We start from the raw sequence: 71092 nt of genomic DNA on the forward strand, positions 1-71092 counted from the left end.
CGACAACAAACAGTGAGGGAGGGATCCTCTAGGAACACTTACAATTGCTAGATTTCCCCCAAAACCAGTTCACGTGAATGCAGTTTTTTGTTTTGTTTTTCGAGGTCATAGAGTCACCCAGTTCAATACAGAAGTGAACAGCAGGAGATTTAGATATGAAATCTTTTAACCACAAACACGATTCTGATGATCCGCCATTCATTGGAACCGTCTCATTTTATTCATCCTTCTCTCCCAGCAGGGGGGCTGGGAGCAGCTCCTGTATGCTGACATACACAGATAGACTCAGCAAGGAAAGACATCCTTGTCAAATGATTGCATGTTCAGAAATGTTAAAATGAAAAAAAATAAATAAAGAAAATTCCCAGCAGCATCCATCGTTTGAATCGTCCGTACAGCTTTAATTGTATCACTGACCCTCTTGAAGGAGAAAAGTAAAACAATCACAATAATCAAATTGTCAACAGGTCAAAAGGGCCCAGCCTCACATTTAAACCAGGTTTGTTTTAACCATCCATCCAGTGAAAACTGAAACTAATCTCAGCTGTGCGAAAGCAGAGTGAACCCTGGACAGGTCGACCGTCTCTCACGCAAACACACACAACCTGGATAAGATTGACCTCCTCTATGAGGTGAGAGAGTTAAATGCTGCACCGCTGTGTGGCCCACATTGCACCGTTGGCTCATCGCATGCATGCCGAAGCAGGGATTCCTCTGCAGCTCGGCTTGGAGACAACTGAAGAACTCCGAAAGAATTACAGTGTCTAAAATCTTGTCCTCTCATGCTCTCAGTTTCCTGGATTGACTGGAGGCTGTTTGTCGTCTCTGAGCTGGAGTCCTTCATGTTTCCTGTCCTTTGCTGGCAGTAAAAAGAGACGTCTGTTTGTACCTGGCAGCTGGTAGTTGGTTTTTCTTTTTTTTTTTTCCTGCAGTGCACCTGCTCAGTTCATGAATGAATAAACTGTGTTGGAAGCAGAGATAAAACATCTTTCAGTTTGTTCAGTCTGCTGATCCTGGTTACGTTTCAAAACGGCCAATAAGTTTAAGCTCAATAGTGATAGAAACAAAAACAAAAAAAAAAAGAAGAAGATGCAGGGCACATAAACAGGACATCATCCTCTTCATCAGAGGATAAAAATAGCTCACTGAAAGTGTAGCTTCTATTTTCTGCGTTACTGTCTCAGTGGTGTCCTGCTGTATTGCAGTCACGAGGAAATAAGACTCTTATCTGAAGATTTTGTTGATACTGAAGCACACTTTAACCCAGATTAAGGATTTCTGTAATCTCAGCACAGTGGTTTCAGATTACACTTTATTCATTTACTGTCTGTGCAGTGCTTAGTTCACCAGCGCAAGAATTAGGTGAAAATGAGGAACTACAATTAGTACAAAGCTCATATTTAGCATTTCATTTGGCAATGTTTTTTTTTCTTTCTATGATCAATGCCAACAAAGCACTTTAAATTGCACGAGTCAACCCTTTTACTGGAAATGACTTCCCCCCTACCCCCCAAAAAAAAAAAAAAAAAAAAAATCAATTAGGCGCATTAGGATTTCAGCTCTGCTCTCATGCGAGGCTATGGCTGCTGTAAAAGACAGTTATTGAACACACACACACACGCACACACAGAGGTCTTCTTTCGTTTACGCCAACATCCAGTGTGTGAAACAATCTTTTCTTGGAAATCCTCGAGGTTTGACACCGAGCACCAAGGATTAATGCAACAATCATCGAAGCAATTTATCACTTGCACAGCACCGACGTCTTCTAAGAATAACACTTTGCAGGGGGAAAATAGAAAGAGGGATTGAAGGGGCAGACATGACAACTCTCTGTGGCGGTCAAATGATCTGAAAATAACTTGCTTCAACGCCGCTGCCTCCCACTTCACCCTCCACGTCTCACGATGCGTTATAGTTGAAAGAGTACAGAACACGATTTGTTAGTGCATGTTCATATTTGTGCAGACTTGTGTGATTAGATTGTGAAATAGATTTGGCATACTTGGATCTAAGCATCCTTAGAAGATACTGTCTTTTAAATTTGTCCAGAACACGTCTTTTTACTTGCCCTTAGTACAGTTTTGTCACTGAGCTTGAGGGTCAAAGGGTGCATCTACTGCCAGAGGGAGCGGCCATTTCCCCACATGACATCATGAAGGGAAAATGTGTGAATCGCCCGTATGAACACATGTCGACTAAAAAGTGAAGCAAGCCAGTGAGCGAGATGACAGACTTTCTTCACCTCTGGGGTTTCATACGCTGGTTACAGGGACAGAATATTGTTCATTCTTAATATGTGACCTTTAAAACGCTTAATGGATTTTTTTAAATTCCTGACATTTTATCTTTGTCTTATGGTTTGTTTGTTTGAAATTATATATATATATATATATATATAAAATAATCAGTTCCTAGACAGTCATGTTTGGAATCACCAAGCAATACTACAGCACACCTCAATGCAGGCTGTAAAGCTGAGGAGACACAGACCAGACAAACAAGAGATCCATCTGAGGTGAAGGTGAAGACGAGTCCGTATGAACACGCACAAGCCTCGCATACAAAACACATCACACAAGCACAACTTGTACAGCTCAAATCTCATCTCTCTCACACACACACACACACACACACACACACACACACACACACACACACACACACACACACACACACACACACACACACACACACACAGGAAACACTGCACACTCGATCGACTTTGGCTCAACAACAGGCTGCTCGACGTGGCGGCTCCCGGCGACGCCACAGAAAGAAATGAGAAACCAGTCAGGCTTTATTCTGTAATTAATGAGTTCAAATATTTATTTTTAGAAACTGGAAAAATAAAAACAAACCCACCAACATAGTTTTAGTATATCATACAGAGACGTATTTCAATGTTGCTATGTGAGTATTTGTTTCTCTTTGACTACAGTGTGAGGCAGTTTGAAAGGCTGGCTGAGCTGGTAGGACTACAGACACAAACCCGAGAGAGAGAGCGAAAGAGAGAGAGAGAGAGAGAGAGAGAGAGAGAGCGCTTAATCAAGAGTAACCGGGCAGAAGTCAAACCAAACATCACTCAAGGTGTGTTTATCTCATCTCATCTCTCAAGACACTTGAAATATCATAACGTGATTGAATGTTTCCTTCTCAAAATAGTTGTTTTTTTTCCTTCCTAATTTCTAATGAAACCAGTTTGCCCACATGTGGAAGAAGTGATAGACCACAGCTAAAATCATTAAACACAAAGACGTCCAGTCAGATAATACTTGCTCGTTTGCTTTAACTTGGCCGAAGCAGCAGATAGGCAGTGTGTGTGTGTGCGTGTGTGTGTGTGTGTGTGTGTGTGGGATATCTCCCTGGTTTGAATCCTTTTCCTCCAACTTGTCGGCAAGTACTATTTGACCAGCGTCTGATACAAACTACCCAGTGTCACAACTTTTTAGAGATACACAGCTGAAGCAGAGCATCAAAACTAAGTGTGTTAAGACACAGAGACAGAGAGCGATAGAGACCATCATCAAACACAAAGAAGGTAAGAAGTTTTTTCTTTTTAAAACGGGTGCCTTGCTTGTCTCACTGTTCCCACAAAAGGCATTATTGAGTCTTCTCACCGAGTCCACCGGCAACAGGCCGAACGTGGAAAGTCATCCGTTAAATAGCATCCTCTTACAAAACGACTTCTATTAGTTATGTGCACCATTTCGTAATCTCAATTCAATTAAACTGAATCTGTACTTGTAGAGATGCTAAATGAGATGTGTCCGAGATTAAAAAGAAAAGCAACAAGAATATTTCCGTTGACAAAAAGAAAGGCTTGTAGTTTATATACACAGCGACTTGGTCCTGAGGAAGCCAATGAGAAACACTGTGCAGAGAGTCCAGCGCGGCGCCGTTGGTGAGCGACGAGTCAACCCCAAGTTGGCGGGCGATGAAAGCTCTGTGCAGCAGAACCGCCACAGTGGATCTCACAAACCCAAAACACTCACGGCTGCATCTCATCAAATCTGAATACCATCGAAAAGTTCTTTAATTCAAATTGTGAAACTTCCATGGATATTTTGATTTAACTGCATTTTTAAAAGAAAAATCTCTGAATATTCTCTAGAGGCCGAAATTACAAATTAAAAAAAATTCTTTTTGTTTTTTTTAACTTTTTGATGATATTCAAATTTGTTGCCATTCCGCTGCAAACTTTTCTTCATCTGCACGTTTATCCGACAGATAAATCCATGCAGGTGGTGAAAACGTCTTTCCCTTTTCAGTGATCCAGCTAACCAAGTCATGTACGTGTCCATGGTCTCATGGACGCTTGCTCTCCAGAGGACACACTGCTAACAGGTTAAAAAAAAAAAAAAAAAAAAAAAATATATATATATATATATATACGGTATATATATATATAAAAAAAAAAAAAAATCATATGGATCCTTTTGCCGCCGACTCAGGAATCCAAACAAATACAACAACGAAGGCTCTTTGACTTCATTTAACAGCTTTGTCAGACCGGAAATTAAAAAGTCAGATTTGTATTAATGATCATAAAAAGTAGCACAATGTGTTGTAGCTCATCTCTAAATATAAAAAAAAACAAAAAAACATGAACTAACTGAGGGTTGCATCTTGTTGCCCTCATTTCCTAATTGGCTTAAAAAAAAAAAAAAAAAAAAAGGAAATCTTAAAAATGAATCCCTTCTTATTTGTGGATTCAAAAATATAACCCAGCTCGTTGAGGTTTCCCACAATGCAGCAGCGACTTTTCCCGTTTCTGAATCCTGTTTTGGGGTCAATTTAGGAGTTTTTTTTTTTTTTTGCTAAATAAAACACACACCAAAAATAAAAAAAAAACAAACAAAAAAAAACATGTGAAGGGATGCTTAAGTTAACAGTCACGGTCGTTACAATGGTGAGGAGGTGAAAGGCAGAAAGTCCAGAGGGCCGGCCGGCGACGCGGCGTGGACTCAGTACGGTGAAAACTCACAGTGAGAAAAGAATAGGAAGAAACTAAGGTGACAACAGAGCAGCTCGCCACGTTACACAAAAACACTTGTTTCTACGAGGGAGGATGAGTGTTGTTTACATTGGGGGGCGGGGGGGCGGGGAGGGGGGGCGGTGCAGCGTCACCGAGGTCCTCGCTGAGTTTGGCCCTTGTGCAGTGCATCCTGGGATGTCTTGAGCAGGCCTTGTGCTTGCGGTGTTGGTACGAACCGGGGAGAGGAAACACAATAAATATCGGGTAGAACAGACAGACTTCAGCGCTTGTTTTCATTGATGTTGTCGCGGAAGAGGATTAGGAGAGGTGTGAGGCATGAGGCGCGAGATGCCCCCCCCTCCAAGCCCCTCCATGTTGGTTCCTCGTGCCGATGCCCCGATGTCAATGACCGCCTGCCCTTGATGGAAGCTTCTGAACTCGGGTGGAGAAGCGGGTTTAGAAAAGAAGCACCTTTTCATTTGGCTTAGATAACAAACGTATAAACAAAAAAAATAAAATAAAATAAAAGGAGGGGGGAAAAAAGAGACTGAGAAGTGAGTCTATAAATAGAAACGAGGCAGACAGAAGCTGGTCGAGGCGACGGAGGTCTCACCCGGTGCCTGAGGAGGAGAAACAATTCAGCCACTTCGTCTCAGATTAGTAAAGCTGCATTCAGAATAACGAGGAGATCGTTTGTCCTCACCCTCATCTTCCTCGCCCCAGCCTTCCGCTACGCCGGCCAGCTCGTAATGCTTCTTCCTCAGCTCGCCCAGTCGCTCTCGTTCCTTCTGCAGACGAGTCTCCAGCTCCAGAACCAGGACCTGGGGGGGACAAGTGGACACATTCAGGGGACCAGCGCACATCTGCACCGGCACCGTGGTCGTCACCACGTCTGCTGAATTAACGATTCTTGCTTTGGGTTTGATTTTCTTCAGTATTTCTTGTGGTTTCGTGGTTTGTTTTATTCTAAAAATGTCAAACAAACTGAAGCTTATTTGATTTGCCTTCAAAACACATGGAGCGATTCTTCAATGGGAGCCCTGTGCGTGTTGACAACAATGAGGCGTGTGTGTGTGTATGTGTGTGGGGCCATCCGGGCCTCTTTGTGTTTTTCCTCCACGGTGGGTGAGGCGAGGTCACAACACACAGCCAGGAGTTCACACAAGTCTGAAATTTGGCTTAAAAAAACAACAAAAAACAATGTACCTTCAGAGAAACAAACAACAGACAACTGAACCATTCATTCCTGCAAGGCGCTTGTCATCTTAAGGCTCCAAAGGGAGGAGGGACTATTTTCCCACAAAATCCCAATGAAAGGCACCTTTTGAAAACCCTTATTGAATTAAAGCAGTTACCATTTGATGTAAAGACAGAGAACTAGTCTTCAGGACTAACAAATCACGGTTTCTGAAGAGGAAAGCTGCTGCTTACCTGAGCGTCCATCTCCTGCCGTTTGATCTGTGTGAGGGTCATGCTGGAGAAGTCCATCGTGTCTGGCAGCGCCATGAAAACACAAAACAATCAAATCAGACTGCGAGGTCAGAACTTTTACAACATTGCTGGAAATTAATTTGAGGAATCTGAAATCTAACCTCCTTAAAAAAAAAAAAAAAAACTAAACACTAAGTCAGAAGTTTATGAGCTCCCAGAAGGTAAAATAAAATCACCTGACTCAGCAGGATTGTGTATCGATTCAAAAAAAAGAAACTTGATCGTTTTGTGGAAGTTCAAATAAAAGTCAAAAGATTTGGTTGGCCTCGGTAAGAACAGGATTTGCACATATGGAGAAAATGTTCCATCAATAACAAATAGCAAGAATGTACTTCTTGTTGCAATATGAACGCTCCGAACTTTGGGTTTTTTGTGCGATGATGAAGACTCACAAAGTGAGTAAGGCTGAAGTGTAAGTTTCTCACAAATGTCACTGACAGAGCAAAACCAAAGCGGTTGTATTGATGCATCGTGTCCTAGTGGGTCAAAGAAAACTTCTCATTGGTCCCTTGCAGGTCTGTCAGACATGGTGACATAACGCTCTCACTCTCACCCTTCTCTTCGATCTGGGACTTCCCAGACTTGGTGGAGGCCACGACGGCGGCGGTGGCCTGCGTGACACCGCGGGACGCCTGCTGCAGGCGCTGCAGGTTTGTGCTGTCTTTGTCTGCTTTTACCTGCAAAGAGGAAAACGGATGGGAGCGCTGCTCGCTACGTCTCCTCCTCCAGTGTGCTGTGCGCCCCTCCGCTCACCTTGGACGCCGCCACGAGCTGCGCCGTGCTGGCGGCGATTTCATGTGAACACACCATGAGCTCCTCAAACTTCCCTTTGCCCTGCACCACCAGGTCGGCCGCGTCCCTGCAGCAGCAACACAAAGCAGAACAAACTGGAGAGTCACTTTGTGAAGAAAGACAGAAAAAAGAAAAAGGCAGAAGTGAGAAGATTTATGGCTCGCCCCACATGGCTAAAGATTTACTGCGCTGTTTGCTCCTTTATTTATTTCCCAGTAAAGGTCACCCCTTTGGTTCTTTGGGACGTTTAGGATGCGCAGAGTAAACACAGCTGCCGACCCTCAGCTTTATGGACACGAGCCCTTTTAGAGAGCCACTCTGGAGGGGACACACACTTACACCATCACCGTGGCTCCCCATCCCACCGCTTTGGAGGCAGAGATCAGGCCCTCGGTCCAGCGGGAGTTCTTGGCGTAAAATTCCTTCATGGAGGCCGCCCCCTGGTGGGCAGAAGACCAAACATCACCGCACGTTTCATAAGGCACTTTGGAAACTTCCCAATATAGTCATAAAGGTTATCAGCTGATGGCTATTTTGGTTTCTTATTTATAAATTCCTTCCTCGTCCACTTGAGTCCAAACAGATAAGAATTGAGACTTTTCCGGAACTTCTCAGGCTTGTCACTTTGTAAGTAACCGTTGATCATCAGCTTCCTCGTCGTTAACGACTTACCCTGCCACTTTCCACAATGTCCCTTTGCAAGTCTTTGGAAGACAAAACAAGCAACTTGATGGCCTGCATCAGGTCTGTGCAGGAGCCCAGAATCCTGCAGGGGGCGACAGAGCAGAGGACACAGACATGAGAAACTGCACCGAATTCAACAGGAAGCAGAGCGTCAAACCGAGAGGCACTCCAAACACTGTCTATAGCATGGAAACAACATTGTAAGCTGCAAGTCTCTGGATTAAAGATAATTATTGTGAACGCAAAATGCAACTGTGGCTTGGTGCAAAGCAAAAATCCTCAGACCAAGAATGTCACTGAGATGTACAGTAACAGTTAGTGACCCAACATACAAAAACCCACTTAAGGTTGTTTTCTAGAGCGACTTGAAATAACAGAACAGTGAGGAAACTAACTGGAGAAGTGTGCGTACACTAAATACTACTATGTGACAAGCTAATTTCAGCCTTCACTGTCTGCAGAGGCTTCACGGCTGATTTACCTGCGACTGTCTGACACTCCTCTGAAATCACCATGAGGCTGAAGGCCTCACCTTGTTGAGAAGCTTCTCCAGTTATGTTTTTGCACTTCATTGGTACTAAACTTTCTCACACAGCTATCTGGAGGGAGGGCGGGCTTGTTTACGGATGAATTAGTTCCTCAATGTTTGATAAAGGAGAACTGAAAGCAAATGTACCTCAATAGAGGCGACAGCTGCTGTTCCTAGTTATGGTTTCTTCTTATATATTATTACAGCTCACTGCAATGGGGAGGAGAGAAGCTGTGCTCCAGCAAAAGAGAGGAGAGGAAGTGACATCCTGTTTGGGAGGTTTAACTCAAATCTCGCTCGCAGACTCTTCCAGTGTATAAAAGCTCAGATTCCGCTCATCTTTCCTAAACCGATTCAAACCGGGTCCTAATCGAGGGCTTTACCTCTCGTTGACCTCCATCTTGACTCCCGTATCAATGGCACGAGACTTGTTGAGCATTTCCTGTCAAGACAAGGGAAAAGGGCATACCATTGCGGATAACGCTGCTGTGAGGTGAAACAGAGGAGAAAAGTTTTGGAGGACACTGATGAACGTGCACGCTCCGTCTGGGGGCGGGGCTTAAACACACGCGGACACACTTCTTCACCTCAATCCTGGCCGCCGCCGACTCAACGGCAGCGGAAGTGGCGGCCATTTCCTGCTCCACCAGGTCGCCCAGCTCGCCCTGCTGCAGCTCCAGACCCCGAGGACGCAGTTTCTGAACCCAGGAAACACGGAGGGTTTCAAATCGGTGAACAGACGAAACAAAACGCAGGAAAAAACAATACAAAAAAACAAAAAATTCAGCTTTTGTTCTCGCCGCCGTCCTCCACAGAGTCGGGACACAGACATGGTTACAGGTGAAGTACGGACCTCTGCGGTGGCCCGGACGGCCTCCAGCGCCGCCTTCAGTCTGCTGTGGTCTGCCGCGGGAAGGCCGTCTTTCTGCTTCATCTGTCCCAGCAGAGCCAGAGCCTCGGCCCCACACGTCTTCACACTCTCTGACAGGGCTGACAAGAACACAGCGGGGGCGAGTGGTCAGCTACACAACAGGCATCAAAAAAAGCAGACACCCCAAAAACACAAATGCAGATTTCCTGCGCAGAAGAGGTTCCTGTTGAAAATTATCATTTTGATGGACGGTATGGAAAATAGATATGTCCATTGTAAATATACATTTCAATGCCTATTGTACCTACTGATTTTTATTACTCTTGTTGTGTAGTTGCTTTTTAAGTTCCGTTATATACAGAGTAATGCTGACATACTATGTCACATTATATTGACTGGCGCATTAACTTTTTCCTTAAATTCCATCCAAAAGTCAAACATCCCTCAGTTTTTGTGAGTAGCGTTTGCGCAAACACCTGATTGGTGAACAAGTGGTGTAGCCAATTCTTGTTGCAGTAATAAATCTGCCCACCAGAGCTCCATTATCATTGGGCATGTTGAGACTTGGCATTTCCCAAGACGGAAAAACATTATTTCAGTGTGACGTCCGCAGTCTTTTTTTCCTCTCTGTGCCCATTTTGGAAAGATATTCTGCAGTGAAGACCAAGTTCTGTTTGCAATATCAACACTCATATAGGCATTAACCGGCCTGACAACAGCCTTGTGCAGAGAACCGCTTCATAACAGAGGGATTATCATACATCCCAGTCAATTACAGTCTGCACAGCTTCCAACATTGCCCAACCTGACGGAGAGCTCCTCGCAGACATGTTGGGACACGGCGATGTCTGAGGACGACGACTCGCCCACCGATTAATGTCAGGGGAGAAAGAGAGACTGCAATCTATTCATCACTTGTTCTGCCTGCGTCTCACACACACACACACACACACACACACACTCACCGTCGGCTTGCTCCACAGGCACCATGTGGGAGGTGGCACTCCCCTGAACGATGGTGTCGCCCACCAGGTGGCCACACTGGGTCACCACTCGTACGAGCTCAGACACGCCTACGCAGCATAAAGCAACACAAATCAAAACAATCCTTCCTACATGGAATGTACGATGTCGCACTTCAAGAGACATGCGCAGAATAAAATGAAGACTGTGGAAAATAGGAACAGGGTGTCGGCGCCCATCAGCGTCGCTGCCTGCGGTCACATGTTCATTTGGGTAAAGTCTAAGTTTGGGTCTGTTTAATGTGCTCATTCACCATCAATATGCTTGAGGAAGATTATTCATCCATGTCGGCACAAGCATCTTCATGGGGGTTTTGACAAAAAGCTACTTCAATTAAATGAAATTTATTTTCCAGAGTTACTCATATTTTATAACTCAGATATGCAACATCCACAAAAAACACGTGAATGTTTGTTTTCCGATAAAAAAAAACTTTAAACAAAGTATGATTACACAACACATTATTTGTATATTCTCCTAAATTCACATGCATGTCATATTTTGAATGCTTTAATAAGGGCAAAACAAAACTTTCAAGAAAAGCAACTAACAGACACACAAGCATTGTATTGGAATATTCTAAATAGTTTGGCTGATTCAGAAGATGCGAAATGGAGGAATACTGTATCAAAAAGTACATTTCTGTGATCAAGTTGTGACCTTGTGTGTGTGTCCCACCTGTGCTGTCGGCCAAGAAGGCGTCTTTAGCAGAATGCAACCGGTCCATGCAATCCAACGAGGCTTGACATCTTGATGCCAGGTACTCTGAAGAGACAAACGGACACATGGGAGCTTTCATACAAACTGTGTTTACACGTGACGCCAATGAGCACTCCTCGATCAAACCATCAGCATCGGACCTGCAGAGCTGGTGCAGCTGATGTGCGCCGGGTCGTCGATCTGAGCCAGCGAGTCCTGGATGATCTTCTCGGCCTCCTCGACGGCTCCCTGCAGGCTGGACCAACGAGCGGCCACCAGCTGGCTCTCCAACGCCTGCTCCCTGCTCTCCTGTCATGGCGTTTAAGCACAAACGCAACACTCATTAGCCATCTTACTATTAAGAAGCGTGGATTCATGGAGATTTTATTGCTGTGGAATTCCTCATAAAATGTGCGAGCTTCTGCCCCTTTTTCCCCCCAAGATAACTTCAACTCTCATGATCTGGTTGTTACTCTAAGGGGCCTTTCGCATTGGATAGTCCAGGACTCGGTTCACTTGGAAAGGGGGAGGTCGAGAGTTTTCAGCACCTCCCTTTGGTTCGGGTGGTGTTCACATTCAGTCTTGAGACCGGACCAAACCATCTGTAAAATGTCATATTATATCAAATATATATAGCAAATTTTCCAACTTTTTCTTTCTGTGTCTGCTTCTTCTGATTCGCGGGGTGAGCTGTTTGTTTGCTACCCAGAATGCACTGCGCACGTCACATCCTCAAACGAAATGGACTTTCCCAGAAAGCCCCCCCCAAAGAGAACTCTGGTCTGCATCAAACAGGGGAATGTGAACGCGCCCTAAACTGAGCTCATTTTACAAAATGTGTGATGGTTTTACTGTGGAAGTCCTGGAAGCGTCTGTTACGCTTGATTTACTGCAGCTCAATCTAAACGAGAATAATCGGCCAGAACAATTCTTCACCTTCTCATTGAGCTGATTCTGCAGGCTTTCCGCTGCCTTCACCCCCGTCTCTCTCTCGGCAGCCAGCGAGCTCTGGACCCTCTCCAGCTCCTCCCCCCGGACCACCAGCTCAGCCTCCACCTCCGATAGCGTCTGAGTCAGTTCGGCCTTTTCAGACTCCAGGGTGGCAACCTGACTGCTGAGCACCTCGGTAGACTGAATCGAGAGGAAATGAGAGAGGTCGGGATTTTAAAAACAAACATAAGAAGGCACGGTTAAGAATAGCAGGAAATGATTGGGGGGGGGCCTTGGTCTGGATAATAAACAGCCGTCAAGACATGTCAGATTGTAGTTTGGTGTAAAAGATGTGACCTTGCAATAAGAAAGGAAAGATGCTTTGTCTTTTTTTTTGTCAATGATAATAAAAACACTGTCCTCATTTAAGTCCGTGGAGAGCGAATCAGAAACCTTAGTTAAGAAGATAAGTGCAAAGTGTAAAGGGTAAAAAAAAGACTTACAGCCTGGGTGCCAGCAGGTCCAGTCAGACAGGAAGAAAATCGAGGAGAAACAGAACTATTAAAAATGTGATCTGAGGCATTTGAGATCTGGAAACACGTGATGGGAGCGACATGTACGTGGGCCGTGTGTGAAAAAAAAAGACTATGGGGGATTGGAGGGAGATGGAGAAGGACAGAGAGATATGTGGAAGCTACAAAAATAGGATGTTGGGAGTGGGTGGCTGAGAAACAGATGAGAGGTAAAGAAAAGCAGAAAAACATTGGTGGAGATTCCGGGAATAGTGAGGGTTTACTGCACAAATTAATGGATTATTGAAATAAATTGTAATACAAGCAAAAATACCTCGTGCCTTTGACCATAAAGTCTGGATCAGGAATAATATTAAAGTTAAATTATCATGTTATGTCCATTATAACTTTATCATGCCCATTATCATGTTATCAAGATGCTTTCTAATTGAATACACTGTAATGTACATAAACAAATGTGCATTACATGTTTACCGTAAGAAGGACAACAAGAGTTTAGGCAATTGTTTCCTGAGGATAACCCTCCTACTGTTGTAAACTTGTAAAGTTCCAGTTATAATGCCAAGAAAATATGCATAACTTGCGAAGCAGCAATAAATCCTTTTAGGAGTACATGTGTTTAATATGATCTGCTGGAGACGGAGCATTAAGGAGGGGATTCATAGATCAGCAAGGGGGGGGGGTGGGGGGGGGGTGGTAATCCACCTAAATCTCCTGTCAAATATCACCACCACATGCAAAAGAATTACGGTTTAAAAACGGAGGAGCTTTTTTTTTTTTTTTTTTTTTTTAATAAAGTAGATCCCAGTGAGCCGCACATTAAGATAAATGTGTTCAAGGGGTGTGTGAGCGAGATGATTCAATTATTAATGATGAGAATAAGGAGGCGTGACGTCAGCGGCCTGTTATTAGATTTGATCAGACGGCGCTTCATTAGGACCTCAGGTCTGTTAGTCCGTGTGAAGAAAGATTAATTAATCATTTTTGAAGTTCCTGTTGGAAGCAGTTTTTTTTAATGACTGTGGTTAGAAAGACTTTTTTTTTTTTTTTTTAAGTTTGGATCTATGGAAGATTTTCACATTTTAAATATAGAGCAGAGTGACGAAAGGGGAACGAACAGAGAAAAAGAGAGAAACTAAATAAAAGAAGGAAATGGGTGATTTTCGCAATATTTAGAGTTTTTCTCGAGCCAATGTATAATGAAGGGCTTTACAAGGGGCAACAATTCACTAGTTGCAGTAACTTTTGGGAGGTCGTGAGGAGATTTTAGGAGAGATCAGTGTACATGACGAAAGCTGAGGGGAGAGTTACCTCCTGTGACGAGACCACGGTGGTCTTCAGGGAGTCCAACTCTGTCCGGCTGGACAGCAGCTCTCTCTGAAGCTCCTGAAGCTGCTCGAGCTGGTCCTTCTCCTGAGCAAGAAAAGGACAAAAAAAAAAGAAATAAAGATACAGACTGCAAGAATAGAGACATTTGTTCCTTTTCACAAAGTGTAAAGAGCAGGGAAAACGTTAGTTCTGGCCAGGACTCTTTATACTTCACAAGAAACTCCACATAGGAGCCACGGTCACATTTAACCACACCCATTTTATGTTTACAACTAAAATATGCTCAAGCCAAACCAACTGGTGACACACTGAAAATCCGGCCAGAGAATAAACATTAAAAAACAAAAAACAAATGGGCCCCTCTAATAGTAATCCTTGCATTTGCATTTGTATTTCTGTTCTCACATAGATGTACCTGCATTCTTGCACCAGGCTCAAACTGTATTCGACTTTCTGCTTGTGCTTGATAACATGCGTCTCTTTCTCACCTGCCTGTCCGCAGCGTCCTGAGCGGCCTTCACCCTCTCCTGCATCTCCCTCCTCACCGCCTCTACCTCGTCCTGTGCCGCCCGGGCGACTGTCATCTGCCGGGTCACCTCTGCGTTCTGAAACACAAAACGCACGCTCAGACTAAAACACCGATGAGAAACGAGCCCAGATCCTCGGCAAAGCGGGAGATAAAAGACGCTCGAAGGACGACGTGTTATTCAACTTGGAACATTTGGATATTGGAGCAAAATACAAGGACACAGATGGCCTGACGCAGATAAGAAAATGACAGGTTTTTTTTTTTTTTGGGGGGGGGGGGGGGTATTTTGTCCTCACCTTCCTTAATAAATCTGCATGACTCTGAACCAGCTCTGTGTACTTCTCTTTGAGCTTGGTGTAGCGCTGCTCATTGGCCTGAGCTTTTCCTGGTGGGAAACACAAACACAAACTGCAGGTGAGAAGACGAGAGGAAATCACTGCTCCAATAAACTCTTTCCCTTTTGACTTGACAGTTTTTATGTTCTCAACTTGATTGCCGTTCACTCCTGTTATTTAAATATTTAATTTTACTTCTGCATGTCCCTTTACGTCAAAACCCACTGTTTTTAAAGTTTTAAACTGTTACTCAACATGGCGTAGCCTTACTCTCTATCTCCGTGACGCTCCGCTGCTCCTTCTCCGTGTCCTCCCTGACCCGCCGCAGGTCGTCCAGCTCGGCCTTCAGGAACTCGCTCTCTCCGGCCGCCTGCAGCCGCAGGTGGCTTTGCTCTGCGAGCTCCGCCTCCAGCTCGCTGACACGCCCCCTGAGCGCCTGACACAGCCGACCGCTCTGATGGCGACAAGCAGAAAATGAGGCAAAGGAGATTCAATAATGGTTCCGCAGGTCGGATCAAGTGGTTCTATTCGACTTTACCTCCAGTCTGAAGGACTCCAGCTCTTCTTTGAGGGCCTGGATCTCCCTCGTCAGCTGTTCGATCAGGCGATCTCTGATGGTCAAGTATAAAACACGCTGCCGTCAATAAAACAAATGAAAGCACTGCTCACACATTAAACTGTATCTTTCAGAAGCGAGACGCCGTCCGTTTTGGCTCATTTTCTCTCCAATGCTTAATTCTACAGAAACCCGTTGCTACAATCAAAGCAGGTTTCTTTAAATGTGGCCGTTTATCCATTTTACAGTCGAGCAATCTGACGCCTGAAAGACCTCGAGACCTATTTAATCTCGTGACCACAGACTGATGAAGGCTTTTTATTTATTTGATGTCAGTATGTTTCTATTTGAGGCTTACTTGTCGTCCTTGCGCATGCCGTTCTGGCTGTTGAAGTTGAACGGGTCGATAGCAGCTGAAGTGCCAAACAGGTCATCAAACTTGGTTTCCACTGGAGCCTATGATGGAGAAAGAACGACACCTTAGAGCACAACTGAAATACAAAGTGGAAAAAAGTGTATAGAACTTCCTCATATTGTTCAAACAATCTTTTATAGTTGACGTAGCTCAAAAAGTGAATTTGATATCAACATTCTTAGAATGGATTTGTACTTTTAGGAGCAAAAATAAAGGGGAGCATTTTGGATTTACAGGTTATTATCGCTCAGAGGTGAGACTGTATGTGGCCACTGAATTAAAATGAATTTCACATCAACTGGAATAAATATTTAATGCTGCAAAACCCCAGAACGAAGAGAAACCAGCTGATTTAAGAAGCATCTGACAAAGAGCTACGAAAAACGCGTGACGTTTATTAAAGTCCCTCCTCGCTACGCCCATAAACAGCTTCTTTCTTTAGGTTTTGTTTTCTGGGTAGAACTGCGAATATCCAGATGTCCAGAGGAGGCATCCAGCGGCAAGAACTACATAACTGACTGCCGCTGTGTAAGGTATCACTCAGACACTGGACATGTGTGATTACCGGCAGGACAGGGACGTCCATGTCCACCAGGTCGTCGGTTTCCACCACATGCTCAGACTCGGGGGACGATGACTCAGCGGGGATCACCACCACGGGGCTGATGTGTTCTGACAGAGCTGATGCACGCAGGAAGTTCGGAGGGTTCTGCAGGGATAAGAAATCACAAATATAATGAGTGTAACAAATCAAAATGTGCAAATTTGTCTCATTTAAAGGTCCCATACTATGCTAAAATGTCCTGCATAATGTTTTTTCTAACAGCGATGTGTGTCCCCATAGCCTGTGTATGATCTCCCTCACTTTCATGCTCCACCTTTTAGTGTCGGTGTGCTCATACAGGCCAATCAGAGATTTTCCCTTCAGGACAACATCTGGGGAAATAACCACTCCCTTTTAGTGGATACTCCTTTTGACCCTCCCAGAGGTCGGTGAGCTCTGCAATCTAAAGTTATGACCGCTCATTAGCACTAAAAAGGTACAGACACAAACAGCCTATTCTCTGTAGAACTCTTGTAGAACTTTAAGACCGGCGGAAATTCAGGACCAAGGCTGGATTTGGGGAAACACACTTTGAATGCAATGTTGTTGGATCGCTGACACCATGTGAAATTGTTGAAAAACTCTAAACAGGGTTCGCTCGCCATTCATTCAGCAGTGGCGGGCCGTCATTCCTAAACCCTCGCCGCCACTCCTTCAAATTTCTCTCCTTTATTTGTTTTCTCGCAAATACACCACCGCTGCAGGTCTCTACTTTCACAGCAGAGCCCCGCACTGGGCCGGGTACTGGTGAGCCCGTCCTCAGAGAGGGGGGCAGGGAGCGCTGGGTGGAACAGCCTGAATACAGGCAGTCGAAGTGGCAGCAGCTCCATTTCAGTGAGTGTTTGACGCAACGAGCCTCCGGCAGTCATCTGGACGGCAAATTTTTGGGAAAAAGACGGCCAAAAAAAATACAGCACATCTTGTCCAAAGCCTCTAAAATATGTGTACAGTCGAACCTCGGACGAGGAGACCCAATGAGAGCGGACGAGCACAGAGAGGTTTTAACTGTTAACGCACCGTGATGAGCACACAGTCACCTGCAGCACCGTGCTGCTGAGTCAAACAGGGTCGTTGTTTTCTTTTACATTTCACTGTATTTTGCTGCTTTTCAGTAGTAATTGTTTGAAGTGTAAATGTAAAGATTACTGGTCAAGCCCCAATCAAGATGAAACTGGACCTTATGTGGTTTCTGAAGTAAAACATTTATTTTTATTTTATACACATATTGTATAGATTATATACATGCCTATATGTATATGTATTGTGTACATCTGTATATGGGTTCAGTTATGTGCTTTTAAATAAGAATATTTCTTCCATAACATATTTGGTGTTTGGTTTGTTTAATATCAACTGGTCCGATTATCACCGGTCTAATTTATCATATGTCACAATGTGGTATTTAGTAGTCCACACAATGCACTAGAATGCACCATTTAAGGTAAATAATTTTTTTTTTAGATAACTACACAAAAAAAAAATCCAAGAGGAAACACTGGTAGAATATGAGACCTTTAAATCTCAAGCTGGTGCTACCAACTCAAAATTACTTGGCAACATATTGGAAATATTGGTAAGAAAAAACAAATCTGATACTATTTCAGAAAGATCAAAAAGACAGATTTTAGCAGTCTAATATCTAGTGGTTTACAACATATATGTCACTTCATTGACATTTGGAACCGTGAAGCAGTAGCCATGGGTCAACTTGCTGCTTTGCCGTGGTTAAGACGTAGAAAATACAAAACCTGCAGGGGTCAGTTCTCACCTCAGGCAACTGTGGGATTTGAATCAGCCTCTTGAAATACTGCAAGTTACTGGAGCGATAGAATAGACTCTTTAGCCTGAAAGAGAGACAAGGACAGACGTGGAGAGAAAGGCGATGAGAGAGAGCGATAGAGAGAGAGAGAGAGAGAGAGAGAGAGAGAACCAGACTGAAAATCAGGACAGACAGAGCTGAATGACTTTGATGGAGAAAAATTCAATCATCGCGGTGCCGAGAGTTCAGTCTCCGGGTCACAATCAGTCAAGAGTGCAGAGAAACTGTGGCCGACTGGTTTTTTGTTTCGGTCTGCGAGAGAGCGTCATACTTTTTAAATTGTTCCTGGAAACGATCTCTGTGGCCCTGCAGAGTGTCAGCCGGAAGGCCTGCGAACACAACACCACACACATTGCAAGCATCAGTACTGAAAAGTGTTTGGAAATACTTCAATATTTAGATGCTTCACAGATGCAGGTCTGAATTTATGTAAAACACTTAAACTGAGACATTTTGAAATAACCTCCCCAGAGAACGTCGGGAGGCCACAGCAGCAAGGAATCGTTTTCTTTTTAATCATGTGAGACAAAATTGCGATGAAAAAAAGAAAACGCTACATAAGGAAGGCAGAATGATTCAGTCATATTGAGAAGAGCAACTTTCAAAGACATCTTTCATTGAGTGTATTAGAGACGAACTAAAATCATAAAAAAGCTTTAAAACCACAGTAACGCTGTGGCCTTTGTATAAAGACCTACCAGAAACTTCATGTCGTGCTTTCCATTGAATTCCAACAGGCATTAACAATTACTTTGTATGATGTGAAAAACTTAAGTGGGGCTTCAAACCACAAATTAAGATGTCATGAAACAAAAGCATGAGCAGCGCGAGAGTTGGAGGGGGCGCAGTGCGTGTGCTGTATTAGGCTTCCATCAAAGACTGTTGAGACTAAAAAGAAAAACTCAACAGAATTAAATGCAACTCAGGAGTCGAAGGCAACGTCAGACAAGGTGTAGTTACGAACAAATGTATTAAGTCAGGCGTACCAGTGACTCAGTCACCTGGAATCTCCTTTTTGAAATGCTAATTATTATCTTGTTCCAGCTTCCTGAGCATAAACATTTTGCTGCTTGAATGAATCCTTTCAGTTTTGGATTCTCGGTGAGACAAAATGGGTTTATTTAAAAATAATAATGAATAATAGTGACGCTGTGATCGGGTGTGTCGTTTGACCAGTGGAGGGGCGTTGCTCACAGGAGTGCAGCTTGAACAGAAGCTTGACGGTGTAGTCGTACAGGTGGCTGCAGTCCAGGATGACCTGGATGAGGGGGGCCAGACGACACTGACCGGCTGCCGTCACCGAAACCGAACGAGACATGTCGAGAGAGCTGAACACTGAGGGGGGAGGGAGGAAAGGAGAGAGAGAGAGAGAGAGAGAGAGAGAACCCCGATTAATACACTACTTAAATTAATACAAACAAAGTGTGTGGGAACTCAAATGGTGTCACTATGAACACAGTGGGAGGCTGCGGTCCCTATTAATTTCCCAGCCTCGCACACAATTCACGCTGTTGGAAAGCATCACTCAGCTCAACTCTTTATATATATACATAAATAAATAAATAAATAAAGGCAGGAAAAAAACCTCAGCCTCTATATTCACACCGTTCTTTCATTGCCCCTGCAGCACGCCATCCAAACGTGAGACCCTGAGAGCCAGTGACACCTCTTTACTCTCCACTTACGTGATACTTCTTCAAATACACCAGACCAGAGGCAGAAGCTGTCAAAGGCTCCCAGGTTTCGGTGAAGAGCTCAGACCAGCAAGTCTGATGTGAGCTACACGTTTTGTTCAGCGGGTAGATAAAATGTTCTGACCGTGGAGATATTGGAAAGCTGCTGACTGACAAAGATGTACGGATATTTTAGGGGAAATTCAAATGCAGGGTGTGGGTTATCCGTGTTTCTTCCGAGAAGGAGAAAGAGGATGGGGTGAGGGGAAGAGGAGGAGGAGGAAGAGGTGACTTCGTCATCAGACTGAAGGGCAGGATAAATAAGAATGTAATTTCCTCATGATCACTGGTGAATGAAAGCCCACGAGCTTTTCCCTCATTTCTCCTGAGCGCCTGGTCAGAACCCAGCCGTCTATTTTTAGCCTGGCCCAGACTTTAAGACACATTAACCCGGGATGACTCACCCAGACAACAACCTGCCTACAGTACACTGTGTAACAGCCTCACAGCCGCACACTGAGGCGAAGCTCTGATCAAACACATTTTCACTTCACGTCTCACCTGCCCACCGTTATGACATCGTATTCAATAATGTGTGTGTGTGTGTGTGTGTGTTTGGTCACATATGCACAGCTGGTAACACAGGGTGGGACCAGAATAACTCACCACCCAGGAAGAGGTTGAGCTCACACTCCAGGTAATCGAACATCTCCACCGTCAACTGGAAGCTGCAAGAAAGACGAATGTGATTACAGATTGACACACACACACACTTTCATTTTCAAGGTATCAAAAACAAGAAGGTAGTCGATGGCTTCAAATGTCAAAGTGAACTGTATTCAATTAAGTTCATGCCATCGTGGCAGACAAAATCATCTTTTGACTTTTGATTGAGGGGAAAAAGAAACATTTGTCGAAAAGTGCACAAACTGACACCTTAAAAAAAGAAAAACACTCTCATTCAGTTCTCAGTCTTAAATTGGAACTCAAAGTAAAACACTTCTGTTCATAACATTAATCCTGCTATGATGAAGACAAGTGCATTTATTTTTGAGGTCCAGTCTGTGAAACTGTGGAAAAAAGTTCAATCGCTTAATGAGTGAGCGTCTCTGACCCTGATTAAATTCCTTAAACTTCCAATATGAACAGTGTTTTTTTTTTTGAAGGCGATATACAAACATAAGTGGGAATTTCTTTTTTTCCAAGTAACAAGCAAACATTGGAGTCATAAAATAAAAAGGGTAAACAAAATATCAATACAAAAAAAAAATGAGAATATACTTCAATATACTTCAATCTGAGCTTTCAGGAATAAGACGGATGGGATGTAATTGTTACAAAGTTTAAAGGCTTTTCTTTTTAAATAAAAAAAAAAGAAGCAGCATTTCTAAGTGTAAAACAAAATGAATTGATGGCCTGACACAGAGTCAAACTTTTTGGGCTTGTGTACATTAAAATCTGATTTAATTTAAATTCACAACACTCGCAGTATCCATGATGAATCTGATGGTAACAAGAAACTCGTCCTGGCGAGTCTCACTGGTTCAACTTTTGTGAGATTGGAATTGAAATAGTTCCACCACTTTTGATACGTGTTTTAAAGTCCCTGATTACTTCCAGAGATTATCATCACAAGGGAGGAAGATTATTTGAAAAATATTTGGATTTAATTGGTTAAAAAAAATAAAAAATACGGTCAAAAAGCAATTACTCAACAGATCGTTGCAGCTTCACTGTTTAACGGTGAAGATAAAGAGAATAGATGTAAGAAACCAGTGTTCAGCTTTTCTCTCAGGAAGATTTATGAGCTGCGTCACCGTCATCGTAATCTAAACCTTTACGCCGTGTCACGTTTATCTCCATGAATAACTCCGTTGGCGTGATTTATGTTCGAATGTCAAGTCGAGATACTGAGAAACATACAGAAACTCATCAACTGAACAATTCTGGGACGACGCCAGCGCAGGTTCCCGCTCCTCGAGAACGACAGCAGCAGCAGCAGCAGCCTCACTTACAAGTTGTTTACGTCGTTCTCTCCCGCCTCGTCAAGCTGTCTGTTCGACATCTGAAGGTTCCCAGGAAAACGGGGGTTCTGAAATAAAGACGAGAAAACAAAGCTTTGAACTGAAAGCAGAAAGTTTAGGCGTCCCGACATCCATCCGACAGAAAAACCATCGCAATGTGTAAATATTAACTTTGGAATTTTAGCTTATTAAGATCAACTTTTATGAGTCAGTCAACAGAAACGATGAAATGCAAATTGCATTCAGTTCAAGCCTGTTCATAAAGCAGGACTTTGGATTAATGGGCTTCCTTGATATCGCACATTTGCATCTCTTCAGCAGTGAGGGGAAATTAAGCTTAACCTCATCTCACAGCTCAACCACAACAAATGACACTAAAACAAGACTTTACAGTTACTTTCTACTTCCACTTTGAGAGGGTTTCTTGCCATTATCGATTAAAGGTTCTTGCTTGGCATAAAATAGACTGACAGACCGCACAAGATGAGCCGTGGCAGTGAATCCAACGGTAGAGTAGATCCTCACAGCTAAATAAATCCCTACAACAGCTTCTGGAATCAAGTGATCGTCTTGTTTCACGTAAACACAAGCAGGCATGTGACTCATTCTTAAAATAAAAACATTTGAGACACAGAGACTTAACCACATATAAATCCTTTCATTATTCAACTTTTTTCTTTATCTTAGTTTCTTTTCAAAACATAAGAAATGAAAAGACATTCCCAGCGTGAGAAAGGGGGTAAATGGACTCGGAGGGCTGGCTGTGGCAAGAAGCTGTTCAGTGGTCAAAACCTGTGTTAGTTTGAACGGTGTAAGATGAAATAATCTCAAAAATGCATTAAGTGACAAAAAAAAAACCCCAAAACAATATTGCTAAAACTACTGCAAAAGAAATGCTTCAGGCTTTTCTGTCATTTTAGAGTGAAAAGCGGGAATCTAGAACTATATTCCAAAGCTTTTTAAATACCCAGACTCCTCTAAACCTGCTTCGACAATCATCGGCCATGGGCTGATTTAAGAGAGATGAAAATAAAAGCAACAGAAGGCTTGAAGAAGATATCACGACATTTTCATGTATTGATTTCCTCAGTTTGAAATGTAATGTACAAAAAACTGTTTCCATCGGCGGTGCTACTGACTATGTAGGGTGGCCAAACCTTCAGCTGCTGGGGCCTTTTCCATTCCTGTCATTTTGCGAATACAAATAAAATAAATGTACAAAAATGTATTTTTAAAATGTAAAGTAAACGTGTCATCTGTAACTTTATGCCCACACATTAACAGAAACTTAAACCAGGTGTGTGTTCCTAAACTGCTGCATGCTACCGTTTAAGCCAGTGCCATATTACTTGTGCTTTCTCGAATCAAACCTTGGCCCGATGTCCTCAGACGACCCTGCATATTCCCCTAAGATATCACCTCAGCGAAACTCACCTCAAGCCTTCGGCGGCGCATCACTAACTGCCCCTTCCTTCAGCAGCATAGACACTGCTTCTGTCCCTGCACCGCTCCACCGGCTCATAACAAGGTTACATTACTGATTCTTTAGAGGCCATTAGCGCAGAAGCAGGAGTTTTCTATGACCCCCCCCCCTACAGAGACACGCCGGCACAGAAAGGAGAGTCTAAGACAGAAAGATAATGAGAGATGAGGGGGGGCTGCTGCTGGGTTCTTATAGGCCAGCCACACTCACTTTGATGTGAAACTCCATTTTGGTGATGAGCAGTTTGAGGTAGATGCTGCACAGCTTCCCATAGCCTTCACTCAGGTGACCCTGAGCGAGAGTGAGAGAGAGAGAGAGAGAATATAACAACACTTTAATAAGAGTTTTCTGCTTTAAGGACAATGCGAAGGAGTAGTATTTGTTATTTTTAAGGAGATCCACAGTGCAGACATCCACCCAACAGCCAGAATCCTATCTTCCTATTGTCTTTCGAGAAAAGCACCATAAACCGGCCGACTTCACAGGTTCAGTGTTCGTCAGGCTCTGTGAAAAACGTCTCGGAAGGAAAAAAAAAAAAAAAAGAAGAAGAAGAAAGTTGACTCTCTGCAACTATTTGGCCAATTGCTTGTCACTTCCTCTTCTGTGGAGCCTGGGAGTGTTGGTGGTCATGACAGAACAGGATGGGGAGGCCACCACCCTGTCCACAGTCACCAAACGTCCTGTGTCTTCCCACTGGGTGGTATCAGCAAAATAAAAACTGAGCGATTGAGCCTCCAGTCAGCCTCCGCCTCAGTCACTGTAGCTTCAGACGTGGAGTGTAAAACCACATGTTGTGAGGAAATGGATTAGATGTCATCACAAGTGTGAACTGTGTGACGAAACGTCCTCACTTGTATCAATGTTCTCAACACAAGACTGTGTTTGTTATTTAACTACTCCTCCAGGAAGTTGCAACATGTTCCTAATGATCAAAACAGGATCATTTGAGCCAAACCAGTTGTTTTTTTTAAGAAAATAAACTACATGGGTAATTGTAATTTTTTTTCCCCCTTAAAACAATCTCCACCTTTTAAAAAAGAAACCTATAACAGGTTGTTATGTTGGCAAAATATTGAATTTTATAATTGTAAAGAGGATAGGTCAGAGGTCTGCACTTTGGCTGTTTGAACCATTTTGGCTCATTTTAAAGCAGTTTTGCAATGTTTTGTTTTTCCCCATTTCTAAGCTTTTTTTGTTTGTTTTAGAAATTCTACTCATTTTAGCTTAAGCTGTTTTCACACTTTTCTTATTTCTTGTGGTTTTAACCATTTTTGCTTTTATATTGTGCCATTAGAGCCCATTTCAGCCGAGAGTAAAGAATCCTTTTAAACATGGCTCCGTTGTGTGAGTAGAATAAAAATAAGAAAATGTTTGACATGTAATCCTGTGAAAGCTTCAGGGCGTCACAACAGAAGGGCTGGAGAGCCGCAGGTTGCAGACCACTGGGATAGATGAATAAACTGTCACCTACTGTATACGTCAACATTGAGGACTCAGGTGGCTGGAGCCAAACCCAACTATCACAACACAAAAACACGAACGTTCCACACCTACAGGCAATTTACAGTGACCAGTTAGCACAAAATGCATGCTTTAGGACTGTTGGAGGACCTTCTTAAGTTTCATCAGTGATCAGTGTCAACAGGCCTGGCGGGACATGATCAGAGAGCTCATTGGTTCAAACAACTCGAAGATCCTAATTGTGTTACATGGAAATCGGGACTGCCGGTGCCGAATAGGCTTCTACATGTCTGATCAGCCACTTGTTTTCACATTAACAGTTAACAAACAATCTGCAAATATATAAATAAGCCGTCACTAAATGATGTGGATAAATCACACTTCCTGCATGTGGGGAAGGCCTGGTCATGTGTCCTGCCTCGACTGGTTCCACATGTGAATGTCATTACAGCAAGACACGCATGCCACGTCTTCTGAGAGACATAACCTTAAACAGTTTCAATGCAGGATACTTTTCTGTGTCCGGACTTGGGGAACTGGACAATGTTTGATGTTTTTGGTTCAGGAACCACAGAAGACTTCTGTGTGTATTTCAAAAATGTGTGTATTTGACTCGGAGTGCAAAGCAGTCCCTGTTCTTCAGTTTACAGTAAAACATGATTGAAGGGAAGCTTTCCTCACATTGTACTAAAATCTTTGAAGTGCAGTATTATCAGTGATGGGGCAAATGTAAGAAAATTGGTAAAAAAAATGTTTTTGTATTTATATAACATTTTGCTATTTGCTCAATTTATAATATTTTGATCATTGCAATTTTCTGCAGGAGCGGATCTGTGTTACAGATCTATTCAGTGCAGTCAGTTTACAACTTCCTTCCTGCAACACCTCTACGAGGCATTTCTGGACCGGGTCCGGTGTGAGGGGAAGAGCTCTGCTGTTACAGCCCGATAGGAGTTTAGCAGTGTGTGAGATATAATTTATAATTCTCCCGTGAAGCAAAACTTGTGATCCAATCAATGAATTCAACCGAGGGCAAAGTACTGAAGCAGGTTTTGTAATTGATGTTGATACAGTGCAATAAAGCAATGACATTAAGCAATTCTATTGGCATGGTTGAATAGAATAAGACTGTTGAAATACCTTCAAAATGTTATCAAAATATATATCAATTTTTGTTTTAAAAAGAAGAGATTAGTAAAATCTCCTTTAAGTGCACGTATTTCACTGTACATAATATGTTTAGTCGTACTATATGTAGATTGTACGGTACTAATAGATTAGATCTCAACCAAATGCAGCACACTCCAAATACATTTAAAAAAAGACTTTTTCGAAATTAACTTGTATATATCAGAGAAAGCGGGTAAAAAATATTCTAAAATTGTAAAAGTTAAAAACTTAATGTACATAAGTCATCTACAAATAGATGTAGTCAGAATTACAATCGCTGACCAGCACGAAAACCCTGGAATCGCATTGTTACCCTGATGTTTATACTAAGTTCTATTAAACTGTGTTTTATCAGTAAGCATCAAAGTAGAACAAAAAGATAAAACATCCATCGATACAAAAAAAATAATACAAGCTGCTGATTTCTACTATCTGCATTTGACTAAATCTGTCATCTTTATGAAGTGTTCAATGGAATGTATTGTTATTAAAAGAAAGGTAAAAATCCTTCAGCTCTTTAGGAAGACTGGGAAACATTATAGTCCCACATACAGGGAAATATCACTTCTGATCTTACTTGATCAAATTTTACATTTATTGACCATTGTGGTATAAAAATGTATTTTCTTCCTTACCCACATCCTGCTCATGTCTGTTAAATCAGCTTTGTTCCTCATGGAGTCTTTGATCACCTGAACGACAACACAGAGAAAAACAGTCAAAACCAGGAAGAAAAACAGCAATAATATGGTAATCAAGGTTCACAAGAAGAAGATTAAGTGTTGAAAAAAACATTTTTTTTTTTCCTGTGGGGGAACACGGAGGCGTGTAACACGGGTTTCATTTTCTGCATATGAAACTGTATTGTTCGATGAGGTTGGGTCACTTTCACCTACGTTTGGGTGTCCGTCTCGTAGCACCTTGTGGAAGACGTGGCAGAACTTCCAGCAGAGCACCGCGTTGCTGGACAGAGGAAGTCTGTTGACCGCCGCCCAGAACGTGTGGGCGCCTTTCTCATGATGGGTCCCCAAGATGCAAGGTGACGGGGACGGTCAAGGTCCACTGGCTTACTCAGCACTCAGTTTTCAGACTGTGTGGCTCCAGCCTGCCTCACGACTAATGTCATATTTAATAAGAAGTCTATAATGAGCACCTCTCTCAACCAACTGGTTTCCCTCACACAAATGACAACAAATAATGTGCTTTTAAACAGCAGAATTCCTTTTACACAGTAGATTTCTTAGAAATATCAATTTAAAAAAAGGAATTACATAAAAAATGAAAACATAATAATAATAATAATAATGTCAAAGTTATTTGCCACAATAAAATAAGATAATAAAGCGTAGACTTGGCCAGCCCTAATTCATATTCATTCTAACCACTATAATATAAGGATATTCCTGGCATGCTTCTCTTTGACGGCGACCTCCTGTGTGTTGATGGCCTTATTGATGCTGACGGCCTGTGAAGAGAAGGGGAGGAAGGGCAGAGGAGGAGGAGGAGAGAGGAGAAACACAAATCAGATAACAGTTTACACACAAGAAAAATACTCATTTATCAAATGTTTCTGTTTAAAACGGGAAAACCTTCCACCTCAAACTTGTATTTTCTTTTACCAACCACATAAAGAATGGCGAGCGCCAACGCTTGTGGAAGAGGGTGAGCGACCCATTTTCTGCCGTTAGTATTCAAGGCGGCAGCAGCAGCAGCCGGGGGGACGGAGCACCTCGCTGCTTTTGAGGAGCTCTGCAGCCTCAAAGGCAAACAACCGTCAGTTCAAGCCACGCGTTTGCCATCACATCTTTACTCACGTGTCGGCTGTAGCAGCCTTAAATCACACGCCTGTGACTACTGTACTTTTATTATTTTGATGCATGAAAAAGTGCAAGATTTAAAAAAAATTTTTTTTAGTATTCATATAAAAAGAAGTCAAAAAATTAAAACCTAAAGGCAGGGATCTGAAGTTTTTCAAACCCAGCAGCCTCTTTGATAAACACAGGTGACTTTAGGATTGTGAGCAGACAAGCTTCTACCTACACTGCGACGTCCACGGGGGGTGATGGACTGGCTAAAACTGAAAACCCTTACAACTCGAGCTCAAATTTAAACGTTATCCAACCGAGATGACCAAACCTTCATCTCGCTCATGCTGCGGTTCTATAAATATTCACAGTAATATGCTGCTTTTGCTATAAATCCCAACTGTCACCAAGTGTCTGTTCGACATCTCCGGACTAAAAGACAAGCATCAGCTTGTTTTGATGAGTGCAGCAGTGGTGAAGCAGGAAATTGCTTGATAGTAAAAATGCAAACTCATGAAAAACGTTCATAATTGTGTTTGTGAAGTCTGCAGATCCGTTAGTATGGCAGCTAATAAAAACAACCACAACTGGGAACTTTACAAGTTTCCAACTTCAGGAATGCACATCAACAACGAGCCATTGGCCTAATGCCAAAGAAATTGAACTTCCTCCACAGATAAGTTGTTAACCCCCCCGAAACCTTGAAGCCCTTTATCGTCCCTGAATGGGATTCAGAAATGTGGAAAAAGGTTGTGTGACAATCAGTTCACATCCTCTTTCAGGGATCACTGGACCAATCTCATTAAAAGCCTTCCAATATAAACCATGTTATCATTACCGTCTCAGATAACAAAAATTAAATCAACTGTGAAATGCGGTGCACTGTGGAATTAGTCTACATGTGTTTTCAGTTTACAATAATAAACTGTTTACCTGACATTAATAGAAAGAAAAAAAAAAGACTTGTTTCACTTCAACGTCTGTGCACAAGGATGGATAATATATTGGAGATGTATTATCGTATTTGGCCAGATGGATGGAGTCTTGGTGCGAGTTAAACAGAGAGACATTTATTGAGTCAAAATTGAAAAGGAAAACACACGGTTTCAAAATCATTGATGGAAACCTGACAAAATATTCCACTAAAAACAAAGGGAATCATGATTTTTTTTTGTGTGTGGGGGGGGGGGGGGCAATAAATGTCGACATGAGACAAAAGCAATATCTCTACTTGTGAGATGTTTCAATCTGGACCCAAAACGGCTTCAGTTCTACGAGAAAGGCTGAAATCCTTGAACCACTTGTGGTGTGAAAGTGTTTCTTGATATGCCTTCAAGTTCCAAACAGGAAGCTCGAAGCTGAAATATAAAGCCCATAAAACGTTCCCGCTTTATGTTCCAAGCCTTTCAGAGTTTGTTTTTTTCAGATAGTTTTCAAAACAAGGTGTTCTGAAGCATCCTCTATCCGAGGCATCACATCTCACACGAGAAGGAAAACAAACCAAGAAAGTCACACATCTCGAGGCGCCAAATCAAACGGGGCCTGAAATGCCGGCCCTCAGTAGATACACCCCAACGTGTATGCCGTCGCTCTCGTTCACGTGATGATGAAGACCGAGCGTGGCGGTCGAGGTCAACAGAGGATGGGACGCCCGTTTCGTAATTTCACTTCCTACAGATGTCCTGGGTCTGCTCCTCCTCTTCCAGTATGTGAGCAGCCAGGACTGGAAGTTCACCGGGAGGAGGAGGAGGAGGAGGAGGAGGAGGGAGAGAAGGGAAGAGGAAGAGCTCAGGAGTGCTGCTCTCTGCAATGGTTTATCAGCTCCTTCAGCAGGAACGTCTGCCGGCTTCTGTAACGCTGGACAAACAAATCCTCTACCGGGCCTGGTGTGCTGTGCTCATATTAACATGTCTGCAAACTAGAAACACTTGGTCTGCTACAAAAAAAAATAGACCAGAAAGAAATCTTACCCACAACTGACAACAGACCCCTTCCTTCAAACACACAAAATGATTCCTGCAATGTCTGGCCAAAACTACCAAGATGAAGCTCGAAGCTGTGGGCCGTTTCCTCCGTGAAAGCCAAGTGCTGTATTCCCTTTTCAAGAAGCTCACAGTGTTATTGATACCTGATTTGTGGACTCCCATGGCTTCCTTTCTCTCCTTTTCTCCGAAGGATCCAAGAACAGTGTTGCTTTTTTCGGTGCTCATGGCGGCGATCAGTGGCAACACACGTCTACTATTACCAACAGGAGCGAATGCCATCGGGGGCCATGGTGCAGATTACTTGCATGCAAATAAAGTTTGCCTGTGTTTATAAAAGGCTTTGGTTGATTTAGCCACTTGGAACTCACTACAATGTGACAAAGTGTGAACAGAATTCACTAAAAGAGCTTCTAAAACATCCCGGCACCAATTAACAGTTTCCTTGAACAAGCTGCAGGGCCTTTACAACCCGTCACATACACTTGGAACATGGCACTACTTTTTGTGATTGTGGGAATCTAATATCCATCTCAAACTGATCTCATTTTGAGTTATTTTCATCTTTATTTTCTTCAATTTTAGTGTCAAAGAAAGTGGAAATGAAGTAAGTGGAGATCCACATCCAGAGGCCCCTGCACTTCTCGTACGAGGTCGTTTTGTGTGAAATCCCATGACGAAATGATTGGAAAATGAGAACGCCCCCATATTTTCTATGGTCAAAAATCCTCGATTGTGTCACGCAACTGTTGTGCAACTGTTGTCTGACGCGGAACTGTGGCAAGAACCAAAACAGTCGTTTTACTGTTGCACCAATCTTGAACGAGTATTGTGTGACATGCATGTGAACTCCAGATGAGTTTTAACTATTTTTCTTCTTTTTTTTTTTTACTCCCTTACCAGAGCAGTATTGTGCAGTTTCTATACGACCAGCACCTTGACCTCAGTGCAGCATAGTACTGAGTGGAGTAATATTAAGGCAGACTTTGAAAAGCCGAATTTAACCACCACAGAAGTAATTCTGCAGCAAAACAACAGGTTGCCATGTTGGCTTGCAGATAAAATCTTTCTCTCTGTGAAAATTTGCAATTTATTAGCTACTTTTTTTTTTTTTTTTTTAATCGATTGATAGCACTAGTTTAAACCCAAATTTTGGCCAAGAGTTGATGCAATGTTAACCAATTCAATGCGATTCCATAGGAAAAACATAATTTCTGAAATTGTTGCGTCTCTAAAATGTGATGTTGCAATTTCAAAATGTGATGGTAAACTACTCCAAAAACCAACATTTTTTTTTAAAACTGACAACTATCGCCACTTTACATTTTCAGCTTTTTTTTTAATTCACAGTATTTATCAGAATTACTTTCATCATGGGAAAGTAATCCACATATTATCCAAAGATTCATTGCAACAAGCTATCAGTTCCCTTGTATGTGGGTTTTTTTTCCAGTCTGACCATCAAAATTCATGTTTGAAGCATCTACTTTTATGCCAACGTCACCAAAAATCATATTTACACTGTGACCGCATCTGCCTTGCATCACTAATGAAGGACATTAGTGTCATTTCCTGTTCAACTGTCCCAACAACAAATGGTGACTCTAATGTTCCCTCTCAGTGAAGATGGTGTACAAGCTGATCTCCCGTTGAGAGTTGTCACTAATATGTTTCCTGAGAGCACGTCGTTTAAATTCACTTTCCCTTCACTTCACTCTGCGTCACTCACACAACAACTCTAAGAAAATCAAGGGATGATTGAGTGAACGCCAAAGCAGCAAGTTCCCACATGAGGATGACCCAATTAGCCCACAGTGAGACGTTGTACTTTGTGTTGGGCTTGAATGAGAGTGCCAGCTGCCTCCGACTCCTGGCATTGGTCACAGCCACTCGCTGGCATCGATAAATCAATGGCCTATTAGCTCCTGGCAGTCTGTCTGCACGGACCAGCTGACAAAGTCAAACGATGGGGAATCAAATCAGAGGTGAGAAGCAGGTGATTATGAGGATGGACAGAACAGACCAGCCCACTGGAAGGCCTCCTTAGTTCGGTTCACACGTGTACGACACTGCATCCTCAAGGGGCTCCGAACGTCTCCCGGTCTTTGCACATCCATAATTATAGATTCAATTCATTAGACCACTTCAATTCGATTATTTCTATTGCTTCTTGATATCGGCAGAAAAATCCCGCAGGCCAGAGCTTTGCATTGGAACAAAGTGTTATTGATTTGGTGCTGGAAGCATGTAAAGCTCAGCCTGGCAAGCCCCAATCAGACCCTCTTGTAGAGAGCGCTATTCATATTCTGACCGTCGCCTGGCTGTGTCCACTGAAGGGCCAAAGCACTGCGCTTGCTCGCACACGGGAAGCATCTTCTGCCTGCTAAATGCAAGAGCCTTTACTATTTCAGTCACTTCCTCACCCTCTACCTCGCTTCTCAGCGACTGCTCTGACCGATCCTCGCAAGCGTGTGACTAATGCATGCTGGGCAATTCGATTCCCAGGTTCGTCCTGAAGACATGTCAGCTTGTCGTGGTCACTCCACAGGAAAAAAATGCAAGCCAGCGATGATTGAGCATGAGAAAATTAAAAAGGGGAAACTTCACCAGGGTCAAATAAAAAACTGGAAGATTTGGAAACCCTTGTTCACACTGGGTGTAAATCTGCCTGGCTGAGGACGTGTTGGAGCATGGCACTGAGGGATATGTGGTAGGAGTTCTGTAATTAATCTTAGTTACAGCACTGCGGTTATGCGATCCCAATCATTTAAGTGTGGGCGGAGAATCCATTCATCAATGACTGCTCAACCCTTTTAGCTTCACGTGTGTCAAATCCCCCGACTCCTCTATTGACGAGAAGAACAAGTCAACTCTTCAGTATCAACGCGTTCATCTCGACCAAGGTTTGACAGATGTCTGATCTTGTTATGACACTGATTCAATACCCATCAGGTCTTTTTATATCTGGTGACATTACCATAAGGAGTTTGTCAAAACAAGGACCCTCGATGCACCAGGTCTCTGAAAATATCCGAGACTTTTATTCAAGGTTTGAGCACAGACTTGTTCAAACAATACCAATATTGTTTACATTTTATTCAATTTTTTTTTAGTCTGCAGTCTGTTTTATCAGCTTATTTCCCCACATTTCTCTTTTGGTCTGTTGTCATTTATAAATAACAATATTCCATATTGCATGAAAAAATAAATGTATGAATACCAACAATAAGAATATGACAACAAAAGATAGCTTTAAACCCAGCGGTTAAAAAAGCCAGACTAAGGCCGTTCGTATTTGAAGCCCAGAATATAATCTTGTCACACATTTGACTATAACTTTTTAAAGTTGTAGAATTTTGTTATCTTACACAAATTGGACTCCTCAGCATTGAGCTCCAAGTGTGGTAATCTCACCCTTTTTTATCAAAACTGGGTATTATCCTGAAAATCTCACCAAACCCAGCAGGGGACAAGAACATTCTCTGTTAAGTGCACTTGATAGTGGGATCCGACTCCATCTGTCAATGCTTAATTCCGTCTCCCCTCTCCCCAGCATCAAGGATTACATAAAACCATGTTTCACACTTCTTAAGACACCAGGCGGAACGACTGATGGTTTGGATCTTATAACATGGAGGAGGGTGCTGCCGCCGCCGCTGCCGAGACTTGTCCGGCACACCGCGCTGTACACGATGACGAGGTGGAAGCAAGAATGAAAACAGGAAACGTGTCGTCTGATCGCAGCGGCACAGTAAAACACCAAAAAGCGCAGCAGCGGGGGCAGGATCAGTGCGGCGGACGCTCTGGGAGCAGAGGGGACGGGGGTACAGGCGATCAGTCAGGCTTCCTGTCTTGGCACACCCTGCACTGCCCATTTCCTGCCTGCTGAAAAATGCCCAGCTCCACTCCACCCTCCCGTCCAACGAGGAACCTTGCTTTAGCGGAGCCAGACACGGCAGCAGCTGAGACCAAAACACTCCAGTCTGTCTACCCCGCTCACATTTCCGGCCGGTCCCTTTAAGGCGTCTTTGTGCGAACGCTCTAAAAGCCCACGAGAGACACCAGGGTTGATGATTAAAAGCCTCAATCTGCGAGGCAAACTCATCATTAAAGAGTAACCTACAGACTGAAAACCACACAATATTCTTCTCTCTGTAATACAGATCCTTTATTGACCCATTAAGACCTGGAGCAACTTGTTGATGGTCCTCTACTGCTGCGAGAAAAGACAATGCATTTGCAAGTGCTCCACAAAATCTGAAGACTCCAACAGAACCTTGTCTTTTCACCCCCTTAATTTATTGCAGTCTGTAGATTTAGTCCACCTAAACTGAAATATTTATCCATCCAGCTTATACAGTGAGAGACTGAAGAACTAACTGAAACATTCCCTTTTCAAACAATCCAATTTTTACATGCAACTGCATCAGATATGTCTGATGCATATCAGATGGTGGTCATTCATGTTTTCCAATGTCGTGTCATTATGTAGCTCTGCAGAAGTCCTGTAATCACTCATTACAGATGGATGTGTTGAAGCAGTGGCATACTGAAACCATGCAGGACTGAAACCCTCCAGGACCAGGGGTAAAAACCTCCAATTTACATGATGCCAACATTTCAAAGGCTTGTGACCATAATGGAATGCAAGTGATCTCGAAATAGAGTAACGATAACATGAAACTGTACTTCGTCCAGCTTTACAACTTAGAACAACACAAACAAATTTGCCATGAAGGAAGAGAAAGTATTGTGGCCTCAGGTCTCAATAGATTAAATGAGCTTGTGCTCATCTGATGAACAAAAGCCTTGCTTGTTCTTCAGAGATAAAATAGTTATTTTGTCTTCTAAAACTCTTCAACTTCACAAGCCATTTTGTTATTATACTACATACTTTGTCAAGATTTCTGTTTGGTTTTTGGCAGGTACATTTTTATTTTTTTTCTAAAGAAAAGCAGCTACATCTGATTACATTACGGGCTGGAAAGCAGAAATCACCAGACACAAGAACTTGCAATGTGCAAATAATAGTGATATTCCTTGTGGGTTTGTAATCAAAAGGAAGCTCTCATCATTTACATATGACGATGAACAGGGCCTTGTGTGTTGCTTGTTTGAACACCACTTGGAGCGATGCAGCCGACGTGAACATTCGCTGCTATACACCAGTCCCTCCACGTCTCTCGGAAACCGGCTGAGCTTCGACTGACCGGAAGAAAGCAGTTAAAGCAGGAGATTTTTAGTTTTTTTTCTCCCTTCCTGCTTGTATGTACTGAAAGAGAGATGTGGGAGGTAAATTCACAGACTTACTGCAGCCATTTTTTTTTAACAAGTCTTCTAAGGAACGTATTGGTTTGAACCACTATCAAGCCTGTGAGCACAATGTGGATTGTCGTTTCCGTCACTAAGCGATGCAGAAAGATTGCAACAAGTCGAGAGGATTTGTCAGTCATAGTCAAGCCTGAGAGACATTAACTGGGAGCTTGTTTCTCAATGAGTCCTACTCAAGATCGTCTTCCCACCTCGAGTATAACAGAGCATCGAATGATGCAGATAAGCCCAGTGGGAAGACGACGTCTCTGGAGAGCCCATTAAACAAGCATGAAAACATGGAGCTCTAGGATGTTAGGAGAGAGAGAGAGTGTGTGTGTGTGTGTGTGTGTGTGTGTGTGTGTGTGTGTGTGTGTGTGTGTGTGTGTGTGTGTGTGTGTGTGTGTGTGTGTGTGTGTCACCTCGCAGCAATGGGCTACTGTGGCTGAAGGCAGAGGTGGAGGGCAACAGCTGGTTAAAGTCTCACACACACACACACACACGCACACACACACACACGCACGCACACGCACCAGTACAATTAACCTCTCAGACTCGCACCCCCGCGGCAGGTTTACGAGTTTCTCCCAACAGGAAAGCTTTCTGCAGCCTGTGTGAAGGACGTTCAGCTCTGAAGCTGCACATCCTGCAGGAGTGATGTCATGACGACGCATCATAAAAGAAACATCTGCGCAGCTCAGTTCGCTCTCATCTCCCCTGCATTGAAGATAAGTGAACATCACAGAGTTTCCATGTGTGTGTGTGTGTTTTCCTGCAGGACCCGATGATGGGAGAGTGATCCCACACCAATTAAACAGTAAATCTCTCGCACTGGCCAGATTGCAGGTTAATCATTTTTTTCTCCTCAAGGAATATTCCTGACGCGTGTCTCCATTAGGACTGTGTGACGTTGCATTTGCATGTTGGTCAGATTTAGAAGCGTCATTCAGGAATTAACCGGACCAAACTAACCAGGAAAGTTACACACCTGACAAATCAACTGCCTCCTCCTCCTTGGTAAACATTTAATCATTACCGCAAAGCTTAAACAGTGTCAATATCAATTTTCTCAATTTGTAGGTAGACAAAGCGAAAGCAGGAGCGTTTTCAGTTTGCCGCTGACACATTAATCTGAAACCGCTGCTGCTTTCTCGGTGACAAAGACCTTGACGATCCAAGCCGATCACAAGCAGTGGTAATGTCTCCTTGCCGTTGGGAATGTGAAGGTAAATTCAGGGCGGCTTTGATGACGCACCTTGTTTTCAAGGTGGCTGAACGCCGAGTTACATGTTTGCAAATCCGGAACGCATCCATACTGGTGTCAAACTTGTGATGGAAGTGGAAAAGTCCGAAAAGTCAGTGGCTTTTGATGCAATTACCGTCCTCAACAAGTCTCCATTTCCAGTGGACAGGACTGCAGTATGAGACTGTAGAGTCACCACAAGTCTAGAATTGAGCAGCATTTTGTTTTCATTCGACTTTGGGCAAATAGATACGGTATCATCCTTAAAATCACAACTTTTATTCTTAAAGGACTTAGGTCAGGGGTCTCAAACTCCAGTCCTCGAGGGCCACAGCCTTTTGCATGTCTCCCTGCTTCAACACAGTTGATTGCAATGAGCAGCTCGTTGTCTGTTTGTGTTGAATGTAGTGATGAACCATCAGGGCATTCGGGGGAGGGAGACATGGAAAACATGTAGGGCCGCAGTCCGCGAGGATCTGAGTTTTGAGACCTCCGACTTAAGTTCTACTGAATGGAGCTCCACTAGAGAATTGTTTTCCATCACTACACCTACACGTCGTCTGCACTACATGCCCTGAGTGACTTCAGTGGGCAGCAGAGGGATCGCTATTCCTGTTCTGGTTATGAAAGAGGGGCGACCACTGATGTATTAATCCTTTGTGGATTTACCAACAAACTTCTCAGACTATTCTTTTTTTTCCCATTTTCTTCTTGTTTTTTTTTAAAGGAATACCAGAATGAGTACTCTGGGTGTGCTGTCATCGTCAACCCTCCCCCAGACCCACACAAGGGCCATAAAAGTGCTCCCACCCATCCGTGCTGGCAGTGAAAGGCCGGTCTAATGTGCACCTGCTCCGGCAGTACACTCTGGACACTCGGCCCGTCTGTTGGCCTCTATCGCATCATTCACAGCACTCCGACTCCAAGGAAGACAGATGCACAGTTTGTCCGGCCTTCAAATGTGAAATAAAGTCCACATTGTTTTACCGGTTTCTGCCATCCTGCTTTCAACATAAGCTGCACGCCGGCTCCCAACGTCAACATCACTGAATGGTGAATTTTTGCAATACAGTGATGATAAAAGAGTCAGAGCCGCCTTTTCGATTCCTTTCCAACAAACTTCAATGCAAGCTGTAATTGACATTCAAGGCACATGTAAACTGTCCTTGCAGGAGTTTTTTTCTTTCTTCCCACTAACCTGCTGCAGGGACTCGTTTCCACCGAGCTTTGTGTTGTCACTTGACCGAGACAAGACATCCTTATGGAAGCATAACAAACAGGCTTGGGAATTCCTAGATGTTTTTATGTTGAAGCTGCTTTGTTGGATAACTTTCCGAATAAGCCTAGAGGATGGTGCTCACTGAGGATGTTATTTTGATTATTTAAAACGAAATGTAGAACATTAGGCTACACCCTTTGGGTCAAAACACTGGCTCACCACTGGAATGACTCTGATCCATGCAGTCTACTCCACGAGAAAAACAACAACAAAAACTTCCCACGAACACATCAGCACATGAGTCTCTGCTCGTGCGTCTGTGTGTGTTTGTGGACGCCACCCCCCACCTCCAAACCCGCCGGGTATCTGTTGATCTCGGTGAATTCCCTCTTCCACTCTCGGAAATAAAGAGAACCAAAACAAACCGTTGCTCCCCGGAACTTACTATTTTACTCAGATCCATGGTGGTCGGATCCAGCGGGCGCTGGGAGCCGGAGAGGAGATCCGCCGCCTTTAAATCCGCCCGCGGAGTAATTAGTTAACGGGAACGCGATCGAGGCGATTTGGGAGGAGAAGCTGGGGGGTGGAGGAGGAGGAGGTGGAGCAGCTCTCAGCTCAACATGTGTCCCGATTTGGTCTTAAAATGCCCCCCCTCTTCCTCCTCCTCCTCCTCCTCCTGTGCTTTTCCTTCCTCCCTTCCTTCCGCGTCCCCTTTCTCCCTTTTCCTCTCGCCGATGAACGCGCTCCCCTGAGCGGCGACGACTTCCAGCATCCGACCGCCGCGGCGCTCCGGTGCTGGTGGGGGGCGGGGGGACTACCGGGGGGAGAAGCCGCTCATCCCACCGCTGCTTGCGCGGCTAAAAAGCTCCGTGCTCTGCCCACACATAGCAGGCTTACCATTATTTTGCAAATCGCCCGCTCTCCTGTTGGACAATAGCAGCGTGGAGCCTCGCGGAGTGGGATGGTCTCAAACCCCCTGGTGGTGGTTCCCAATCTGGGGTGTGGGGACCCCCCGGGGGTCCCTGCCAGAGAGGCTGTGTGAGGAGGTGGAGAAGAAGTCCAGGAAATCTGGGTTGTTTTTTGCCCCCACCTGATGATAGTCTGTCCACAAAATCAGCTTGTCAATAAACACAAACGTATACCAAAACTCTTCGCCTCGACGTAGAAGTTCTTCAAGCACCACTTTACAAATGCAGAAATTCCACTTTATAGATTAAAATCATAATATAAGGTATATGATCATCTCATTCGAGCCTCGTTCATTTCAAAAGATCAACTTGTGATGGTGTAAAAGTGGCAAAAAGCTCAGCCTTTGCTGTGAGAGCAATTCTAGGTGAGTGATGCCCCCATCTGGTTTCTCCAGGACTGTCAACTGAAAAAGCTTCCGTTTTTGACAGCAGCCTGGTGGATAAAGTACGGAATACAATAGAATTAAATATTATTACCAGATATTTTATCATGCAGCATTGAACTATACTGCTCATCAGTCAATACAAAGTATTTTGATCCGGTCCTGATGAACCTAATGGCCTAAATCTCTAAATTCTCTTTAAAAAAAATATTAGATGTGTACTGTGCATATGTAGATTTTCTTTCGAAATACACTTTATACGTTTCCTATTTGTAACCACAACGTTGCCTCTTCTTTAACCTCATGATCCTACTGTGACCCACTGACCCGTTAAAGGGATTGTTACCGTCTACTGTTCATGATGCACGACTTGCACATTTTTTCTTTTTTAGCTGTACAGTGGAAAACAGGAAAGACTTGAAACAAGTGACCAGGGTGGTAAAGCACATCATAAACAGACCACTACTGCCAACAAAGTTGACTTATAAAAGCCGCCCTGCTGTATAGGTAAGGTTCTTATACGTTTCTGAAAATGGTTCCGTTTGGCTTCACTGTAATATTTGGGGTAAACAGATTGGAGAATGGGTCTGCAGCCAATCATAGAAGGAGGGCGCTCCAAGGTAAAAAAAAAAAACTAACAGTCTGGGAACCACTGCTGTAAACCAGTTAAAGCAGTAGCAGATGCATCTCTGTTGAACATATCAACAGAGTACAGTTTCAACCTGCGCCAGTTTGTATTAGGCACATTGAAACATGTTCAGTTGGGGCTGCATTGACCCTTAACAGTTAGAAATGTAACATTTTAACTCAAGGATGTTGTCAAGAGCTATTTATACACTTTGAACTTTTAAGAAATTGGACTTTTTAAAGACAGAAGAAACTAAAAAATGAAATATGTGAAGAAAAAATAAATAGACAGTCACATTTTGTGTCCAATTTGTTTAAATTATGAATTTGTCTAATAAACTATGTAAGAACTACTTATTGCAACACTGCTTGTTGGCAATAAATCATATACTGTTGGGTAGCTCATTTATTTCCCTATTAAATGGTACCTTAGTTGTAATGTGCATTTGTAGAATGGGGAACAAGGCTTTAATTCTATTGGTGCTTCAAGCAATGGTAGAAATGATCCAGACACACACATGCATATACATAATGAGACATAAGAAATAAAAAACTGTTCTGCAGCCACATGATCAAACATGGTGTTAGAATGTATGTTGAATGCATCAGCCAGAGGGGCTAAAACATCAACATTTGTAGTCGAGGAATAAATGTATGCTTAATATTGTAACAGAGCAGCACTAGAATCCATTTGGAAGATGGTTTGATGCATGTTAGGCTTCAGATGTCAGCGTTCACAGGTGTTATCAGCCACAAAGAGTAATTGCTTGAAATCAAGCCAAACCGTTCCCTTGTGAGCGCACCTGCAGAGACACAGTGAGTATTGTGACAGTTAAACATTTCATCTTTTTGCGACCACTGAATTTTCTTGTATGAAAAGAATAAAGCAGTTTTCTAATCCTTATATGTCAGGGATATTGTGATTAAATGAATGTTTAAGAGACAAAGTGATAAGTAAACTGTCAGTAAATGTGGGTGAAATGAATTGTAATTAAATGTACAAATACATTACTGTGGACCCAAATTCAAGCAGATATATTTTCAGCCTTCATATTGTAACCAACTCCAAGAGACATAAAGAGCTGTCTTCAGTGAAGAGGAACAATGGCAGTGGTCCGCATCGAACCCTGATCTCAGCATCACCCCGTCAGTCTGGGATTACAAGAGCAGACAGAAGAGATTGAGACAGTTCAAAGCCACAGAAGAACAATGAGCCCACACTATACATTTTTAAATGCGGGCCAGGCTTCTCTCTACAATCACAGGACATCAGCTGACCAGCCGAGCCCAGGCCAGCCACGACAATCAATATGCATCTCGTTAGACCACTGGGGCTGCACATTATACCTCCAGGCTGCTCAACAGTCTGCTACCAAACAATGCCAGCTATTTTCCAGCGAGTCTCTTCACTTCCTGGTACGGCGTGGGCCCTTCGCTGAAGGCTGAGCATTTCTCGAATACAGCAGCCCCACTCTGTTGCGGTCGGGATTTTCACTCAGAAACACTCTTTTCCTTGTCCTAAAGTCGCCCGAGCTGTAACAAATAACTTTGCATGTCAGTTATTGTCTTGATGCAGGTTAATATGTACTACGAGAAGTAAAGCCGGAATATATAGTGAAAACTTGTCATATAATCTATAAAATCAAATTAACCTCTATAAAACAATGTCACTTGGCACCATGAGTCCTAAAGTGTTCATCAATGCATGTCGAGGTCAGGCAAACATACAAACTATAGAGGCAGGAACCAAACCTCAGATTCTGCTGGGTGAAATCGTAATTTTTGTCATTGCATTGAGGGTGGCTCTGAAGAGAACAAACAGCCATTTGATTTTCTTATTTTCTGATTGAAACAAGGTAAAACTGTAAATCTAAAGTGATATTTTTTAGTGGGTTCTTCAGTCCATGGAGTTGCAGTCTCTTGGATATGTTGCATAAAATCAATTCCAGTACAGCCTAATGCTTCTCGAGTCCGACGACCTGCCAACATCCATGTGAACCGACTGTCAATAAGTTGCTTCACTGTCCCCATTACAGGGACTTCGAACTATTTCTTGAGGCAACACCTTTCCTAACATGTAGTGTCCAAAACCCAGACAATGCCCTCCAACCACTACAGTAGAGATCAGTTTAGGTGTTCTATGCTTTTTATTAATAAAAGACAAAGATACATCAAGAAAACTAAAATCTCACCCCGATTGCTTACAAAGCAGTATTATAGAATAGGTAATGAGTAGCATTATATCACACAAGGTTCAAACTTTTGTTCATCACCAGTACCGTTATCTTTTGAGATTGCATTACAACTATTTAAAGAGTAGTTTTCATACACTTATCAAGCAATATGCGTACAGGAGGGCTTTGTTACTACATGCACTTTTCCCATGAGACATTTCTCCCTCTGATAGGTTAAATAAGTGACAAATTATCTATGCAAGTTCATTCATTGGAGAAGGAGGATGACAAATAGGTGGATTTATACTTTCATGCATTTCATGTCCGACAGTCTCTTTCGTTCAAAAGTGTAACCACTAGAAAATGTTGTCATCACATACGACGGAACTACTTCTGCTCATTTGCATCCCACATCAACGGTCTGGGTTCCAGTCTGACTTTTGACCTGTGCAGCATGTGAAAGGAAAGAAAGAAGAAGCTCCATCTTCACCACTCCCCGCTTTACTGCGCTGCAAAACACTGATGAGCGCTCCAAAACAATCTGTAATTCAAAGCCATTGTTGACGCCGCCAGGAACTCATCAGTGCACTTTGTTCCACTTACTAACTTGTCACTCATGTCCAGCTCTATTATTCTACACACAGTCAGTGCAATGAGGCCACAAACCACCGCCTGCTGTTTCTGCTGCCTCAGTGCTTTCAGTGGTCTCACTCCCCATGCTTGCATGCTCGTCTGCCTGTGCACCTCGTGCTTTGCGGATATCCCCTCGATAACTTCCCTGCATTTTTCAATTGCAGGATGTAAAGGAAGGCAGTGGAGACTCAAGACAATGAGCAGTGGAGAGGTTCGAAATAGGCGAGGAGAGAGACAACAGCCAGAGAGGAAGAAATCAGGGTGTTCAAAAAAAACAAAAAGAAAGAAAAAGAAAAATGCTCATCTGCATCCACCCTGCTGGGACCTGCTTGAGCCTTAAGGCCATGGACCTGCTCCTCCCTGTAATTCTTCAAGCCATCAGGCAGCACAGGGCAAAGAGATCAGGGGTGTTCAAGTGAGCTGCTTTAGAAACACTGTACAAGATTGGTTTCTCATGATGATCCACGTTTTCCTTTCTGTACTTCTTACAGCTGCTACTATGTAATCCTGCTTTTGCTTAATAGTTACAAATAAAGAGACGACTGAGAACTAGCTGGAAACAAAGGCATTTTAAACCAAGCAACTTCACTACTTTCTATATTTACCATCAGCATAACATGGAATCACAAATATGTGCACATCAGATATGAGCGTCATCCCCCGGAGCCCAGTAATGATGTTTAAACTGACACCAACTGAAGACGTGGAAGCAAATACTTTTTGCTTTAATAAGACATCAGCCTTTAGAATCCACTGTGAAGAAATAAAGCGAGGCACGCCATCCAGCAAACTGGAAGTTTATCCTTCAGTGTTGGTCTTCTTGACACATAAATTCAACCCAAACGTCAGACCTTCACCCATAATCTCACCCCTGAAAGACTTGCACCTCTGCAACTTCTGGCCGGACTGTCGAGATCAAGAGACTGTGGGTCCACCCTGCGTATATCCTGCACCCCATCCGGCTGTAATGTTTGGTGATTTAGGAGGAAAACCAACGTAACAGACCAGGAGAATATGCAAACCGGTAAACACAAAGGCCATACAAGCTGGGATTCTTTCACCATGAGGTAAGAGCGAAAACCACTACATCACCATGTGGTCACTTCCAGGGGACCTCAACCTTTTTCATGGGGTTTCCTGGATCGGCTTCAGCCCTCTTTGACCTTTGTCTGGAATAAACCCCGGATGGCGGGCAAGGCTATTATTATGGTTTGTCACATTAAAATGCTTTGAGTGCTTGATATTTAGCTCAAATAGATATTTGACAGTCTGAAAAGTGGGGATTTACTTGACGATACAAGAAGGCTAAAAGAAAGTCTTTTCCAGATCCATGTTATAATAATGTATAATAACACGGCCGATCAAACATGTCATGATTGTAATTACATAGGAGGGGGTCAAGAAAAACTGCTGTTACAGTCACAGCAACAGTCTGACACGCATGCACTCACATCCAGAGACAAACCGAGGCGATTCGGTGTGGACATAGAGGAGGGCAGTGAGGAGGAGGCTGGCAAGCCAGTCTTATTTTAAGGCCTTAATTATGTAACATACAATGTGGTGTCACTCAGAACCTCGGGTTGCATATCCCAGCTGAGGAACTGGTGGCCCAGAAGTTTTCCACAAGTGCTAATTATGGCTCATATCGGTCCAGAGATTACTACCTACACCAGCATGCAGACGAAAAACGTCTTCTGGCCTCCAACAGCTCAGAGAAGAGCCGGCTGGCGTCTCTGACATGCTGGAGAGAGATTATAAAAAAAACAAACAAACAAACAAAAAGTGATGTTCTGTTCTGGCTTGTTATTTACATGCTGGTTTTGTTGCAGATGTTGCGAATTCACTTCTATTGAAAAGAAAAAAAGGAATTACATCCGAGATAAAACACGGCAAAATTCAAATCCCCTTAAACTCCAAGATTAAAGAGTCAGCTGCTATTATGAGGCTAAACATGTCATTAAAGGCGAGTGTTGTCTGGCTGCCCCGGCTCAGGCTTTTTATAACCTGGTATGGACCTTATGACAGAGAGGATCTTGAATCCAAAACAAAGTTGGGCGTGCAGCTTTCAGGATGAGCTTCCCGGACTTGAAAAGTCAAGACTGGTATACAAAACAGCAACTGCTGCTGCTGACGTGACATCACAAAGTAAACAAATTGCAAAGAAAGGTTGACTTCAAACTTTTAATAGAAGTAACTGCTACTTCTGAGTTATTTAGAGAAGGTCATTAAAAAAGAAGTGCGAGAATACTAGTACTTGTATTTCTAATAAAGTAGCATGAGCATAAAGTCTGGAATTTGTAGGGAAAAAATGCTTTTGTAAAAAATTAAGCTATAGTAAAGCCCTTAATGAAAGTCAAGTTTAACATCCCTTGCTGTTGGAAGTAGCTGGTTATTTGATTAGACCGGTGGGTTTAGAGTGTGGGAGGATAAACATCCCATTCCGGAGTTTGAATGTCACCATTTAGCTCCCAGGAAGGCCAACCAGGCTGCTGAAGCCTTATATCTGATGTGAACCGATGAGGAGAAACAATACAGAACTCACACAGTGTACGTTCAAGCAAAATATGTCCAGGGAATCTCAAAATCTCAGAGAGACACACGGGCAAGGCAGACAGTAGGTTTTCTGCAGAGGAGAAAGTCAGGCACCCAGCAGATTTAGGCAGCTTTAGAGCACAACAGATCAGATGAGATTATCTCCTGTTGATCCCCTGTAAAGTAGACAGCAGGTTCATTGATTCCTGCACCTCCTGCCACAGCTCGAGATCCGGCGTCAAAAATCAACCAGCAGCACATGTACATGGAGGTAAAAAAAAAAAAAAATCCTAATCGGTGGCATCAACTCAAGCAAAACTGTAGATACAGCATTAGAGATTTATAAAAAAGAGCCGTGCAGTGTTCCTGAGAAGGACAAAACAAAAAACCCTGATGTCACGCTGTAAGCTAGTTATGGTGGAAGACTGGTGATTCCTAATAACCAATCGAACGTGAGCTTGTCTCGTCTTGCCTGAATATCTCCACCCTCCCGATAATAGCAAATCCAAGCTGGTGAGGGGTGGAGCAATTTTGCTTTTGTCAAAATGGTCCTGGATACTTAAGACGCTTTACTAAAACGCAAGAAGCATAAAACTGTCAAACCGGGACGAAACTCAAGATTCCATTCTGAATACTTCTGGCCTCGGCACAGAGGCAGCGCAATGTTTGGACTCGGCTCACGGCCCCTTGTGTGATTAATGCGATCCAGGACAACAGCTCTGCGGAAGATTCGGCCTTCACAGTGGTGATTATGTGCAATTTGAAATCACCAGAGAGGAAGTTAACGTTACATTTAGTTTTTGTTGTTCAAGACGGGGTTTCTGATATTCTGCCTGTGAGCGGGTCAGAAACTGGCCTGGACTCTTTACAATGGACCGACGCAATGTTGGGCAGCTGTGCTTCAGCTGGTAGAGCAGGTCATCTTCCAATCCCAAGGAGGGCGGTCCAGGTCAATATTCCATCTCACCCCGTTCACATCTTAAGTGTCCTTGTACAAAAAACACTGAGCCCCAAGTTTCTCTCAATGGTGTACGAGCGCAATACCTGAACATGTAAAAATACCCAAGAGAAGCAACTGGAGTGTGAATCCCGCGATCGCCACAGCAACCTACAATCTCAAAAAATCCTCTTTAAAATTACTTCTACAAAAGACAGACTGTATGACACAGCAGATTGTGCAATCAACAAAGCTGCCAACCAGTGTGTAGGCCTGCGTTATCGAGCGTGACGGCGTTACCTTGACACACTTGCAGAGGGTGTGATCTCAAGAACCTGACAGTGACCTAGTGACCAGGCATAAAGCCCTGCATGCGTCTCTCGCCCCGCCTCTAATCCGTGCCGCTACTGTCCCGGGTGGGGGAGAGGGCAACACGGAGGGTCAGTTAACAGGAGGAAGCAGAGAGAGAAGAGGGGTGGGGGGCCGCTCCAATGCGACCGTCTCGACGCAGAGCGGCCAAATACCTGCTGTGCACATTTAGGTTGTGTTGACTGTACTGTCCGATTTAGCAGCCACGCTGTGGACGGGAGGGACGCATGTTTCAGCAGTAGTTTGGTCGCCTTCATTCATCTGACCTACTTTCCCACTCCCCTCCATGCCTGGTCTGGGCAGAGGGGAGGGGAAGAGGGTACCAAGCAGAGAGCAGCAGCCTCCACAGTAGAACATACGCGCTCATGCAGTGGGAGAGTCGCTCTAAGCTCTTGAAGCCACAATTTATCTATGAGCATCTAAAAAAAAGCAAACATAAGAGACAAGTCTTTCAAAACACATCAAAGCATCACCCTCATACCACATCCTGTTAGGACTATATAAACCCTCAGAGGGTCCTGACAGCCAGACATGCATCATCCAGTTTCATGGGAGCTTCAGCTTCGTCTCCCCCATGTCTGGGTTTGAAGAGCAGATCATCAAAATCGCAGTTATCTGAATTATAAAGTCCACTGACCCACATTAGACCAGCTCTTTTGTTGTCGTATTTGTAACTGCTGATCACAGACAAACGTATGGGAAAGTAACAGTAATCTGAATCCAACACAGAAACACCATCTCGTGTTGGATGATGATGATGATGATGGGTTTAAAAAAAAAAAAACAACCAAAAAGTGTGAATATGTGTTATATCTATTGTCGCTCAACACACAGCCTCACAGTGCAGTTTAGTTTGGGAGCCGAGCACAAACATTGCTATTAATCCTCCCACTCCATAAAGCGGATCTCTGCCAGGTTTCTGATCCCACGCTTTGTGAGGGAATAACGTGTTTATATGAACACGCGCTCCATACCTGCCCCCTCTCGAAGTTTTCCTTCTCCAGCTCCAAGCTGTTCGCCCCTCCGGTCCGTCGGATCACTTTTGGAATAGCGTTGGGGACTTGCTGCATGGAGCTCTTCACTCGATCCATTGTGGTCTGTGACAGAGGAGAGGGGTGGGGGGAGAAAAAAGAAAAAAAAAAAAAAACACACACACAGCAGGAGAAAGAAAATCCTTCCAGCCGATGAGCGGGCCGGAACTAAAAACACACACCGAGACACTCGGGCTGCACTAACTATGGCGGGCAGCCGTCCATGCTGCGTCCGACGAGCCGCCCCGTTAACTGGAGCGTTTGGCCTTTCCGTCCAACACCCCAGTCCACAATCCAGTCACTGACAGCGGCGGAGCGGCTCCACACACGCAGCGCGTATGGGTGGGGGGGCAACTTCCGGTTGCACTTCAAACTAAAGCCTCCGGTAACCGTGTGCGGAGAGGAAGGCGTGCGCACGTGAGGGAGATTAATTCAATTATAGCTGGGGTTTTTTTTATTAACATTTGAAGAATACACAGACAATTTGGTAGATACAGTCAAATATAATCTCATTCAAGAAATTAAGATTAAAGGTTGATTATGACCATAAAATGAATAAGAGAAAGGAAACAATATAAAGCAGTACGCGAAGTAAAATACAAAGTAAAGTACAAGTAACAAGCCTCCATAACTCAAGAAATAAAACAGATACTGGGTTTGTTTTTAAATGTTTACTTTAAATAATAAAATACAACCAACGTCTAAGTTAAAGTCCAACAATGGAAGTCAACAACACTAAAAATCACAGTCCCACATTTATCAACATCACACTTAATAGATTTAGTCACATTATTAATAACAGAAAGAAAAACTTGATTTATGAACACATTTCTTAAGAGAAGACGACACAACAAAACTCTGAGATCCGGGCTGAGATATGATGTTGATATGAACCATCGCGCTAAGGAGCATTAGCTGCAAAGCCATGTGGTCAGGGTGAGTTTGTAAAAACGGGGCATAATGCAACAGCTATAAGAGAATTTTTAGGGGATATTTCACTATATTTCTTTACCAGTATATATCAAAATTGACTTTATGTTGAGATTGTAGAAAGTTGCAGTAGTGATTGTTTTGGTTTTGTGGAAATATGGACATTTTCATCCACATTATTACGGCACGATTTCACCAGTCAGGTCCACTCAAAATGAAATTGGGCTTAATGTGGCCCCTGAACTTAAATGTGGTTGACAATCCTGGGCTATAGTGATCTTGTGAACTTCCATTAATTTATTTTGTGTACCACTTTATTCTGTTCAGGGTTGTGTGGTGCGGGAGCCTATTGGGCAGGATACACCCAGGACAGTTCGCCAGTCCATCACAGAGCAAACACAGACAGAACTACAAGCATTTATTCACATCTATGGCCAAAATACATGACTTTGGACAGTGGGAGGAAGCTGAAGTTCCTGCAGGAAACACACTCACATGGGGAGGACATGGAGATTCCACACAGAAAGACCCAGTCTGCATTTGAACTCACAACATTCTCATTGTGAGATAAAAATACAAAACACTGTGCCACCATGTGAACTCAAACATACAGTGAACAACTTTGCTGTTGTGTTTTTGTTTGTTTACGAGACCTTCACCGACAGTATTTTGAAATCCAAATGAAAGATGAGTAACATGCAACATGCCATGTAGCAAATTCCAAATCACTTCGCCAGTATTTTAACTTTTTACTATACATCTCTTAAATGTATAATTTTCCAACACATTATTCAATGTAACCTGCGTTGCTTCTTTAAAGTCAGACATCACTTCTCATTACACAAACAATTCAAATCAATATTCCATCCCTTTGATTCACATTTTTGAATAACTTCATTAAGTGTTTTTTACAGAAAAGAATGCTTTGTTATCTTACATTTATTTTTTACCAAACAAATTGCAATAGTGTCAATATTATATACATTATTGTTTGACAAACGGGCTTCAAATATAGTTATTCCAAAGTGATCAATTAAATGCCCGTCAAACGGCATTTTTCTGTTGGACCTGGTTATATTTTCCACACAGCTGCACGTGCAGACGAGCTCTTAGAACTGCGGGACTGGTTCTCTATATTGTTGCATTAACCATCATGTGACGTGCCTTTACTCTCAGCATCCTCACAGGAACAACCGCGCTGCTGTTGTGGATAATGATGCCACTTTTCCTCATGCAGCTATTTGGATCTTTTCTCTGGCAACGGCCACTGGCTCCTCCTCCAGAGCCTGCAGCCACTGGCTGCAGCTGAGCAGGACCCGCCTGCATCCTCATGTCTTCACATTGTTCTGTCTTGTACAAACCGACACCAGCTGTCATATCAGTTGAAACAAATATCAAATTTATCTGGCCCATTTTATGTCCACTGAAGCTGAAATTTCACTCTTACACAGTCACCAAATCAGAGGATCTTTTCAGACACAGAGGACGTGGGAATCTTATTATAATAGTTCTAACATGTAAATTGAATTGGTTATTGAATAATTGGAAGCTATTTTTTATTATTATTGTTATTCGCGGAGAAGGGGTGGGAATTAAAAAGTTATGTTTCTTCCCAGTCCATTTTTGGACATGCAACCAGACTATATTGTTCTGTTTGTTATTTAGTCACTCTTTATTTGGCAAGATATCTTTTGGTTGATTGTGTGAACTGTTTATTTGTATTCATATTCGATTCTATTAAATAAAGTGTTTAGCTGCATTGCTTCACACTAGGTCTGCTTCAGGGCCTTTCTGTGTTGCGTTTACTTGATATCCCTATGTATGTGTGAGGTTCTCGCAAACGGTATACAAACATGCATTTGTGATTAATTGGTAACTTTAAATTGTCCTCTGATGGGTTGACAATCTGAGTGTCCAGACAAAGCTGGAAAAAGCAATATGGATCGATGAATATATGTTAAATACTCCGTTTTTGTTCTTTTTTTTAGCCACAATTATATTTTGCTTTTCGTCAATTGTATTACTTCTGAAAGCATCATAACACAATACTTAGCACAAGTGTTTGCTCATGCTAGATTTTTTTATACACGTGTGAAGATAAAAGTCACAGAGAAGTACAATTTCCTCTCATAGATTATGTTATCACGCCAGCAAATCAAAACTACAACAACCTTTGCTCCCAAAGGCACAGGTGGGGCCCGTTTGTCAACTTGACTCATGACCTCCCCCTGTTGGTCAAAGATGATATAAATCTGTCTTCGCGCACACCACTGCATTTTAATCAAGGCCCTTCATGTGGCCCATGTGCGCTGCATATTTGAGATAATTCCCATCATAGATTGTATGAATACTTTATATTTAATAGCCAATATGGTTCCAGGCAGGGCTGGAGCCAAATCACAGTCTGGAAAGGGGCAGACAATCTCCGGTTTGAGGAGGCTCCTTCACACCTGGGTCATGAATCCAGCTCTTCAGTGGTGAGATCGTGAGTCATTTATTTGATGATCTTATCTCACAGTGCAGGGCAAGCAAACTTAAACGATGGAAGTTATTCTTCAGGACTGGGGAACCACGCACAAATAGGTCAAAACCTAATTTTAAAACAAGATTTAGAAGAGAAGCAAGACGAAGCAAAATCCAACATGGTTATGTGTGAAAACAACACTTGATAGTCCTGCCCAACAGCAATGAGGTGGGTTTAATTCTATCCTCCCTCAGAAAAACAGACTAATATTCTCCTATTAGTATATAATATATTTTGTGTGGAACCCCCCAGCCTTTGCTGTCCAGTCTGTTAACTTACCTGTGACTGTCCTTCTCAGCACACGACTGTGATTTATGACTCAAGCATGTTTGTAGTTGGTCTTCTCTTTTCATTTGAGTGAAATATTGATATATTAGCTTGTGGGCCTTCAAGCATTTTCCAAAGACATCTGTAAAGTTTTGACACTCACATTCATTCAAAAAAATGTAATTCCAGAGTATAATTCCTTCACTTCAGTTCCTAAATTATTTTGTTTTGAGACACTTTCATTGAAAAGGAGACTAAGAGTGGGAAGTATTTGAGAAACAACCCGTTTTGCAATACAACAGAAAATGTAGACACAAAACAGAGTAAATAAAATAGCACAGAATTTCTGCTGAACCAGAAATGTTAAAAATGATATATTATAATTAATATATTACACAATAATTATTGAGTTCAGTTGGGGTTGTTAAATTATTTATTGAATTTTATCTGATCAAAGATAAATTGTCCCTGAGAATAATTAATAGTTGTGAGCAGTGAGAAGAGTGAAGCCAAAAAAGGTAATGTGTGAAAAAAAAAAAAAAAAAATGAGACAGAGGAATCTCGCGAGAGTTGGTCTGTAACGGAGTACTGGGGCTTGGTCTTGAAGTTTTCAGATGCATCTGTAGATGAATCATAACAGCATCAAGATGTCGGGACGATCAGGCCGCGCAGAGACTCGAAGTCGGGCTAAAGACGACATTAAAAAGGTCCTGGCGGCCATCGAGAAAGTGCGCAAATGGTACGTAAGCTGTCTGGGGCACAATATGGAGGGAAACGTGTTAGTAGACTGCGGGCTGATATGTGCTGCGTCGCTCAACAAAACTTCAGTCGGAAAAGTTCGATGATTGACGGGGCTGCTGACCAATCGGCGCTCTGGCTTAAGATGGAGGGGCGGGGCTAGGTCGGGTTTTTTTTTCTTCCGCTGAGAGCTGTCAATATGGCTCCAGCCTCACATGCGGCTTACAGATACAAAGACGGCTGTGCTGTCAGTCACAAGACGACGACTTCAAATGACCACGGTCGCACACGCTGTCATGATTTTTTTTACACGTTTGCACACGATCAGCGATCAGATGGCTGCATGTCAGCATAGAGGAATATTTGATAATCTGTCATGTCTGCTGCCCATGCAAACAGAGGACGTGAGCTTAACACTGGGTGTCATGACACGGATTAATGTCATTAATACGAATGGAAACGTTCGGCGTGTACTGAGCTTCTCACGGAAGTTATTAAAAGTTATTTCATCCCCAGGGAGAAGAAATGGGTGACAGTGGGTGACACATCCTTACGTATATTTAAGTGGGTACCAGTGACAGACACCAAGCAGGTAATGGCTTTTCATGTCGTTTTTTTTTTTTTTTCCTCCTTTGCTTTCTGCATTCACCACATGATTTCAACATTCCTCTGTCTGTACTCAGATATATCGTACCAAATCCACCGGCGGAGACATGAGAGGGCTGAAAGATGTGGTCCTGGAAAACACTAACTCTTTACTGGATTTCACTGGTAATTTTTGCATCTGGTTTGTTTTTAAATACAGATCGAAGCGATATAACATGATTAAATAAATAAAAAAAGAAGAAGAAGATGAAATGCTGCAGTATGACTCTTGTTTGACTCTTTTTACTACAGATGAAAACAGCAACCAGAGCTTTCTGTCCGATGTTTATCAGCCCAAAATGGATAACAGCAGCAGCACTTCCAGCTCACAGCAGGTCAGCCCTCCTCATACCTCCAGCCTCCGGACTGAAGACTCGCAGCCACCTATGCTTGGCCAGGAGATTGTGGATGGTATGTGGATGGCTGTCGACACTACATTCACTCAGATTTAGGACATTACTCCTACAATTGTCATTTCACTTCTGCAGCACTCTTGGAGATACAATAAATACATACATCATAAATTAAGCTTTGGGATCATTACAAAATTGCTTGAAAAAGGTCATGTGTTTCTTCACTTTATGGAAATTTGAAGCTCTGCGTGTTGTATTTGCATTTTTATGGCAACGCATCCGGAGATGCTGTGTTTGTATTTGTAATAACATTTGGACAATTAAGTTAAGTCTTAATATGTTCACATATCGGCAAATCTCTTTTCTGAAAAATAGCATAAACCAAATATGTTATCTTTACGCTTTTTAATGAAGTAAACTTTGCAGCATCAACAAAGATCATCTGCCGGCACAAGTTCCATTTACACATCTGATTATTACCCTTTTGCTTGACAAAGTAGAAGTGCTGGCTTGGCCTCTACCCCTATTGTACCCAGACACAACCACTGTCTTTTCCAGTCTGTCCCCGAAGAGAAACACTTGTCAATGAACCCAAGTTGAAGCCACTGATTTACATAGCCAAATGAAGAAGCAAATGCAACTGATTTAACTGCACAAATGCAATTTAATTGTTGTAGAAGTATTAAATTCGCCACTATTGTAACAACTAAGTTATCTCTTATATGGCCTGTATGCTTAGTCAGTCAATGTTCAGGACACAGAAAGAGTTCTATAAGATAGAAATAAAATACATGGTCATAGCATTTAAATGCACTGCTTTGTTGTTCATGGGTTTGTTTGGTTGTTCAAAACAATGACAATAAGTACTTATTCTATTCTTTTCAATGCAGAGCCAGTTCAACCAGGACAGGAGGGGGCAGATGAGCCACCAACTCTCATCAAAGAAGACCTGCTGTCATCAGGAGCTGTCAGAAGGAGCACTACTGACACACAGGTTCAAGTTTGAAAACTAGAACCATCTTTTTCACAGACCTCATTATCTATGTGTGGATCCTGTTGCATTATGCATATTGGATGGTAACCATGTAAATGTTTGATTAATCAATTTAATATATTCCTTTTTCATTAACAGGAGGAACTGGATGAATCAGGAGCGCCCCCTTTAAAGAAGATTTGCACAGGGGAAAATGCTGTGCTCAGATAGCTTATTTATAAAATGTGTTCCGAAACTGCAAATCATACCTGTCCTCAGTTGTTCTAACGTTAGCAAAGCATTCAAATTGAGTCTGGTTCTCTTGGCATATTCGCGCAAATATTCTCCTTACATTTCTGATGTACTTACCACAGAAAGACTTGCTTTTTCAAAGTGATTTTAAGACATACAGAGAATATTTTCAGAGCTTTGTATGTAGCATATCATATTCACTTGCTGTTAATGACATTTTTTTTAGGTTTTTCTTTACAGTGGAACTATTGCATGTTTACATATTGTTTTGCTTTAAAAAAAAAAAAAGTTTATCTGCCATTCTGAAAAAAGTGTTATGTGTATGTATGTGCATATTGATGTTTAGATGTACCATTGAATATGACACCCTTTTTTGGAACAGATCTTTTGGCTTTCACAGACCAGACTACAATGCCTTTTCAGAAATTATATTTATGATATGATTTGCCCATGTTTATAACTGAAAATGTTTTGTATGCCATAATAAATGCTACTTTCCATTTCAATTTGTTGTTTTTGCAAGCTTTGTACTTGATTATTGAACTAAGTTATATTCTCACAGCCGTTTAAAATGTGGATATATGATTTGAATATATTTTAATTACTATTTTATGACTAAGGCAGCCACATAATGGGTAACCTATTGTTTAATGAGATATTCAAAATGGAGCCCAGACAAAGGGCGCATAAAATAAGATTTCTCCACAATGAAATGGTTTCACATTAGTTTTCTACAAAATAATATTAAAAAGTGTTGTCTTGTTTTCATGTGATTTAAATGTGACATATTTTTGGAGCCGTCAGCTGATCTCGAGCTTTTAGTTAATATTTTATGAGGGCGTGGTTTATTGGAAGTAACAGCGCCACACTCATGACAGACAGGCTACATGAGCCAACCAGAAACTGCTATTCCAATTGGAGGCGGGCTCTTCTACAACGCAGCCAATGAGCGTGAAGCGAAGGCAGGGCGGTACGTGCGACGCCGCTTGCTGCCGGGGAAACGGAGTTTCGAGGGTGTGCTGAATTGTGCCGGTGGACTAAAAACTCCCGCCATTTCGACTAGGAATTAACCTCTTGATTGATTCGGGTTACTTTCTCGCAACACTCGCTAATGCTGTTACCCAACACTTGAAGCTCCGGCAGAACGAACATGCAGCGGATTCAGTTCAGCGGACAAGCCGGCCCGATTTAAGAGACTTGGTTGGAATTGTGACCGCGCCAAGACCTCCCGCGGACTCGCTTTTTTGGGGGGGCTTTTGCCGCGAGTTTGATTTCTGTGAGGTCTGCATCCTCTTGACGTGCATCCCAAAGTTTAACAAACTTATCCCGGGAGACTGGTTGAGCAGCGTGTTTGGAAACAGCACCGACGAGCAGTATGACAGCGCATCCAGGGGCGATCGGAATGATGCGATGAGGCAGACCGAGAGACGCGCACTGTTATTGTTTTGTAACGACATAGCAATCCGAGCTACTAGCTAGTCGGCTAGCTGCTACACGTTGAGAGCCGGGCCTGCCGGCGGTAACGTGAGACGTGCTGCCCCGCTCGGCGCTGACATTTCTGCCGGTCGGATACATGCTAAGGACATATATTTCTGCATTGTGCTAGTCCGTTCGCCAGGAGATCTAACTACACCATCGGCAGTCGTGCCATCTCTGGATTTGAAATGGCACCGCTTTTGGGCCGGAAGCCGTACCCACTGGTTAAGCCGCTAGCCGAGCCACCAGGCCCGGGAGAGGAGGTCTACATCATCGAGCACACCAAGGAGGCCTTCAGGAACAAAGAGTATCCTTTTAACGTGATGCTGATGCTCACTCTCTATTTAAAGCCAGCTGGATGTGCTGGATCGCTCCTCGTTGTTACCAATACGTGAAGTCCCGGTGATCACACGCCCGGGACTGTAAATGTCGACCAGATTGCTCAATTTGATGTTAACTGCCGTTTCTCCAGCTTTAACAGTTTCCCCGCATGGGCACGGTTTACAGTGACCAGCAGGCTAGCTGTGCTATACCCAGCACACTGAAGCGACCGCTGGCTTATTCAACACAACCTTAAAGCTGTGTCTTATAAACGTATTTCTTCTCGCACTGTGCCACAAAGAGAGAAACTGACAAAGGCTCGTTCCACTTTCGTCTTTTAGCGCCGCTGTCAGCTACCGATGCTAATGCTAGCCGTTAGCACCCAGCTAACGCTCGGTATCCCATTATGTCACAATAGCCCGTCGTCTCCCCCCCCCCCTGCCTCGTTGAAAGCCGCTGCTCGGCGCGCTCCTGTTTCTTCTTGCACTTCAAAGTTTGTCCGAACGGCACAAGCACTTGGTGACAGCTCGTTTCACGGACTCCGGATAACGTGTGTTTTGGAGAAATTACGTGTCAAGCAGCTTTACCCGCTTGTTTGCGAGGCAGTTTATCCGGAGCGCCGTGACTGTCAAGCGAGGTTATGAAACAGTGTCAACTTGACGAGAAGCGCACGGCCAGGGCCAAAAGTGTCCGGAAAGCTGCGGTTTTGGATTTCTGCGATATTTAATGTTAGAGTAGAGTGGGATTCGTGCTGTGACTTGGCTGTGATGTTGATAGTTTCTGTGATCACGAGCCTCTCAGCCACCTTTCACCCTGTATAAATATGTTATTATGACGTGGAGACTCAAGAGTGTTTATCTTAGTTTTTTTTCTTTTCGTCATCACAGGAAGTGTCAAACTTTGTAGACACCCCCCCCATAAAAAATATTGGACACAACTTCTGTCTTACACATGTCATTATAGACCAAATGTAAAGTTTTATCTTAAGTAATTGAACTGCCTAATAACCTTCTCGAAAATAGTTTTTTTTCCAACACTGGTCTTATGATTGATTCAACACATGTTTTAAACTGCTTCAACACAACACTGATGTGAAAATATCCCTATCAGTGCCCGTTTACTGATGGTGACGTTACAGAAACTGATTACATCCTCGTTTTTAAGTCCTGTACAGTGTAAAACCTAATTACAAAGCCTGTGCTCCATGCAATTCTCTTTAACCAGTGAATTGATCTTGTATATCAAAACTATACAACAGCAGGTTCGTGATAATTTGACGACTGACTGAACTGCGATAAATTATTTTTCCATGCACAATCCATTCATGCAAGTTAAAAGTGGCCTGTTTTATAAAATGAAAGACGACTACAAAGTTGTGTGATTAGCTAATTAACATGTGAAATAATGAGAGGGGAAATGGCGCCCAGTCACATCTGCTGTAAATTTGGGGCGAGTGAAAAAGCGGTGTTAGTTGGAGTAAACAGAAATGAAAGGCTTTAACAGCATTTACGTAAATATTGGTCTTCATGTAACATCATGTTATCAGCAGCTTTCGTCGAGAGTCTTGAGATCACCTCACTGACAACTTTGCCCTGGGAGTGTTTGTGTTTGTCGAGTGTCCTCTGGTCTCCTTTTTCTGGCATCAGTGCCACTGATATGTTAACCATGTGTGACGTTTGCCCTGCGTATTAATAAGCTACAGATTAAGTAGATGAAATGTTTAAGCGTGAATTCCTTGACAAGTTGTGTACAGAGAGTATGAGGCACGGCTGGAGAGGTACAGCGAACGCATCTGGACGTGTAAGAGCACTGGAAGCAACCAGCTCACACACAAAGAAGCATGGGAGGAGGAACAAGAAGTCACTGAGCTGTGAGTAATGCCTCTGATGATTTTTTTTTTTTTTTTTTCATGGGGATCTTCTTTCACGTCATTAAACAAGACGTATAAGAAGAATCATAAGCGTAGTCTGCGGCTTCTCGTTCGAGTCCAGTCCAGTATGAAGGACAGATACTGGTGTTTTGTCTTGAATCTTTGACTTTATAAACGTCTTCTGGGGTTTTAGATATACTATATCAAAACAATAGAGCTTGGGCTTTACAGGAGTAGCTGAGTATTGTCTGCGAAAAAGCGTACTCTCCTCGTGAAGTGAAGGTCACACGGCTTACTGCTTTGCTGTCATTGGGTGAATGTGGTGCTCCTCCTCTCATTCTATTTAGAGTGTGTGTGATTGAGTCATCCTTGAGTGTACAATGACTTGACGACTTTCTTTCTCACGATCAGAAAAAGAAAATCCCAGTTGGAATATTACAATTTTTTTCAGTCTGTGCTGCTATCATTGCCCAGGTGCACATGCGTATTATGACTGTATGTATATGTGCCATCAGCATAAAGGACAACAAACCACCTTAAATTTAAAGGATCAAGACTATGTCTAAGGAGAGCTGTGCTCACCTGGCTTTCAGGCTCAAGATCAGTGTTTAAGCAACGTCTAATTATATTTGCCATCAGATTCTGCTCCCCCTACTGGCCACTCTCAGCTCTTTGTTATGTCGCTATTAAGTGCGAGTGTGGATTCATGCTTCACAGACACATAAACACTGAAAGATAGGATGTAATTACTAAAGAGAAGATGGATTATAATGGTTTTGGTTCTTTGTTTTGAAACTAACAGCTTATTGTGCTCTGTGTGCAGGCTCCAGGAGGAGTATAATGAATGGTTTGAGAAGCCAGTCCTGGAGATGGTCCACCACAACACAGTGTCCCTGGACAAACTGGTGGAAATGGCTTGGGTGGAAATCCTCACCAAGTATGCCGTGGGGGAAGAATGTGACTTTCTGGTCAGTTTGACTTCATATATTTAATGATTTGTTCGTGATATACCATCTATTGAGAGATGACCTCAGTATTTTCCACAGTTAGCACAGTACTTGCCATCATTGCAGGACCTTACAAATGGTTTTCTATTTTTAGAAACCCTTTTTAAGATTCACTAGCTTGCTACATATTTGATATCTTGTAGCAATGATAGGAAGACTCGCACAATCCACATGTTTTTACCATTCTGCAGCTATAAAATCAAGATAAATACATTAAATCAGACTGAATTAGATTAGTCAATAGACAGTTGAATTACACGTTTTAGCTAAACATCATATTAAGTTTGTTTTGGTTCTCTGTAACTACCCTATGAAATATAAAGCAAAATCTACAACCATCTGTAATTCATGGTAATGCAAGAGTAATCTGACTCGTGACTTTTTCCACTTAAGGTGGGGAAGGACAAAAGTTTGCGAGTGAAGGTGGTGAAGGTCCATCCATTAGAAAACCCAGAGGGGGAGTCTGGGGAGAAGAAGCTGGAAGGAGCCTGTGACTCCCCCTCCAGTGACAAGGAGAACGCCAGCCAGGAAAACCAGAAGAAAGAGCCTCCACCCCGAGAGGAGGAGAGCAGGAGGGAGAGCCTGAGTGAGTCACCACGCGTTTCAATCATGCTGGTCATTTACCAGATTAAAAACAAGAAAAGCAGGTGACGTGGGTTGAGGAATTAGGTTCAGGTTAAAAGCTTTTAACTCTTTTCTATCCACTTCTATCATTAGTCGCTGTTCTTTAAAACACGGTTCCTTTCTGAAAAAGTCTCAGACTTGTCTGGTTTGCTTTTAGGTGATCGAGCTCGACGTTCTCCAAGGAAACTTCCTACTGCCATGAAAGAAGAAAAGAAGAGATGGGTCATGCCCAAGTTCCTTCCACATAAGTACGACGTGAAGCTCATCAATGAGGACAAGGTTGGTTTTTCATGTCGGCAATATTCCGTAAAAGGTTTGCTTTATGTTCATGTACTGACCGGATGTCTCACTCCCTCTCTGAAGGTGATCAGTAGCGTACCAGTAGACAGTCTGTACAGGACAGAACGCCCTCCCACCAAGGAGATCATACGTTACTTCATCAGGCACTATGCGCTGAGGCTCGGCATGGCAGAAAATGCTCCCTGGGTGGTTGAAGACGAACTGGTGAAAAAATTCAGCCTTCCCAGCAAATTCAGCGACTTCCTTCTCGATCCACACAAGGTAACTTTCTCATCGTGCATTCTTGCGTACCAGTTGCTTTACAGTGCCGCTCAGTTTCACACAATTTCTTCTTCTTTTTTTTTTGTCTCAAGTTTTTGGCAGAAAATCCCTCGACGAAACGTAAAAGTTTGACGTCTCCCGAGGGGAGATCGAGCAAGAAGCTCAAGACTGGCGACACTCCGGGACAGGAATCGGGGAACGAGAAGGGGGAAAAGAAAAGGAAGAAGAAGAGTGATGCTCTGGGGATGCCCCTCAGTCCCTCCATCTGGGGCCACGTGCAGGTTAGCAGTTTTGTATGGCCGTCATGCCATTTTAGTCGAGACGTTGTTTATGGAGTCTCCCTAAAAGTCGAAGGTTTTGCTGTGCCTGTGTTTCAGAAGATTAAAATGAATGGTTCTCCACTCAAGGTAAAGAACTCGGGGAAGGACGGTAAAGGCCCGTCGCCCTCCTCTCCGAAACCTGGCCGGAAGTCTGTGGACAAGAAGAAGGGGAGCAAAATGGGAAAAGGCGACGACAAGCTCAATGTTCTCAAAGCCTCCAAGGACGGCAAAGCTGGGGCAAAAACACCAAAGATGAAGCAGATGACTCTGCTGCATTTGGCCAAAAGCCCCGCCGCAGGAAGTCCAAAAAAGAGAGCCCGTAGTACAGGAATGGGCACGCCGAAACTTGGGAAGCCTCTGCACCCCATGGCTCTCCACCTCCTTCGCTACTACAAAGAGAACAAAGGCAAAGAGGATAAAAAGAACGCCCTCTCCTCCCTCATCTCCAAAGCGGCAAAGGCTTTGTCCCCAGACGATCGTGGTCGACTGCCGGAGGAGCTCAAAGTGCTGGTCCAGAAACGCTGGGAGCTCCTGGAGCAGAAGAAGAGGTGGGCCGCCATGAGTGAAGAGGAAAGGAAGGAAGAGATGAAGAAGAAGCGCGAGGAACTCCGAGAGAAACTGAGAGAAAAGGCCAAGGAGAGGCGTGTGAAGGAGATGCTGGTGCGCCGCGAACAGTCGCGCAGATACGAAGACCAAGAGATCGAAGGGGGCAAAAACTTGCCAGCGTATAAACTTGTCGACATGCCCGAGGGGCTGCCCAACACCCTGTTCGGAAACGTGGCCATGGTTGTGGACTTCCTTCACTGCTATGCAGGGCTGCTGATGCCAGACGACCAGTATCCCATCACTGCGGTTGCTCTGATAGAAGCCCTCGCCGGAGACAGATCCGGCTTCCTGTACCTGAACCGCGTGCTGGTGGTGTTGCTCCAGACGCTGCTGCAGGACGAACTGGCCGAAGGCTACAGCGAGCTCGACATGCCCTTATCCGAGATCCCTTTAACCATGCACTCAGCCTCGGAGCTGGCGAGGTTGTGCCTCCGGCCGTGCGACAGTCACGGCGAGGAGAGCGGCCAGGGCTCGGAGGACTCCGGGGCGCTCGGGGGCTTCGACGATGTGGTGACCACGGAGTACCTGGAGAAGCTGGAGACGGTGGAGGTGTTTGAGCTGACTCCGGAGGAGAAGGTCACCCTGTTGGTTGCACTGTGCCACCGCATCCTCATGACGTACTCGGTGGTGGACCACGTGGACTCAAAGCAGCAGCGGTCCGCCGAGGTGTGGAAGGAGCGTCTGGCGATGCTGAAAGAGGTCAATGACCGCAAGAGGGCAGAGAAGAAGAAGCGAAAGGAGATGGAGGGCAAAGGTACGAGGAGAGATTTAACTCCAGTTGAAAACCTTTTTTTCTTTCCCACTGGTAAAATGTCTTGACATAAGCTGATGCTAACATGTCAATGTCGTGTTTGTTTTGTTGGTTGTTTTTTTCCCCCAAAGGAGAGAAGAAAAAAGAGGCAGTTGTGAAGAAGGAAAGCAAAAAAGAAGTGGTGAAGGTGGAGCCTGAGCCAGAGCCAGAGGACATGATCAGCTCGGTGAAGAGCCGGCGGCTGATGTCCATGCAGGCCAAGAAAGAGAAGGAGGAGATGGACAGACAAAACAAAGGTATGTGGTGCTTTTGAGATAAATGTGCTTACCGATCTCAATTGATGCGAAAAGTTGCATTCGGGAGGATTTGAAGAAAAAGCCACGATACTCATGACACTCTGCTCCTGATTTAATTCAGAACGCATGGAGAAGGAGGCCGAGGAGGAGCGGATACGTAAACAGAGGGCTGCCACCGAGAGAGCCTTCCAAGATGGAATCTCCAAAGCCAGACTGGTGATGCGCAGGACTCCGCTGGGGACGGACCGAAATCATAACAGGTCAGTGCTCGGCACACGTGAGGAAGAAATGTATTGTCAGAGATGAACCGAAACATTGAATTTAATAATCTGCCAACAATGGGGACAATATGTGGCATATAATAGAATGACATTGGCCACGTTCAAGTGCGATGGGTTAATGTCGATCTGGTGGCTGGTCAGTGGAGATGAGCCAGAGTGATTTTCAAGCTGAGGTGTTTGCATCACAGCAGGTTCAAGCCTTGTGTGATCTGTGGTCTGAGATTCAGCGAACACACTTAACATGGTCATAATCTTTTGGCTCATCCGTGCACGCCGGCGTTTGCTGGGATGCATTCGAGTCGTAGTCACACTGCTCATTTGTTTCCCAGGTACTGGCTTTTCTCCGACGTGGTCCCCGGCCTGTACATCGAGAAAGGATGGGTGCACGAAGGCATCGACTACAACTTCACCCCTCCTCCGGAGGACAAACCAGCCGAGGTGGAGGTGGAGGAAGAGGAGGAGGAGAGCGACGCAGCTGCTGCCCCCGATTCACAAGGTAGACTCGATATAGTTAAACCTTCACATTTTCAACTCCTCGGTTGCCCCTGATAATATTTTGTATTTGTCTACATGAATTATTCGGTTCGTACGCAAGTTGTGACTCACTTAAACACACGTAAACTGTGCGCTTGTTTATGTCATCAAGGGATCATTTATTTTTTTTAATTGCAGAAGCTGAGAAGGATGATGGAAGCGTGGATGGCGCTGTTAGCGAAGGACTGCAGCAGGGACCAGCAGTGGATGTCTGTATAGAGACGACGGTTCCCAAACAGGGACAGAACCTCTGGTAAGTTTTATCTCGTGTTTCTTCTTCTTCTTTCATTCGGGTACGTTTTCATTGATTTAATTGTCTCGCCTCTTTCTGTCCTCTTCCAGGTGCATCTGTGGCAGCCCCGCTGAGCTGGAGGAGCTGGTGGAAAGTCTTCACTCTCAGGGGGTCAGAGAGAGCGAGCTGAAGGCAAATATACAAAGCAGGTGAGTGCCGCGTTGTTGTCGGAGATAATTATTTTAACATACAGAAAGTCATTTCACAAGCCCTCATCAATCTGTTGTAATAAACTTTCATCAGGTTTTTCAGACTTGTGCAGCTTCCTTTTAAGCATTTGTTTTTATATTAACCATTCCTATTTGTTTTCTACAAGCTGAAAGGTTCAGCTCAAAGACATGTTCCCACACCTCGGACTAAATAACGTTCTCATCAAAACGCATGCCACGTAAACACAACGTTGTATGAATCCTTATTTACACCATACAGAAGAACTAAACTTATAACGGAGGCAACAAAGCGAGAACTGCTTCACATCTATACTGAAGAAACAAGAATTTTACAGGAAAAGATGAAGATTAAAAAGAATGATGAAATATATAAACATGAAGGTGAAATACTAATAAATGGACAGATGTGCCGTGCCGTGTGAAGTCATGGCTTAAGTTATGCTAGTTACACTTTACTGATAGGGCCCAACCTGCAGAGCATGTTGTCATCGGTTCCGTTTGAAAGTTTACGCAACATTTCTCCAAGTAATCGCTTTGAAATCCATTCTTGGGATTACACATAATCATCCGAATGTGCAATGTGCTGCTTTGACAGCAGATGGCAAAACGGTTATGAAATGCCTTTAAGGCTGATCTGTGAAAGTGGAGGAAAATAGAAAATAGATATGTTGCCCACTGATTTCCTCATGTCATAGTACTTGGAAACAAAAATCCAAATTTGATGTTAAACTATTTGTTTGGCTTGTAATCCAAAGCAGCAGAAACAGAAATTTGAGTGAAAACTTTGCTCCTCCACCTCTGACCCTGTGGTATCTTTTGCCTTGCATGCTTTATATAGCTCCCTGCTCCAGCTCACCTGATTCACATGAATTTCTGCAGCAGCTGCGGAGCCGCTTTAGTAGCCTTGTGAATCTAGAAACCACCTGTCGGCCGTATGTGGATGATGTAGACATGAGTGTGTGAACATGGAGCTGAATGGGAAGGCGTGTCTCCACCGTTTTAGGTACCAGGAAATCCTCCACTCCATCCACCTGAGCCGTAAAGCCCGGCTGGGCCTCCGGACCTGTGACGGCTACTCGGAGCTGCTCAAATACATGCGCAGTGACATCCAGGAGGTATCTTCACGACTCCAGAAGGGAGGCCTGGGATACCTGGATGACAATATCGACATCGAAGATCAGGTCATTTAGCTTGTTGGTCTAAATGTGATGCGAGAAAGGGACACCTTTTTATTATTGTTAATTAATTCATCCATTTCCCCCTTGTTGTCCACAGTTGGAGCACATGGAGAGCTTGAAAGACTTTGGCGAGTGTGTCATCACCATCCAGGCTTGTGTTATCAAGAAGTTCCTGCAGGGCTTCATGGCCCCAAAGCAGAAGAAGAAGAAGAAGCAAGGAGGGGAAGAAAGCAGCAAAGCTGAAGAAGTGGACGAAGAGAAGAGACTGGCCGAGGAAGCCAGGGTGAGGAACAACCTTCCAGTAATGTTTTCCAGTAGCAGCCATGTAACGAAGACTTGACTAAATGTCCGTTGTGAACCACTGTGCGATATTGACCTTCGCTTCTTAGGTAGCGACAGCGGTGGAAAAGTGGAAGACGGCGATCAGAGAGGCTCAGACCTTCTCCCGCATGCATGTGCTGCTGGGAATGTTGGACGCTTGCATAAAGTGGGACATGTCTGCCGAGAACGCTCGCTGCAAAGTCTGTCGCAGGAAAGGTGAGAACTTTTCCCCAATGATGTCTGAGAAAAACGAATTTTACAGGTTGCGGCTAAAAAAAAAATACAATTGGATTTTTGTTTTCCAACAAGCGTTTTAGAGTTTTGGCCCTGGCTTTATGAGGCAATACGAGTGTGCAGATGTGCGTTGGTTTCATTTAAGTGGAGTTCCAAGGAGAACACGCAGACCTGAGTCCTGGATCCAGATCCGTGGAAGTCGGTTTGAGTGTTGCTCAACCGACACGGTTTTCGTGGTCCCTGTCCAGCACTCGGGATGAAGCCATCTGTGCTCCAGAGTGCAGGCCCTGGTCCAGACAAGGCAGCAGCTGCAGCCTCAGAGCAAAACAGTAGTTGAGTCAGGCAGAGCTTAGTACGGAGTCGACATATCCGCACACCAGCAGGTGAACCTGTATTGATAAGAGGATGCCAAATGAAACGCGCATCCACTCCGATCCATGAAAGAAATGTGCCGCTTGTTTTAGGGACTGCAGGGCGGGTGGAGTCAGATTACAGAGGTGCAAGATCATAGAAACACAGATGAAATGAGGAACACGCTGCTTTGTTCCAGGTGACGATGAGAAACTTATCCTCTGCGACGAATGCAACAAGGCTTTCCACCTGTTCTGTTTGCGACCGGCTCTGTACCGCATCCCCACCGGGGAGTGGCTGTGCCCGGCCTGCCAGCCAACCGTGGCTCGACGAGGCTCCAGATCAAGGTAAAGGAATCTTCTCCATCGTCTGTACGCACGAGCACGTCTCAAAATATTGACACGTCTTTGAAAAACGTCTTTTATTTCCACTCTCCTATCTTATCAGATAAACGCTTAGAAGCATTTTCTACATTGTCATTATGGTCATTATTGATAAACAAAAAGATAAATCTGATTTTATGAAATATGGGATTATTTTGTGGTGTTTTTTTATTACATTTTAATTTAATCAACGATGAGCTAAAATTTTATTGACTTTGTGTGATTCAATCTAAAATGTTAGTTTTCCTGTTTCAATTAAATTGTAGGAAAAATGATCTTTTCCTGTTTGAAATGTTTTTGACATTCACTCGCTTGTTGCTACACTGCGCTAACAAATCCTTGCCAAATTATTTCAAATTCTCATTCAGTTTCTGTATTATGTGTCACAGATAAACATTTAAGGATTATTTAGGTGAGATGTTTCATAGAAATCATTGCTGTAAATACATTTAACAAAAAGCTTAGTCATTAACTGCCTGTATACACAGAAAATTGTATAATTGGAAAAAAGAAAAAAAAGACAGAAGTTATGTTCTGATGAGAAATTGAAGGGAAAAAAAACAGCCTTTAAGGAATACCTTTGATGGAAGGGAAAAAAACTAAAACAATCTTGCATCTTTGTTTCAGAAACTATAATCAGGACACGGATGAAGAAGAGGATGAGGAAGACTCTGAAGAGGAGGACTCCGACGATGATGAAGAGGACGAGGAGGAAAACGACTACAAAGCCATGGGGCACAGCTGTGAGTGTCGGCGAGAGGAAGCCTGAGGTTTTCTCAAAAGTTTGTCCACTCAGTGACAAAACATTTTGGGCACTTTTGCTCTCATGATTCCATTCCTCATTCGTCTTAAAGTGGAAACGGAATAAAACACGAGGGGCGGATGAGACGAATCGCTCGACAAATGACCCGCGTTTGGTTTTGGGGTGGGCGGGCGGGCGGGCGGGCTCCGCGCGGATGTCCTGATGGGAATGTGAGGAATGCCAACAGAGCGCCCGTCTTCTCCGTGTCTCTATTGTCCGTTGTTGTCACGTCGCTCAGCTCAGCTCTGGACTCTGCTTTCAGGGTCTGAATGTGTCAAACTGACTTCACTCGGAGTATGTGGCAGGTTGATCCCTCCGGTCGGCTCGTCTTCTAAGTCGAGGATCAAAACTAAGAACGTGAGAGGATCAGTGGGCGTTCAACTAACAGATGAATAATTTCACATTGTTGTAGTGATTCTTCCGGTTTGTCCTGGACTTCAACTAATGTCCCATTAATGTACCAACATGAACATACGGAGCCAACATTTCTCAATGTCTGATGACAATTTGAACATCTTTGTACCTCTGACATCTCCTGTCGCGTCCCTGATTTTTATTTTAACCTCTGCAGTGCGACCAAGAAAGAAGAATAAGGCGTCTTCGTCCCGGCAGAAAAGCTCAAAGAGTAAATCCAAGAAGCCGTCTCAGGGCAGCAGGCAGAAAACGGGTCCCAACAGCCCCGCAGACATCGACGAACTGGTACGACACATTTCAGAAAGGGCCTCTCCTTGAGCCGTACTAAACGGAGTGAGTCCACACCTTCGATCGCTTCATCGCTGCTGTGGTGTTTCCTGAAGGTGCGACAGAGCTCACAGACCGGAGTGCGCAGACAGGTGCTGGAGCTGGAGCGGTGCGAGGAGATCCTCAAGAAACTGACGAAGTTCCGCTACAGCTGGCCTTTCAGGTGAGCAGCAGGGAGCGGTCGTGACAGGCAGCGCCCCTCGCTGGATCTCTCAGAGACTCTGAACACTTGGAGGAGCTTCTCTCTTCTTTCAAAAAGCCTGCTGTGTGTGTGTGTGTGTGTGTGTGTGTGTGCGTCTTCGCTTTGGGGTAAAGCAGTCGCCGATGGCTGTGGTTACCTCAGACCGCCTCCAGGAAGGACTGGTCTGTAACGTGAAGTTTCCCCGAGCGCCCACACTGACGATCTCCCAGATTAGTGTTTTTCGATCTCTATTTTGTAACATTGCAGGGATGGCTATTGTCGTTTCTGAGAATTCCTTATTGGTAATAATAATATTACATCATAATAATGTTTTTGTGGTACATCCTTTAACACGTATCATGAAGTATCTGGTGTCAGAGCAGTGTTACTATTTTATTCATTTCCATTTAAAAATCCTCGATGAGCGATTCCTGAAACTAAATGAACCTCTGGAGAATCGTCAAGCAAAAGATCCAATGAAGGGTGGGAGGCAGGTCACATCCAAACAGCAGCTCTGGCAGGCCATTCTCACATCCTGCAAAGAAACTCGAGCAGAAACTCTCTAAAAGTTCAATGGATGCAAGAATTGTAAAGCAGCTATCAAATAATGGAGTCACATGATACAGATGTTGATTTAGGTAAATATCACCACTAATACTGCAAATTCAACAAGCAATCATTTTCAGTTCTTTACAAGGTATGAAATGTCATTGCGAGGTTTGATCAGTAACGTTTTAGGTATTCTCTTAATGGTCATTGGCTTGAAAATTACGCTGACAGTCATTTGCATCAACCGTTTGGTCAAATGTGTATAACAACTTCGAAGGAGGTGTACATACATTCATATGTATGTTGCTTTTCTTATAAGCATAATAAAATGTCAAGATTTATCTTTAAATGTTTGAAATAATACCATAAACACAGGCAAGTTTCATGATTCCAATGAAATCATTGAAGTTACTGAGCTTATGGTCCCACCAACAAGTTTTTATGCTGAATCGTCTCTTTCAGGGAGCCCGTTTCCCTGGACGAGGCCGAGGACTACCTGGAGATCATCTCCCAGCCCATGGACTTCCAGACGATGCTGGGGAAGTTCGGCCAAAGCTCGTACCGCCACGCTCAGGATTTCTTCGAGGACATGAAGCTGGTGTTCTCCAACGCAGAGGAGTACAACCAGCAGGGCAGTACGGTGCTCGCCTGCATGGTGAAGACGGAGCAGACGTTCACCGAGCTGCTGCAGAAGCTGCTGCCCGGCCTCAGCTACCTGCGCCGCCGCTCGCGGAAGAGAGTCAGCCAACAGCCTGCAACATCCGAGGAAGAGGAGGAGGAGGACGACGACGACGATGACGACGACGACGAGGAAGAGCAGGAAGAGGAGCCCAAGAAGAAGATGCAGAACGGGAAATCACGCGGGAAGAACGCCAGAAACGTTCGGGGACGCAAGAATGTGGCGAGCGAGAGCGAGGAGGAGGACGAGGAGGACGAGGAGGAGGACGATGGCCGGAGGAAAAGTAAGCGGAGCTCTGCGTCCTTGAGGAGGAAGGACTACAGGGAGCAGGACAGCGATGGCGAACGGGACACGCGGAGAACTCGTAAGCGGGGGGGCCGGGGCCGGGGCCGGGGCCGGGGCGACGCGGGGGGAGCGAGCAGCGACGAGGACCGCTCCAGCCAACAGCGACATTCCAAGAGGCAGAAACGTTCATGAAAACCAGGGTGCCGAGTTGTTGTTACTATTCGCTTTAAAAAAAAAAAAAAAAAAAAAAAAAAAGATTGAATAAGTCCGTCTCTTCTGACGACAAACCCGACTCCTCCTCCTCCAGCGGGACACAATCCTCAGAAGGACCTTTTTGTGTTCAGAGTTTCTGTTCATATTTTGGAGAAGAAAAAAAAACCCAGAAGAAAACTGCTTTATATTTGTAACATGTTTAATATTGGTAATTTTTTTAAACAAATAAAAAACAAACAAACAAACAAACACATTTGAACTACAGGAGTCTTTAGTCCTCCCGAGACTCCATTTAACTTTACCTTCTCAGTGACATGACAACCTCACACAAGTGTAATTTGACCGTCGTGTTGTCCCGTGAACAGCTATTTTGTTTTTGTTTTCCCCCCCTAATTCTACATGTGCTCCTCTCTGTCCTCGCACATCTTGTCTCCACTCACAACATGGCTTTACGGGCTTGTTTCGGAGTAAGGTGTCTCTCCCACCGCTCTGTTACGAGTCGTCATTTATTCACACCAGAAAAACTCCACGTAGTCTCTCCTCGCTTTAGAACCACTGTAAATTACTCTTCCATCTTGCCACCAAGGTCCCTCTTTGTTTAAAAGCAAGTCAATAGATAAACATTGTAGGATCTCTACTAGCTATAGTGCTTTTTTTTTTTTTTTTTCTTCCCCTCCCCATCCAGGGTTTAACTGATCTTAACCTGGGTTTAGGATTGGAGGTCATACTTTTTGTGTCCTATCCTTCAAGGAAATAATAAAACAGAGTTTGATCTCAGCTCTCGGTGCCAAGGTGTTTTCAGGGATGTGACTCTTGTCTCCTCCTCCTCTGTAGTGCCCCGCCACTTTAAAAGAACCGGTACCTCAAATGATCCGTTTGCACTCTTTCTGTGCACCTCTAATGCCAGCAGCTGCAGGACCAGACTTTAAAAAAACAAAAAACAAATTCTGTGCATAATCATTTGTAAACAGTGTTTAAAATGGCAAAATGTGATGTTTGTTAAGAAAAATGGGCATTTTTTTTTTTTTATATATATATCTGATATTTTTGCACATTTTATTTGGTATTGTACATGAAAAGCTTGTCAATGAATGAATCCTAAATCACATCCAGTAAAAATGCAAGAAATTGAAGCGGGGCTTTTTTTTTTTTTTTTTTGGGGGGTCGTTCGTTTTGTATCATGGAAGTCACGGCAGAAATTGTCAGCGTGTCGGTGTACAATTGTCTGGTTGTTCTGTGAAATCCAAACTTTCCTATTGGCGCAAAACGGAAGGTTTTGTCCTTCCTATCCTGGCCTGCCCACCGGGTGGCGCTCAACGCCCACACTTTGAGATCTGTGCATTTTCCCCAGTATGTTTCGCAGTGCTGCTGTGCTCCACACCTGACTCTTGTCTGCTTTTGTGCCCAGCTTCATTCAGCGGCTCATTATTGGCCCTTTTATAGTCTTTATTTATTTTATTTTTTTTTACAACTGACGCCTTGCGGTGAAACTTCTGCAGCAAGGTTTTTAGTTTTCGACACCGCCACATCCACAGTTGGAGAAGCTCCTGCGTCGTCTCTGATGAGGTTTTATCCAGCGTTGTGTGTGTATATAAACCTGTATACTGGTGAGGCAGTGGCCGGTTTGCCCTCGTCCTGTCTGTAGCTGTGCTGTGCTGTTCGCTGTTTTTAACCGTGCTGTTCCACACTGATCACTTTTGGTTTGGTCATTGCTTGTTTGAAGCCCCCTCTTGGCTCTTTTTCTTTTTCCGTTTGTTTAAATTCGACCTTGTTCCTGACATGATTAAAATCACTGCTATAATTGAGATCTCGGCGAACGAGGAAAAAAAAAAGAAGAAACCAGACCCAACTGTAAATGCTTTGTTTATTCTTTGGGTAACTGCAAAATTATTTTACACTTCATTTTTTTTAATATATATATTTATAGTCTCTAAAGCTGGGGTGGGGCAGGTGCACAAGGATTCACATGTAAAGAATTTCCAATAAAGGCAATGGACGAAGCCTGTAGGTCTCCCTGGTTTTTTTTCTTCCGTGTTGAGATGAACGTGTGTCCAAAGGGCCGAGCGACAGAAATCACTGCCGTCATCTGTGAGGCTTTCAAGCAAGAGAGCGAAGGGGAAGGAAAACAACTGGGGTCACGTCTTGACTTTTTAATAAAATATCACTTGTCTAAACTCCCCGGTGTGTCTGCTCTCTTCTTCTGGAAGCCAATTTATCTGCAAACGCGTCAGCCAGGTGTGACG

The 71092-nt window shown here is 43.5% G+C and overlaps 3 protein-coding genes across 4 annotated transcripts; 2 read left to right on the forward strand and 1 right to left on the reverse strand.

Moving 5' to 3' along the window:
• Nucleotides 1-2825: 2825 nt before the first annotated feature.
• On the reverse strand, nt 2826-47295 carry hip1 (huntingtin interacting protein 1). The gene is made up of 31 exons (XM_080511870.1): nt 47085-47295; nt 27330-27393; nt 26825-26967; nt 26564-26620; nt 23508-23588; nt 21806-21882; nt 20457-20518; nt 19312-19452; nt 18389-18446; nt 18067-18142; nt 16260-16403; nt 15638-15735; nt 15262-15334; nt 14994-15177; nt 14685-14773; nt 14348-14464; nt 13842-13943; nt 12004-12198; nt 11229-11376; nt 11047-11133; nt 10311-10418; nt 9328-9464; nt 9062-9172; nt 8858-8916; nt 7934-8027; nt 7601-7701; nt 7223-7328; nt 7023-7146; nt 6410-6471; nt 5682-5799; nt 2826-5598 (listed from the first exon to the last, which is right to left on the reverse strand). The coding sequence occupies exons 1-31, from the start codon at nt 47199-47201 to the stop codon at nt 5588-5590; spliced, it is 3144 nt and encodes a 1047-aa protein (XP_080367996.1). The 5' UTR covers nt 47202-47295; the 3' UTR covers nt 2826-5587.
• A 4182-nt stretch (nt 47296-51477) lies between these two features.
• Nucleotides 51478-54316, forward strand: bcl7bb (BAF chromatin remodeling complex subunit BCL7B b). Its single transcript, XM_080515053.1, has 6 exons — nt 51478-51601; nt 52117-52192; nt 52284-52371; nt 52498-52656; nt 53489-53592; nt 53731-54316. The coding sequence occupies exons 1-6, from the start codon at nt 51489-51491 to the stop codon at nt 53800-53802; spliced, it is 612 nt and encodes a 203-aa protein (XP_080371179.1). The 5' UTR covers nt 51478-51488; the 3' UTR covers nt 53803-54316.
• Nucleotides 54317-54993: 677 nt separating this feature from the next.
• Nucleotides 54994-70850, forward strand: baz1b (bromodomain adjacent to zinc finger domain, 1B). 2 transcript variants are annotated; one of them, XM_080508194.1, is made up of 21 exons: nt 54994-55606; nt 57374-57490; nt 58314-58458; nt 58891-59083; nt 59279-59400; nt 59485-59682; nt 59775-59963; nt 60060-61362; nt 61491-61655; nt 61777-61915; nt 62266-62432; nt 62609-62723; nt 62813-62911; nt 63936-64113; nt 64208-64393; nt 64500-64647; nt 65216-65363; nt 66027-66142; nt 66773-66900; nt 66999-67105; nt 68135-70850. In XM_080508194.1, exons 1-21 carry the CDS (start codon nt 55488-55490, stop codon nt 68826-68828), a joined length of 4776 nt encoding a protein of 1591 aa, XP_080364320.1. In that variant the 5' UTR covers nt 54994-55487; the 3' UTR covers nt 68829-70850. The 2 variants fall into 2 exon arrangements, with proteins under 2 accessions (XP_080364320.1, XP_080364321.1); XM_080508195.1 differs by having other exon boundaries at nt 60090-61362.
• Nucleotides 70851-71092: the final 242 nt, after the last annotated feature.

The sequence above is a fragment of the Blennius ocellaris genome (assembly GCF_963422515.1).
Source record: "Blennius ocellaris genome assembly, chromosome: 2".
Taxonomy (NCBI): domain Eukaryota; kingdom Metazoa; phylum Chordata; class Actinopteri; order Blenniiformes; family Blenniidae; genus Blennius; species Blennius ocellaris.

Coding starts and splice junctions, on each gene's coding strand:
- hip1 (XM_080511870.1), bottom strand. CDS start 47,201: ATGGATCGAGTGAAGAGCTCCATGCAGCAAGTCCCCAACGCTATTCCA. Junction 11,377..12,003: donor AGAATCAGCTCAATGAGAAG/GTGAAGAATTGT, acceptor ACGCCATGACAG/GAGAGCAGGGAGCAGGCGTT. Junction 11,134..11,228: donor CAGCTGCACCAGCTCTGCAG/GTCCGATGCTGA, acceptor TTGTCTCTTCAG/AGTACCTGGCATCAAGATGT.
- bcl7bb (XM_080515053.1), top strand. CDS start 51,489: ATGAATCATAACAGCATCAAGATGTCGGGACGATCAGGCCGCGCAGAG. Junction 51,602..52,116: donor ATCGAGAAAGTGCGCAAATG/GTACGTAAGCTG, acceptor TTTCATCCCCAG/GGAGAAGAAATGGGTGACAG. Junction 52,657..53,488: donor TGGCCAGGAGATTGTGGATG/GTATGTGGATGG, acceptor TTTTCAATGCAG/AGCCAGTTCAACCAGGACAG.
- baz1b (XM_080508194.1), top strand. CDS start 55,488: ATGGCACCGCTTTTGGGCCGGAAGCCGTACCCACTGGTTAAGCCGCTA. Junction 57,491..58,313: donor GAACAAGAAGTCACTGAGCT/GTGAGTAATGCC, acceptor CTCTGTGTGCAG/GCTCCAGGAGGAGTATAATG. Junction 67,106..68,134: donor CGCTACAGCTGGCCTTTCAG/GTGAGCAGCAGG, acceptor CGTCTCTTTCAG/GGAGCCCGTTTCCCTGGACG.